At 43.8% G+C, this 71804-nt stretch overlaps 3 protein-coding genes across 4 annotated transcripts; all 3 read left to right on the top strand.

The window, feature by feature from the left end:
* Nucleotides 1–10819: 10819 nt before the first annotated feature.
* Nucleotides 10820–15470, top strand: LOC127339712 (uncharacterized). Its single transcript, XM_071827414.1, has 5 exons — nucleotides 10820–11200; nucleotides 11638–11835; nucleotides 11940–12014; nucleotides 12133–13612; nucleotides 14713–15470. The coding sequence occupies exons 1-5, from the start codon at nucleotides 10820–10822 to the stop codon at nucleotides 15468–15470; spliced, it is 2892 nt and encodes a 963-aa protein (XP_071683515.1).
* A 2817-nt stretch (nucleotides 15471–18287) lies between these two features.
* Nucleotides 18288–22112, top strand: LOC127342830 (uncharacterized). Its single transcript, XM_051368843.2, has 6 exons — nucleotides 18288–18373; nucleotides 18540–18636; nucleotides 19119–19318; nucleotides 19428–19583; nucleotides 21551–21703; nucleotides 21827–22112. Exons 3-6 carry the CDS (start codon nucleotides 19178–19180, stop codon nucleotides 21992–21994), a joined length of 618 nt encoding a protein of 205 aa, XP_051224803.2. The 5' UTR covers nucleotides 18288–18373; nucleotides 18540–18636; nucleotides 19119–19177; the 3' UTR covers nucleotides 21995–22112.
* A 5155-nt stretch (nucleotides 22113–27267) lies between these two features.
* LOC127342831 (serine/threonine protein phosphatase 2A 55 kDa regulatory subunit B beta isoform) lies at nucleotides 27268–33804 on the top strand. Of its 2 annotated transcripts, none has more exons than XM_051368844.2 (14): nucleotides 27268–27578; nucleotides 29129–29232; nucleotides 29339–29434; nucleotides 29519–29638; nucleotides 29984–30127; nucleotides 30324–30415; nucleotides 31082–31200; nucleotides 31606–31729; nucleotides 31892–32015; nucleotides 32484–32552; nucleotides 32666–32757; nucleotides 32840–32917; nucleotides 33088–33146; nucleotides 33231–33804. In XM_051368844.2, the coding sequence occupies exons 1-14, from the start codon at nucleotides 27458–27460 to the stop codon at nucleotides 33359–33361; spliced, it is 1473 nt and encodes a 490-aa protein (XP_051224804.1). In that variant the 5' UTR covers nucleotides 27268–27457; the 3' UTR covers nucleotides 33362–33804. The 2 variants fall into 2 exon arrangements, with proteins under 2 accessions (XP_051224804.1, XP_051224805.1); XM_051368845.2 differs by having other exon boundaries at nucleotides 29984–30124.
* The last annotated feature ends 38000 nt before the right edge of the window (nucleotides 33805–71804 follow it).

The raw sequence follows: 71804 nt of genomic DNA on the forward strand, positions 1-71804 counted from the left end.
TTATTCATTGATATATTTCATATTTGGAGATGATACTTATGTTATTTCATCTATTTTGCATGATTCATGATTATTGGAGGATCGCGCACCGGAGTCAGGATTCTGCTGGAAAAAGCGCCGTCAGAATGCAATATTTCGGAAGATCAACAGTTGACGGAAATTATATGAAAAATCCTATTTTTCCAGAAGACGAAGGGGGCCAGAAGGGGGAGCCGAGTGGACCCGAGGTGGGCCCACCTCATAGGCCGGCGCAGCCCAAGGCCTGGCCGCGCCGCCCTGTGAGGAGGGGGCCCACAGCCCCCTCTCGCCTCCTTTTCTTCGCGAACGTCTTCGTCCCGAAAACCTAAGCTCCAGGGGATAGGTCGCGAAGAGTCACAGCCGCCTCTGCGAGGCGGAGAACACCAGAGAGAAAAGAGCTCTCCGGCAGGCTGAGATCCGCCGGGGAAATTCCCTCCCGGAGGGGGAAATCGACGCCATCGTCACCGCCATCGAGTTGGACATCATCTCCATCACCATCATCACCGTCTCCATCATCATCACCGTCGTATCCACCGCTGCACATCGCCACCGCTGTAACAATTTGTGTTTGATCTTGATTGTTTGATAGGGGAAACTCTCCCGGTGTTGATTTCTACTTGTTATTGATGCTATTGAGTGAAACCGTTGAACCAAGGTTTATGTTCAGATTATTATTCATCATCATATCACCTCTGATCATGTTCCATATGATGTCTCGTGAGTAGTTCGTTTAGTTCTTGAGGACATGGGTGAAGTCTAAATGTTAGTAGTGAAGTATGGTTGAGTAATATTCAATGTTATGATATTTAAGTTGTGGTGTTATTCTTCTAGTGGTGTCGTGTGAACGTCGACTACACGACACTTCACCTTTATGGGCCTAGGGGAATGCATCTTGTACTCGATTGCCAATTGCGGGGTTGCCGGAGTGACAGAAACCTGAGCCCCCATTGGTATATCGATGCAGGAGGGATAGAAGGATCTCAGAGTTTAAGGCTGTGGTTAGATTTATCTTAATTACTTTCTTGTAGTTGCGGATGCTTGCAAGGGGTATAATCACAAGTATGTATTAGTCCTAGGAAGGGCGGTACATTACCACAGGTTCACCCACACAACACTTATCAAAACAATGAAGATTAATTAGCCGTATGTAGCGAAAGCACTAGACTAAAATCCCGTGTGTCCTCAGGAACGTTTGGTCATTATAAGTAAACAAACCGGCTTGTCCTTTGTGCTAAAAAGGATTGGGCCACTCGCTGCAATTATTACTCTCGCACTTTACTTACTCGTACTTTATTCATCTGCTACATCAAAACCCCCTGAATACTTGTCTGTGAGCATTTACAGTGAATCCTACATCGAAACTGCTTGTCAACACCTTCTGCTCCTCGTTGGGATCGACATTCTTACTTATCGAAGATACTACGATACACCCCCTATACTTGTGGGTCATCAAGACTATTTTCTGGCGCCGTTGCCGGGGAGTGAAGCGCTATTGGTAAGTGGAATTGGTAAGGGAAATTTCTACTGTTTGTGCTGATTTTATTTCTGCCTACTGCCATAATTCATTATGGAGAGATCTTCTCTTGAGTTTTTATTTGGAAAATCTACTACTACTGCAAAGGTAGTGGATGAGGCGCCAGGTGAGGAAGAAATACCATACAAAATACCTATGAAAATTATTGAACGTGTAGTGGATAACCGTTATACAGGGGATGGAACTGTCCACCCTGGAGATCATTTACTGTTCTTACATGAATTATGCGGTTTATTTAAGTGTGCAGGTATTGCTATGGATGAAGTGAGGAAGAAACTATTCTCTATATCGCTGTCTGGTAAAGCGGCGCATTGGTATAAATTACTGGATAATGGGGATTCTCTTGAATGGAATGATATTGTGCCCCGGTTTTATTCTAAGTTCTATCCTCCAAGTGAAATTCACAAAGATCGGAACCGCATATATAATTTTTGGCCTCATGATGGAGAGAGTATTGCCCAAGCGTGGGGGAGATTGAAGTCTTTAATGCTCAAATGCCCCATTCATGAGCTTCCTGGTAATGTTATTATTGATAATTTCTATGCAAGACTTTCTTTTGAAGACAAGACCTTGCTGGATACTTCTTGTTCTAGATCATTTACACGCAACAAAGAAGAGTTTAAAAGGGACCTTCTTAATCGGATCCAGGAAAATACTGAAGGATGGGAGAACAACAAAGATAGAGAATCAGGTATAAATTATGATTATAAATGCATTGAAGCTTTTATGGATACTGATAAATTTCGTAATATGAGTGCTACTTATGGTCTTGATTCTCAAGTTGCTGCAAATCTTTATAAAGCTTTTGCTTCTCATTATGAATTGCCTAAGAAGAACTTTGATAAGTATCATGAACCGTATAAAGATAAAATTGATTCATCTATAAATAAATGTGTTGTAGTTGAAACTGTTGATCATGTTATTCCTGAAGCTTATATTGAAAAAACTCCTTTCCCTGCTAAAATGAAGGAGTACTCTGTTATAAATAGTGCGGTTCATAAAAGTGAAAAGAAACCTATAGAACCTGAAGAACAAATAAAAGTTGAACCTGCTGTTGCAATTGTTAAAGATCTTGTGACTGAAAATGTGGAGGATGGTCATATTATTTTCTGTGAAGATGCTTCTAATATTGTTTCACATCCTAATAAGTCTAAGAAAGCTAGTGTTCCTATGTTATCTGTTAGAATTGGAGATCATTGTTATTATGGTTTATGTGATATTGGTGCAAGTATTAGTGCTATTCCTTATGAGCTTTACACGAAGATTATGCACGAAATTGGATCTTGTGAACTTGAAGATATTGATGTGGTTATTCGGTTGGCTAATAGAGAAACTATCTCTCCAATTGGTATTGTTCGAGATGTGGAAGTTCTATGCGGTAAGATTAAATATCCTGCTGACTTTTTGGTACTTGGTTCTGCTGCTAGTAAATATTGTCCTATCATTTTTGGTAGAACTTTTCTAAATACTTGTGGAGCTATTATAGATTGCAAGAAAGAGAAAATTTTGACTAAATTTGCTGGTGAATCTTATGAGTTTAACTTCTCTAAATTTGCCAAAACTCCTTATAAAATTGATTCGCCTAATAATGATTTTAAAGTTGAACAGTGTGCATCTATTGCTCTTGCTCCTAATAATCCTTTGCAGCAACATTTGGAGAATAGTGAGAGTGAAGTTTTTAGGGAAGAAAGAGATGAGCTTGATGAAATTTTCCTTCGTCAACCTATTCTTAAGCATGATTTACCGGTAGAAGATCTGGGTACAACACCACCACCAAAGGAAGATCCTGTCTTTGATTTAAAACCATTGCCTGATAATCTTAAATATGCTCATATTGATGATAAGAAAATATATCCTGTTATTATTAGTTCTAAGCTTTCAGAGTTTGAAGAAGAAAGGTTATTGGAAATATTGAAGAAACACCGAGGTGCTATTGGCTACACTCTTGATGACTTGAAGGGGATTTCTCCCTCTATTTGCCAACATGGCATTAATATGGAAGATGATGCGAAGCCTGTTGTTGAACCTCAGCGTCGTCTAATTCCTAAGATGAAGGATGTGGTAAGAAATGAGGTATTAAGACTTCTTGAAGCTGGTATTATATATCCTATTGCTGATAGTAGATGGGTTAGTCCTGTGCATTGTGTTCCTAAGAAAGGAGGAATGACTGTTGTGCCTAATGATAATGATGAGCTCATACCCCAAAGAGTAGTTGTAGGGTATAGAATGTGCATTGATTATCGAAAAGTTAATAAAGTTACTAAGAAAGATCATTACCCTTTACCTTTTATTGATCAAATTTTAGAAAGGTTGTCTAAGAATACTCACTTTTGTTTTCTTGATGGTTATTCTGGGTTTTCACAAATTGCTGTTAAAACTAAGGATCAAGAGAAAACCACTTTCACTTGTCCCTATGGAACTTATGCTTATAGACGTATGCCTTTTGGTTTATGTAATTCCCCTGCTACTTTTCAAAGATGCATGTCTGCTATTTTCATGGCTTTTGCGAGAGTATTGTAGAGGTATTCATGGATGATTTTTCTGTCTATGGGAATTCTTTTGATAATTGCTTGCGGAACCTTGATAAAGTTTTGCAGAGATGTGAAGAAACTAACCTTGTTCTTAATTGAGAGAAATGCCACTTTATGGTTAATGAAGGAATTGTATTGGGACATAAAATTTCCGAGAGAGGTATTGAAGTTGATAGAGCTAAAGTTGAAGCAATTGAGAAGATGCCCTACCCTAGGGATGTTAAAGGTATTCGTAGTGTTCTTGGTCATGCTGGGTTTTATAGGAGGTTTATTAAAGACTTCTCCAAGATTTCAAAGCCTCTTACTAATCTTCTTCAAAAAGATGTACCTTTTGTTTTTGATGATGATTGTAAGGAAGCTTTTGAAACTCTAAAGAAAGCCTTAACAACTGCTCCTATAGTTGAACCTCCTGATTGGAACTTACCATTTGAATTATGTGTGATGCTAGTGATTTTGCTGTAGGCGCTGTTCTTGGACAGCGAGTAAATAAAAAATTGAATGTTATTCATTATTTGATGCTGCTCAAAGAAATTATGCTACAACTGAAAAGGAATTGTTAGCTGTAGTCTTTGCTTGTGATAAGTTTAGATCTTATATTGTTGATTCAAAAGTTACAATTCATACTGATCATGCTGCAATCAGATACCTTATGCAAAAGCAAGATGCTAAGCCAAGGCTTATTAGATGGGTGCTTCTGTTGCAAGAATTTGATTTGCATATTGTAGATAGGAAAGGTGCTGATAATCCTGTTGCTGATAATTTGTCTAGATTGGAAAATATTGCTTATGATCCTGTTCCTGTTAATGATAGTTTTCCAAATGAACAATTGGCTGTAATAAAGGTGAGATCGCGAGATAGCCCTTGGTATGTTGATTATGCTAACTTTATTGTTTCCAAGTACTTGCCTCCAACCTTTTCAGCCCAGCAAAGGAGGAAATTCTTTTATGACTTGAGGCATTATTTTTGGGATGACTCACACTTATATAAAGAAGGAGTGGATGGTATTCTGCGAAGATGTGTTCCCGAATATGAACAACAAGAGATATTGAGTAAATGTCATGGTAGTGCTTATGGAGGACATCACGCCGGAGATAGAACCGCGCAAAAGGTTCTACAGTCAGGTTTTTATTGGCCAACTCTCTTCAAAGATGCAAGGAAGTTTATCTTATCTCGTGATGAATGTCAAAGGGTTGGTAATATCTCTAGACGCAATGAAATGCCTATGAATTATACTCTTGTTATTGAACCGTTCGATTGTTGGGGATTTGACTTCATGGGACCTTTTCCCTCTTCAGAAGGTAACACTCATATACTTGTTGCTGTTGATTATGTTACTAAATGGGTGGAAGCCATACCTACAAAAAGTGCTGATGGTGAGACCTCTTTAAAGATGCTTTTAGATATTATTTTTCCTAGATTTGGAGTTCCTAGATATATTATGACTGATGGAGGTTCTCATTTTATTCATGGTGGTTTTAGAAAAACTCTTGCTAAATATGGCATTAATCATAGAATTGCTTCCGCTTATCATCCCCAAACTAGTGGGCAAGTAGAACTATCAAATAGAGAAATTAAATTTATCTTGCAAAAGACTGTTAATAAAACTAGAAAGAATTGGGCTAGTAAATTGAAGGAAGCACTATGGGCTTATAGAACTGCTTATAAAAATCCCATGGGAATGTCACCTTATAAAATGGTTTATGGAAAAGCTTGTCATTTACCTTTAGAACTAGAGCACAAAGCTTATTGGACTGTTAGAGAATTAAATAAAGATCCTAAACTAGCTGGTAATAAGAGGTTGCTGCAATTGAGTTCTCTAGATGAATGGAGAAGTGAAGCTTATGAAAATGCTAAACTCTTTAAAGAGAAAGTTAAAAAATGGCATGATAGAAGGATTATCAAAAGAGAATTTAATATTGGGGATAAAGTCCTATTGTATCGGTCTTGTCTCAGATTCTTTGCAGGGAAATTACTCTCGAAATGGGAAGGACCATATGTTGTTGAGGAGGTGTATCGTTCAGGAGCAATTAAAATTAGCTCTCTCCAAGGCAATGCTACACAAGTGGTGAATGGACAAAGACTCAAGCATTATATCTCAGGTGATTCTTATAATGTAGATGTTGATGTTATTCGAGTGGAAACACCGGAGGCTTTCATCAAAGGTCAAATTGACAGTCCGCCAGAACTCGACTTTGAATAGGTAACAGTACTGGTAATAAAAAGTTCGCAATTTACTTTCCGAACAATGTTTTCGGTATTTTTGGAAAATATGAAAAATTACGAGATCGAAACGGAGTGGAGGAGACGCACGAGGGCATGCCCCCATAGGCCGGCGCGGGCCCCAGCCAGGCCGCGCCGCCCTATGAGCTGGCCGCCTCGTCGCCTCTTTCCGACTCTGGTTCGACCTGGTACTTTCCTTATGACATACAAATTCCTGCTATATAATCCCCCGGACCCCTGGAGGTCCGTATATCATTTTCTCGACGTGTTTTGTTTCGAGCTGTTTCTGCCGGGATCTGTTTTCAGTCTAGAAGCACCATGGTCTCCAAGAACAAGGGCAAGGAGCTTTCGGGTGAAGATATTCAAGGTCCCGAGTGGAAAGAGGTGGACAAGAGCGTCAAGGAAGAGGATGAAGAAGAAGTGGAGGAAGACTCGCGCGCATACCCGCGTGCTACCATCGCAAGCATCGAGGTGGTGGATAACCCTTTTAGTGCAAACAAGAGCGCAAGAATTCGCACCGGAGGAAGGGTTCCACGTCATTACCTAGCTCCAAAGACATCTTCTTCAGGCACTCACCATCCCTTCCGCAATCTAATTTACAATAGTCAAATTGAAAAGACTCCCAAGGCAACATTGCCTAGCAATTGGGATATAGATCGTTCTAACACTGCAGGAAGGATGAAGCCTGAAGCTGAAGGGTGGGGAAATAACTCCAAGAATTGGGATTCGCCGTCGGACATACTTCTTAACCGCGTCGAGCACAATTCGGAGATGATCTGCAACCTCATGTACAAGATTGATGAGCTTCAGGAGCTTGTTGAGAAGCTTGTCAAGAATTCATCACCACCATCGCCGAAGGAGTAATTCATCATCGGTATTGGCATCCCCTTGGTTTGTTCCAAGCTTGGGGGAGTGCCGCGGTATCACATCATCACTACCTTTTACTTTTTACTATCAAGTAGTGTCATATCATGAGTAGGGAAGTTATCATATAAGATGGGTTGCAGTGTGGAAGTATCTCTCCTTTAGTTGGTTGTCTATGTATCCCTTGGTGTGAGTTATCGTTATGGAATATTAATGAGAAGTCTTATCATTTACATATTACGCATCTTATTTTAGTTTGCAATCTCTATTATATGATTGATCTTGTTATTAGTATTGGTATCACTTTGGGAGCACTGAATGAATCTATTTGGTTTTGGCAAACTTAGCATTGGTCAATAGCAACAACACTTTGAGGTTTAAGTAGAAAAGAGAAGTACATGTAGTTGTTTCATTGTCTTATTTTCTTGTTAGCTCATAGCTTATTATTCCGAAGTTAAACTTGTTTGTGCTTACAAGAAAGATGCATGATTGTTTCTATCACATGTATATTTGTTTGTTTCCCTCGACTCTTATGCTTGCTAATTAACCTTGCTAGCCAAAAACCCGCACTGAGAGGGAATGCTTCTCGTGCATCCAAACCTTAACCCAAACATATGCCATTTGTGTCCACCATAACTACCTACTACATGGTATTTCCTGCCATTCCAAGTAAATACTTCGTGTGCTACCTTTAAATAATTCAAAAATTTACTATCTCTTATTTGTGTCAATGTTTTATAGCTCATGAGGAAGTATGTGGTGTTTTATCTTTCAATCTTGTTGGGCAACTTTCATCAATGGACTAGTGGTTTCATCCGCTTATCCAATAATTTTGCAAAAAGAGCTGGCAATGGGATTCCCAGTCCCAAATTAATTAACCTAAATAGACACTCCTCCATGGTATGTGATTGATGGACGGCACCCGAAGGATTCGGTTAGCCATGGCTTGTGTAAGCAAAGGTTGGGAGGAGTGTCATCATAATAAAAATAAAATAAAAAGGCACTCCTTCATGGTATGAGATTGTTGGCAGGCACCCGAGGATTCGGTTAGCCATGGTTTGTGAAAGAAAGGTTGGAAGGAGTGCCACACAAAAATAAAAATAAAATGGGAGCCGCTCTTTGAAGGTTTGTCTGGCAAGGGGGTTAGAGAACCGCTACCAGTCGTTGACAACAACAAACACCTCTCAAAATGTTACTTTTACTCTCCTTATATGATTTCAAAACTGAAAAAGCTCTAGCACATGATTTAATCCCTGCTTCCCTCTGCGAAGGGCCTGTCTTTTACTTGATGTTGAGTCAGTAAACCTATTTCCCTCCATCTTAAGCAAGCATTTGAGTTGTTGTGATCAAACTACTATATTGTGATTTACCTCATCATGTCTTTTACTCTTCCTTGTTTAGTACAAGTTTTATCTGAATGAATATAGCTTTGAAAGTTATCAATGATCGTGAGGAGATTATTATGATTGAGCAAGTTGTGCCATACAAACTTTAACATAAGAGCGCTGCTCAATAGATAAGTATAACCTGTTAACTGTTCTTTGACCAAGAACGAAGTTTGCCATCACCAACTATGATTTCTTATGCACCTTTATTTGTGATTACCTTATACTTGTCTCAAGTTGAATTATATGAGGAAGTTGTTTACTAGAATGTCTTGTGTGAATGAATATGATGCTTCTTGTCCGTATTTTATTTATCGACTCTTCACTCCATAAACATGTGGTCCTGCTTACCGAGTTCAATTTCGCTTGGGGACAAGCGAAGCCTAAGCTTGGGGGGAGTTGATACGTCCAATTTGCATCACTATTTTATATCATAATTTGCTGTTATTCATTGATATATTTCATATTTGGAGATGATACTTATGTTATTTCATCTATTTTGCATGATTCATGATTATTGGAGGATCGCGCACCGGAGTCAGGATTCTGCTGGAAAAAGCGCCGTCAGAATGCAATATTTCGGAAGATCAACAGTTGACGGAAATTATATGAAAAATCCTATTTTTCCAGAAGACGAAGGGAGCCAGAAGGGGGAGCCGAGGGGACCCGAGGTGGGCCCACCTCATAGGCCGGCGCGGCCCAAGGCCTGGCCGCGCCGCCCTGTGAGGAGGGGGCCCACAGCCCCCTCTCGCCTCCTTTTCTTCGCGAACGTCTTCGTCCCGAAAACCTAAGCTCCAGGGGATAGGTCGCGAAGAGTCACAGCCGCCTCTGCGAGGCGGAGAACACCAGAGAGAAAAGAGCTCTCCGGCAGGCTAAGATCCGCCGGGGAAATTCCCTCCCGGAGGGGGAAATCGACGCCATCATCACCGCCATCGAGTTGGACATCATCTCCATCACCATCATCACCGTCTCCATCATCATCACCGTCGTCTCCACCGCTGCACATCGCCACCGCTGTAACAATTTGGGTTTGATCTTGATTGTTTGATAGGGGAAACTCTCCCGGTGCTGATTTCTACTTGTTATTGATGCTATTGAGTGAAACCGTTGAACCAAGGTTTATGTTCAGATTGTTATTCATCATCATATCACCTCTGATCATGTTCCATATGATGTCTCGTGAGTAGTTCGTTTAGTTCTTGAGGACATGGGTGAAGTCTAAATGTTAGTAGTGAAGTATGGTTGAGTAATATTCAATGTTATGATATTTAAGTTGTGGTGTTATTCTTCTAGTGGTGTCGTGTGAACGTCGACTACACGACACTTCACCTTTATGGGCCTAGGGGAATGCATCTTGTACTCGATTGCCAATTGCGGGGTTGCCGGAGTGACAGAAACCTGAGCCCCCATTGGTATATCGATGCAGGAGGGATAGCAGGATCTCAGAGTTTAAGGCTGTGGTTAGATTTATCTTAATTACTTTCTTGTAGTTGCGGATGCTTGCAAGGGGTATAATCACAAGTATGTATTAGTCCTAGGAAGGGCGGTACATTAGCACAGGTTCACCCACACAACACTTATCAAAACAATGAAGATTAATTAGCCGTATGTAGCGAAAGCACTAGACTAAAATCCCATGTGTCCTCAGGAACGTTTGGTCATTATAAGTAAACAAACCGGCTTGTCCTTTGTGCTAAAAAGGATTGGGCCACTCGCTGCAATTATTACTCTCGCACTTTACTTACTCGTACTTTATTCATCTGCTACATCAAAACCCCCTGAATACTTGTCTGTGAGCATTTACAGTGAATCCTACATCGAAACTGCTTGTCAACACCTTCTGCTCCTCGTTGGGATCGACATTCTTACTTATCGAAGATACTACGATACACCCCCTATACTTGTGGGTCATCAGTCTTCTCCTTCTCCGTTTCTCTTCTCACTTCCTCCCAAGGAAGGCGATCCACATCTCACGCTGCCAATCATAGGAGCCATGGGATAGAGGTGTGACAATTTGGTATCAGATTCCGGTCCGATTTCCTCGGCTGGATTCGCGGAGCGAATTCGTGATCTGCAATCCCTGAAACTGGTCTGCTCGACCCGAATCTCCCTCGACGCAGACGCAGTTCCTAATCAAGGCCATGGGGGAAGCGGCGGAGGCCACATAGGCGTCGCTCAAGGAGATCCACTCGGCGGTCGATCTGCTTCATGGTCGACTCGCCGTCATCGACACCTCCCAGCAGTCGCTGGTGGCGCAGGTCAACATCATGGCCACCGCGATCCAGGACGCGGCGAAGACGAACGCGGCCACAACCCGACAGCTCGCACGCCTGGATGAGCGCCTGGATGCGCAAGCACAAGCACTCGAGCGCTTCCACGACCGCCCGCCTTCACTAGAAGAGGACGACCCCGACCCGGACGTCACTGCCATCGCAGGGACGGGCACGCTCAAGACGGCGCGCGTCGCATGGCAAGGGGAGACGGCGGGAGCATCTGCGAGCCAAGGAGCACTAGGGCGTGGCACGACTCGAGAATCCGCTCGAGGTAGCGGCACCAACAACACTGCTACCGGAGGCGCTGGTTTTCTCGGCGGCGGTGGAATTGGTGGTGCAGGCGGCGGGGGAGTTGGTGGCGCAAGCGGCGGTGGAGTTGGTGGCGCAGGCGGCGGTGGCTATGGTGGCGCACGCGGCGGTAAAACATCTCATGGTAACGATTCTGCAAACAAACATCACCTCAAAATGTCATTCCCTAGATTTGATGGAGATCAGCCACGTATTTGGAAAGACAAATGCCTAGATTACTTCAAATTATTCAACGTGCATCCATCATTATGGTTAGTTTCCTGCACTTTCCACATGGATGGGAATGCAACATTATGGTTGAAGTCTTATCGGTTAAGGCATGAAATAAGTACCTGGCCAACACTGATGTCTGCGGTAGAAGAGAAATTTGGCGCTGATGATCATAGGCGCTTGCACTCAAACAAAAAGGTTCTATAGCAGAATATCAGATGCAATTTGAGACCCTGTCTTATCAGATTTCAATTCAAACCCCACATTATGATGAGCAGTTTTATGTCTCACAGTTTATTCGTGGACTCAAGTCTGAAATCAGGGGGCTTGTGGAATCCCAGGTACCTCAAACTGTCGAGCGAGCCATTCTTCTAGCACTGGTTCAGGAAGAGGTTTTGGCAGATGCAAAATGTTGGACAGGAAAAACTTATCAGCACAACCGACAAGAGGCTGCTCCAGCACGAACAGAGCAAGGAAAACCATCCGTGAAGGTGGGCAATGGGGAGTTCTGGCGTGATCGTCAACTCCATGAGTACAGATGTGCAAACAACCAATATTTTTCAGGTGTGGAGACCCATACTCTCCCACACACCAGTGTGCAAAAAAGGCAGAGCTGCATGCCTTAACAGTGGAAAAAGAAGCAGAGATCATTGTAGATGAAGTCCTGAACGTACTTACTGGAAATACAAGACATTGAGAACGCCAAGGAATTGAGGTTATCATTGAATGCCATTGCGGGCAAGGATGATTCTGAAACAATTCGCTTGTGAGCATTGGTGGGAAATCAGGTGATGATCATTCTAGTCGATTCTGGCAGCAGTGGGAGTTTCCTCAATACAGGATTAGCAGAAAAACTTAAGTGCCAAATTCAGAAAACTGAAGCTGTTTCCGTTAAGTTGCCCAATGAGCAATCTCTCCATTGCGACAGTCTTGTGCCAGATTTCACTTGGTGGACACAGGGGGAAACTTTCCATACACCTATGCGCATGCTGAACATAGGTGCTTATGATGCAATACTTGGGGTTGATTGGCTAAAAAGACATGGACCAATAAAAGGCGATTGGATAACCAAGAAGATAAAAATCACCAATGCTGGGAAGCGATTTTGGTTACAGGGCATTACTTTAGAAGAGCAAACAACCCTGTGTGAACTGCCAATAGAGCAATTAGCTAAATGGACAAAGGGTAATGATGTATGGGCTCTAGCAGTACTCAGACCCGAAATGGAGCACATCACAGAGCCTATTCCCAATGCAGTACAAGAGGTTTTGGATGAATTTGCCACAGTTTTTGCCGAACCGACGACTTTACCTCCAGCACGTCCATACGACCATACCATTCCACTCAAACCTGACGCCACACCATTCAATGTGTGCCCTTATAGGTATTCACCAGAGCATAAGGATGAAATTGAACGACAGATTCGAAACATGATTGCATCTGGTTTGATAGCACCCAGCATGTCTCCTTTTGCATCACCTGTGCTGCTGGTACAAAAGAAAGACGGCACTTGGCGCTTTTGCGTCGATTACAGAAGGTTAAATGAGCTCACGATAAGGAATGTTTTTCCAATGCCAGTCATAGACGAATTACTAGATGAGCTAGCTGGGGCTTATGTTTTTTCCAAGCTGGACCTGTGTGCAGGATACCATCAAATCCGGATGCATCCTGCAGACGAAGCCAAGACTGCTTTCAAAACTAATCAGGGACACTATCAATTTAAGGTCATGCCCTTCGGCCTTTGCAATGCACCAGCAACTTTTAAATGTGTAATGAATGAAGTGTTGAGTCCCTGTTTGCGTCGCTCTGTCTTGGTATTCATGGACGATATTCTGGTATATAGTCAGTCTATGGAGGAGCATGTCTTCCACTTAAAGGAAGTGCTCCAGTTACTGCAAGGTCAACAACTATTTGTGAAAAGATCTAAATGCACCTTTGCTGCTGATAAACTGGAATATCTCGGGCACATAATCTCAGCAGAAGGAGTGGCCACCGACCCTAGCAAAACTCAAGCAATGGCAGATTGGCCAATACCCCTCTCTATAACTGAAATACGTGGGTTTCTCGGCTTAACCGGATATTACAGAAAGTTTGTAAGCCATTATGGCATCATTGCTAAACCTTTGACAAACCTCCTGAAGAAGAAAAGTTTTGAATGGTCTGAACAAGCAACTGAAGCATTTCAGGCTCTCAAGGAAGCAATGTTGTCAACACCTATGCTTAGTTTACCCAACTTCCAGAAGCAGTTCGTCGTGGAGACAGACGCATGTGGGTTAGGCATGGGAGCCGTTTTGATGCAAGACCATCACCCAATCGCATTTCTGAGTAAAGCTTTTGGCAAAGCTCACCTTGGTCTTTAAATTTACGAGAAAGAGTTCTTAGCTTTGCTTATGGCGGTGGATAGGTGGCGTCCCTATCTGCAAAGGGCACCATTCATTATTCTCACAGACCATCACAGTTTGTGCAACCTGGAAGACCAAAATTTGCAATCTCCACTTCAGCGCAAAGCTATGTCTCGTCTTATGGGACTTCAATTTCGAATCCAGTATAAGAAAGGCAAAGAAAATTTGGCTGCGGATGCTCTCTCCAGGGTTGGCCATTTATTTGCTATTGATGCTTGCTCAGCAGTTCAGCCTAGGTGACTTCAAGAAGTGGTGAACTCCTATGTCACAGACCCAGAGGCACAAAAAAAGCTAACTGAACTTGCAGTAAGCAGCCTAGATGAGCATGGTTACACTCTAAACGCTGGCATCATCTGATTCCGAGGAAGAGTCTGGATAGGGCAAATTCAGCACTTCAGACCAAACTTATCCATGCCTTACATGCCAGTGCGGTAGGTGGTCATTCTGGAGTGCAGGCCACATACCATCGAATCAAACGACTCTTTGCTTGGCATGGACTGAAGGCACATGTGACAGATTATGTGAAACAATGCGACATCTATCAGCATGCTAAACACCTAAATTCTGCTCCTACTGGACTGTTAGTGCCCTTACCAATGCCAACACGGCCATGGAGAGATATTTCCATGGACTTTGTCGAAGGTTTGCCATCTTCTCAAGGGTTCAACTCCATAATGGTCATGGTGGACCGATTCACTAAATACTCGCATTTTATCCCCTTGCGACACCCTTTCACGGCCCAGGCAGTGACCAGGTGCTTTGTTGACTCAGTGGTTAAACTCCACGGCATGCCCAGAACCATTGTTTCAGATCGAGACAAGATATTCACAAGTGCCTTATGGAAACTGTTGTTCGCAAAACTGGGCACCAAACTGCATTTCACTACGGCGTATCACCCGCAGACAGACGGATAGAAGGAGCGCGTAAACCAGTGTTTAGAGATGTTCCTCCGTTGTACTGTGCAAGACAACCCCAAGAGCTGGACGAGTCACTTGCCACTAGTTGAATTTTGGTACAAATCATCGGTACACTCTTCACTGGGATGTTCGCCGTTCAAGGCTCTCTATGGGCTTGAACCAAATATGGGAGCCTTACCTGATATGTCGCAAGCAGAAGAATCTCCAGTGACAGACATTCTCACAGAGCGAGCTGCACAACTCACTGTGCTGAAGGAGAACCTGGCAAGGGCTCAAAATCATATGAAACGAAATGCAGACAAGAAGCGAGTAGAGAAAGAATTCTCGGTGGAGGACAAGGTGCTGTTGAAACTCCAACCCTATGCCCAAGCTTCTGTGGTGAACATGTCATACCCGAAGTTGGCCTACAAATTCTTCGGTCCTTTTAAGGTGCTGGAGCGAATTGGGAAAGCAGCCTACATGCTTGAACTACCAGCGAACAGCAAAGTCCATGATGTGTTCCATGTCTCCCAGCTAAAGGAGTTCCATCCATACTATACTCAAGTATTTGCTACATTACCTAAGTTACCATCCTTGGACTCCGTCGACACTGAACCAGAAGCCATCCTTGACAGAAGATTGGTCAAGAAAGGGAATGTTGCTGTTCCTCAAGTTCTTATCAAATGGCTGGGCATTCCAGCAGACTCGCCCACCTGGGAGGATTGGGAGGTGTTGAAGATGAGATTTCCAAATGTGCTTGCTTGGGGACAAGCAAGTACTTCTCCGGGAGGCATTGTCACTACGGACGGCATCGACGACGTGCCTTAGATATACGGCGGACGCCAGGCTATCATGTGGGACTAGCTGGCGTCACGTAGGTGTGCTGTGAGCGTGAGTCGCGTGTGTGTGACCTCAGGTTATAAGAGGCACCAAAACAGTTGTAACATCTATCGCTGAATTGGAAGGAAATAGTCCCGTGTCTGTCTTCTCCTTCTCTGTTTCTCTTCTCACTTCCTCCCAAGGAAGGCGATCCACATCTCACGCTGACAATCATAGCAGCCAGGGGATAGAGGTGTGACACTAAGGGACTAGAAGATTTTTAATGAGGCGGCTTGCTTGCGTATTAGATATATTATGGTTCATCTTCAAAAAAGAGACTGAAGTTAGTTCTCAGTCAACTGAAAAATAGTCACTCCCAAGATAAAAAAGATCAGAATTTTCGAGAATTGTTTTGTCTGTTTTCTCTTCTGCAAGAAAAGGACGGACCAAGTCAAAAAAAAAAAAGGACGGACCTAAAGCCCGTGCTAGACGGGCTGAAGTCCGGGTCCATGCCAGTCCGTGAGTATTTTGTCTTTTGCTAGCTGTGCTGCTCAGCAGAGCACCCCAGGCCCCCACTTAGCCCATCCCAGCTGCCCGCCCAGCAGGCCAGAAGCGAAGGAAACGTCCATGGCATGCCTCCATCAGCAGCCAGCGTCGATCGTGCCTAGCGTAGCGCTACAGACGATACCTGAAAAAAAAAGGCAAACAGAATGGCGCGATCTGATTTGCAATCGATCGTCTTCGTTTCTCCTCCAAAACCCTAGGCCCCAAAGACAGGGTGATCTCCCACTCTAGTCGCTCCCGGCCGGCACCATACCAGTCTCCAAGCCAAGCCGGTCCAGTCCCTGACGACCAAAATTCCGCTCCACCGCGTAAGCTCGTCCAATCGTGGTACCAGGCGTGTTTGCTAGGGCATCCTGATTATTTATTTCATCTTATCAACAAACTTGCTCTCATATATAGCCTTTTCATTTTTGTACAAGATCATTTCTAGGGCAGGCCCGATGATGAAATAGTGGGCTTCTACTGGAAGTACCTCGAGATTTATCACCATCGCAATACTCACGAGTCTGTTACTGAGGAGCAAAATCCCCTGCACTGTCCACTGGACAATGTGGTCGAAGCGAACAAAATATGGCAGTGACCTGGCTACTATGGTAAAATTTGTAAGTTCAGTGACATTTGCCAAATAAGATCGTCTCCACTTCATTTTGTACTACTACTTAGTACCATCTGTTTGGCAATTAACTTGCTCTTACAAAAAACAATTACAAATTGTATTTGATGGTTTCAAGTGTATCGAGATGGATGAGAAATTGATTGGCATGTGGAAGATTCTGCCGAGACATCGCAGATTAGCCAGCACTCTCCTCCTGAGTCGCATGATCCAGCAGCGTGCAAGTCAACTGATCTCCACAAATGTTGAATATTCAGATGCGGCAGTAGCTGCCTTATTGGTATGTGACTGCTCCTACAGTACCATATGCAGGCTGCTTTTTTTTAAAAAATAAACTAAATACCAAACTGCTATTTCTGTTGAATCCTACTGTACAATTGCGCTTAAAGAATCAATTTAACCTTGAAAGATTAAAACATGTCCTCTTTTAGAGCAACGACGATTAAATTCTTGGTTGTTTCACGAGATTGGATTTTTTTTTCTGTTGCACGTTCTGTTCTGTCACCCTTAGGTAATAAAGAGTCCAGTAATGTATTCTTCTTTTTGCAACTCTGAAAATGGTTTTATGAACTATTAGGTTCCATCAATTGATTAGTAATACAGAACCATGTAGGCTATGAACGCCAAAGTTCTCAAAATTCTGCGAAATCCTGGTGTACCGCATATTTATGATCCAAAGGTTATGTTTTTACCTAATTTCAGAGTCAGCATGTGCATCATATAATGTCAAGAAGAGTCTCCATCCCGTACCTATTAGTCATCACAAAGAGTAACTGCATGAGATTAAGCATGGTCATGTCGGTTTGCTGCTTATACACTGCCCCTCGTCTATGTTTTACAAGCTTCTTTTTCTTCCTGTCCGCTCGGATAGCTTTGAGTTTGGACTCAGCATCTACGGCTCAATAAAAAAACCAAAACAAAACAAAAAGCATCTACAGCTCAGTTAGTTTGGGGGCAAGTAGCATGACTCTTCCTAGTAGATATTTATTTCTTAATATGAACTCTTACGTAATTTCAAATTGATGGTACCTAGTGTATTGGCAATGAAGCTGGCTTGATGTGTGAGATGCTGAGGCTTGGTGCTGTACCTAGTGACATCGACAGGAGTGATAGAATCCGGATGTTTGCCTTACATCTTATTAACTACAGAGCATGTGAATCTGTTACTGCTACTCCTGCTGCTGCCGCCATGTTGGTACGTGGCTGTAACGATGTCTTGTCTACTATTCATATCATTTTAGATTGCTTACCAACTAGTGGTAACTAACTGCAAAATGATTTGCTTCAAGGGTATGGCGAAGGAGGCCAAGTTGATGTCTGAATGGATGAGTAAAGAGAATAAGCTTATTGTCTCCTGCGACACACTTCTACCCAGAGAGATCCTGGAGTGTCGTGTGATACGGGAGGCAACCTTTCATTCGATGGTCATTATAGTGCAACACTACGTTCCCTCTGCTCCCATTGCTGCTCCTGTCATATGGGATGCCACTGCTGTTCCTGAAGCATCAAATCCTAGTTGGTATGATCTACAAAATATATTCTTCTCCTATTGCACAAAATTTGTATATTTGTGAGAAAATCATTAGACCGCTACTGTTTTCCTTGATGAAAACAGTTTGACATATTATTTTGCTCTATTATCAGTAGGGGCAGCACTGACAAACTGCGTTGTGAAGATCACCAAGAGAATGAACAAGATGAGAAGGGGAACAGACAAAAAAGGAAAAAATCAGAGGTAAGCCTACTAGCCTCTGACATTTTTAAATTTGACCATGGCTAGACGAATAACACATGAGATTTTATTTTATTTTATTAGTTTTGTCCTAAGTAAAAACATTGTAAATTTCGACTTAGTTTGTACAAAAATATCAACATCTAGCCTTTGAAAGTTTTCGACTTAGTTTGTAGATGACGATAGGGAGTGGGTGGAATTTTGGTCCAAAGATTTCCATGATGATGACCATCGTTCACCGCCACTGCAGATCGTCAAGCACGAAGGTACTACCTCCATCGCAAAGCTTAAGGCTTATAATTTTTTTTCTCAGTTCTTCCCTCCACCCCCTTGTGTGGGCGAGGTGCATGATTTATCGAAAAATTATCATGTGAAGGTATATAATTATTATTTTTCTCAGTTCTTCCCTCCACCCCCGTGAGTGTGCGAGGTGTGCATGGTTTATCGAAATATTGACATGTATTTGATTAGATTGAAGATTTGGTTGCCGATTTGCTCCATAAACATATTCTTGCTGCCGAAGCTAAAGATGTAGAGTTGCTTGTTCGGCGATGAGCAATGAGCAGGGATGCTGTAGTTTTGTGTTTTGCACTGTAAAAAATGAAATTTGATGATTATGTTTTCCTTTTGTTGTCCTCTTTACATAAGCGTGTTTGCTAGGGCTTGTGGCTTCCTTTGTTTTGTATCCGGCCTATTTATTTTATCTGATCAACGAACAGATCCTCATCACCTTTTATTTTTCTACTAGATGTTTTGGAGAATACGTGGGGATGGAAAAGACTGCTCCCATTGCCCTCTCTTGTTGAAATGCCCTTCTATTGGGAGTACCTCGTGAAATATTACCAGCACAATGCTCCTAACCAGGATTCACTGTTGAAACCGGGAGCAGATCAAATTGCTACTAATGGAAGTGGATGTGGGAATTACTTGTCTGCTGCCACCAAGTGTGTAAGTTCCTGGCTGTTTACCAAACAGGATTGCACCTACTTGATTTGTAGTATTTATTATCATCTGTTTGGTAATTATCCACTTACTAATTGTATTTGATGGTTTCAAGTGTATCGAGAAGGAGGATCAACTTATTTCGGTGTTGAATACTCAGTCAGAACACATGGCCAGCTCGATCGTCCTGAGTCACATTATCAAAGAACGTGCACATCTCCTGATCTCCAGGAAGGATGAGCTTTCTGAGGTGTCTATGGCTGCCTTTGTGGTATGTTCCTGCCCCTTTAAAACCACTATGCATCCTACTTCTTTTAGATACAGAATTGTTCATTTCTGCTGTTAGAGTACGTCATGGGCCTGGGCCCGTTAGTCTTATGGTTTGCTTAGGGGTCAAGTAAGCCTTGCTTGGGAGTCAAGTAAACCTCTCTATATATGGAGAGGAGATGTATCAATCTAATCAAGCAAGAATTAAGAAGGAAATCCCTTCCCTCTTGCTCGGCCGTGGGCAAAAGGCCCCCGGCCGGCCTTCTCGCGCCCTCGCAGCCCTCTCTCTCCCTCCCAAACCCTAGCAGCCCCATAACATTTGGTATCAGAGCAACAGCTGCCGCCGCCAACAACGCCGCCGCTGCAGCTGCTGTCCTCACCGACGCTATCCCTGCCATTCGGTGGGCAGCTGCAACAGCAGCAGCTGCTGCCGTCGCTACCAACACGGCAACAGCGGCTGCTGCCGCCACCGACGCCGTCCCTGCCTTTCGGCGGTGTGGGAGCGACCTTGGCCCCGGGCTATACATCGACACCGCCCGGGATGCCCTTCCACCAGGTCCATTTCCCTCCGTCGCCGTCACCGCTTCCGGCTTGGATCGCTATCCGCCATGTGTCGGCGGCGGTGAGGCTGCAGGCTGCTGCGCGCGGCCTCCTAGTGCGTCGGCGTGTGCGAGAGATGCGTGATCTGCAGCTGCAGCTCCTCCAAGTTGCGCTTCGTTGCGCAACGGACCTCGATCTCGTCCGCTGCGTTGGGGATCTTGGGCGTGCGGTTTCCCCCACGGGCGGCGGACATGCTGTTTTTCCCGCGGGCAGCGACCTCAAAGTCCGCGCCATCGATAGTCATCCGGCGGGGAGAAGGCATGGTGTCACCGACAGGAGCACACCGCGTAGCACCACTGCATTCCGCCGCCGGCCGCCGCGCGGGCTCCTTTTGTCCCGCTGGTTTCCATGGGATCCAGGTGGTTGTACAGGTGCACGTCCGACGGGCGGATGGTGTCCACTTCATGTTTAGGGGTCAACAATAAAGCGTCCTAGTCTATTTCAGGTTGAGAGTAATAAAACAAGCCGAGATGTAAAAGGCTCGTATTTAGGTGTTAGGGTTGTGTTGTGTCGAGTCATTGTTTGTTTAGGTTGCAGCTCGAGGACGAGCTACATGTCCAGGTGGGGTGTAGTGTTAGAGTACGTCATGGGTCTGGGCCCGTTAGTCTTATGGTTTGCTTAGGGGTCAAGTAAGCCTTGCTTGGGAGTCAAGTAAACCTCTCTATATATGGAGAGGAGATGTATCAATCTAATCAAGCAAGAATTAAGAAGGACATCCCTTCCCTCTTGCCCGGCCGTGGGCAAAAGGCCCCCGGCCGGCCTTCTCGCGCCCTCGCAGCTCTCTCTCCCTCCCAAACCCTAGCAGCCCCATAACATCTGCTGAATCCTATTGAACAAGTACATGGTGGTTTGAAGAATCAATATAACCTTTGAAATATTGAAAAAAGTTCTCTCAATTTATATTAACAACCTGTTATTTCACCTTTAGGTCAAAAAATACAATAATAATAGCTATCAGTACTTATTCTTCTCGTTTTCTGATTAGGTTTCTTTCCTGTAATTCTGGAAACAGTTCCAGTGGACTATTTCTTGACTTTCAAAACTGATGTTATATAAAGATTAGGTTCTCAATTTTTTTGTGAATCCATTTTTATTATTCAAGTTCAAAGTCATCGTGTACCGCACATTTTATGATGTGTTTGTGAGTTTGTCGCACAATTCCAACGGTCAAGTGTTTAGCAAATTTACTAGATTTCCCATTTAGAATATCATGTAATGTCTAGAAGAGTGCAACCTTGTTGGTTTCCCACGTGGATAATTTTTATTGGCTTCAAGCTCAGCATGCACACTCTCTCATCACTTTCTTTTTGTAGTATAGTTGTTGTATTCTGAATCGGAAATCGTATGCAATTTTAAAACAATGCTTTCTAGTGTATTGGCAACGAAGCTGAGTTGATGTATCAGATGCTGGAGCTCAATGCTGGACCCGATGACATCCAGTTGAGTGATTTAATCCGGATGTGTGCCTTATGTCTTATGAACTACGGAGGTCACAGATCTATTGCAGCTGCTGGTGCCATGGTGGTATGTGTCTGCCTCTACCAAAACGTCTTATGAATTACAAAAGCGCATATCTTATGAACGTAATTTTGATATTCATTTTCGGTTGCTGACACTCTTATGGTTACTAACTATGATTGCTTCTAGGGTATTGCTAACGAGGCGAAGTTGATATGTGAGTGGTTGAGGAAAGAAAATGAGCTTATTGTCTACCACGACCCATCTTTACCCCGATATTATTTTCATGGCAAGATTATCCGGGAGAGAGCTGTGAATTTGATGTTCAATTTAGTGGAAGATTCTTCTTCCTGTTAGGGCACATTCGACTACTTGTGATGGTTGGGCTGGCAATTCTGCTCCTGAAGAGGTAAAATCTGTGTGGTATGATTTTTTTTGCTCCTATAAAGGGATACAAGGCCTGATCATTGCAATGGTATGAAATGTGTACAATTGCAATCCACAAAAGGGTTGAGATTATAAAAAAAATTAAAGAGGGAATCAATGGAGGGTGCGTAGATGATGATGGTGTTGATGGAGATCGATGTCGGTTCCTCCTTCTCCCAAGTCTCCTCTTCTTCTCCCTTGAATGGTGTGGTGGTGATGGTGGAGATCTTGTGGCGGCGGCTATGGTGGTGGTGGAGCGGAAGGGCTCTGCCGTTGCGGCACGGATGAGTGATGTCTTCTCCCTTGGCTCCCAACTCCTTTATATAGGCCTAGGAGAGTCCTCCTTAGCCCCCAATATTGCCCCAATGACCTACTCAGTGAAGAAACATGGAGGTTCGCGAGGTTTCCTTTGCTTGGAACCCATGGTATGGCTGGGACGTACGCCCGGATTCTCGCCGTACCAATGGTCGCCAAACTTTAAGTTGCTTCGGTATTTTGGCCGTCATTTCTTCATACGAACTCCGATGAGATATTCTTTGGCTCGTTGGACTCGTATGGACGAGAGCTACAATGCCATAGTGTTGGATCTTTATTTTGATATGATGGAAAAAGATTAGCCTTTTCCACTCCTCAAATGGCTAAAAAGTCTCATGCATGTAGCTCCTCCATGGTATGTCCTATTTGCTTCTATTGCCTTTATTTATTCATAATCATCCATAAAACCTACACACATATCAAAGACAACGAAGGCCTCCATGAAAGAAACATAAGAGGAGAGGTAGAAGATGGCGTTGCCGGGAAGGTGGTGAGGCTGGAGCTCGTAGAAGTCCAGGAACTCCCGGAAGAAATTCGATGCAGGGAGGCCGAAGCCGCGCTCAAAATGGGTGGCAAACACCACGACTTCGCCTGGCCTGGGCGCAGGCTCCAGCTCGTCGCCAGGGATCCGGTACATCACCTCCTCCAGAATCCTCCGGGACCGGTAGAGCCAGTCGATCTTGGCTTGATTTACATCAGAGCCCTTCCAGGCCCCGCGGGTGTATACCGGCAAGTTCGCGCCGGAAGCCTGAGCTGCTAGCTTCCTGGTCCCGCCCGGTATCTTCATCCGGGGCGCCAGATTCTTCTTCCATCCGGGCGAGCTCTTCGTCGAGCCCGTCGGATTCTTGGGCGACGGATTGTTCCTCCCCCAAGGAAATCTCGGGGGAGTTGCTAAATTGGGTCCCGCCGGAAGGCAGCCCACCGGTTTCTTCAGAAGACATTTTTCACTAAGTTTTGGAGGTGGCTAAAAACAGGTTTCCCCGAACCTACTTCTTCCCGAAGATCTACGAAAGAAAGAAAAACGAAAAGAAAGAGGGAATAAATACCATATTGCGCCAAGGATGAATAGCAAGAGGAAGGAAATGCGAGATCTGCGGCGGAAGTACTGAGGCTCGACGGGCCCAAGGTTTCGACGGAGTTCGACGAGGAGGCGGTCGATGGCGGCGAACGGCGAGGAAGAGTCAGGCACGGTGGTGCGTCCCTGGGCCGAGGAAGAGCGGCGCTGCGCAATCTCGACGATGAAGGTCGAGCAGGCTCCGCCGTGCACTCCCACGGAGTTTCGCCGGGGAAACTTGGGCGCGGCGGCGAACGGCGGCGTGGGGAGCTCGAGCGGCGGAGTGCGCAGAGAGGGGCTGGAAGACGAAGTGAGAGCGTGGGGGGCGACGAGGAACCGTCGCACCCTTAAATAGAGAAGGGGATCGTGGGCCGAGAACGGCCAGGCCCGCTGCGCTTCGCCTCGTGGGCCGCCACGTGGCACCGAAATACACGCGCCGCGGGAGGATGCCACACAGAGGACCACAGGGATCAGGTGTGGCACATTAACTACGCGTGGGAGTCGAAGGATTGGACGTCTGACACTGGCGCGCCAGTTACAGTGTGCATGTCTCTGACAGACACGGACTTCGGGATATTCTCGACTTCGTCGAGGCGAGCCTTAAAGACAAAGAAACCGGCAAAGAGAAGCCGGAGATGTTTCGATGGAGGACATTTGGCTAAGTGGATTCAGCAAGGTGCCGGATGAGTTTAAATGGAAACCGGAAGGGTTAATCCGGTACGTTTGGAGTAGGAACCTGGCATGGCCTGTTGGATAGAATCCGCCAGGCTATACCAGCTTCGGGGACTAATGTCGGGGAAATGGCCCCCGGTAGGCCAAAGCGATAATATGGTAGTGCTAAACCGGATCAAAGATCTGGATTCTAAACTTCAGTTCAACTGAGCAAAGCTGATACGAACCAGTATCCAAAGAGGGGTATACCGGAATCTAGGCAAAGAGAGGTTTGTATCGCTAAGTACCAAGGTACCGGAACCAGAGGTAAAGGTACCGGCAACCGGAACCAGGGGTCACTGTAGCCTGTCGGCACTTTGGTCAAAGATTCCATCAAGGCTAGAGGACAAGGATGAGCAAAGCACTTCAGCTTTAAGCGAAGCCCTGGCGCCAAAGCAGAAGATGACGTAAAAGATACCGGCGGAGGTCATCGCTCCCTGATTAAAGTCATAACCGGCGTCAGGTGGGCTAAAGTAGCTTTATAAAGTAGCTTAGATCATCTTAAATTCTATTAGGGTTTCTTCCTTTGTAAGCTACCCTCTCCCATATATAAGGAGAGGGGGCACACCCCTGCGCGGGACAGTTGGACCTAGAGAGAAAATTAGACTGTAGAAGGAAGCTTGTACTGTACATCTTCTATCTCTGCCCAAGGGCCAAGTTAAGGAATACATACCGGTTTCTCTCATCTCTCTCCCTTGTTTACACAAACCCTCACCCGAATCTTCTAGCGCACATTCGGCCACAACTTAAGTCATCCTCTGACATCTGCTGTTTCACCACGACGACATATGTGTACATACTTAGGAACCGTATTAAGATACTTCCTGCGATTTAAATTAGTTGGCGCAACCACATGCTATATCTAGTACATATGTGCTTTTAAGATAAATCAATTAATTTAAGCATGAGGGACTTGCTAAAGCTTGGTGAGTGACTCGAACGTCAATGTCACACCTATATGGCTATATCTAAGATGAAAAGAAATGTGATTAGAAATAAGCTGACATAAGATTCTGCGTGGCGTTTGGTAATGCGGATTGATGTCATGTCAGTCTCCCCAAAACGTTGCTATCTTAAAATTTTCGTCACAGGACGTGGTAATATCGTACTCGGATACAGCTGTAACCTACCTGCAAACCACGCTTAATTGACAGCCGGAATACTTTAACCCAAAAGACCGGGGAAACTCTTTTCTTGCTAGAAACTACAACGACGGCGACATCTTGGCTACGCTTTCCCGGCGCACAGGGTTCGATCTAGATCATCGAGGGAAAAATACAACGGCCATAGCATCAGCATCAGCATCCACTATTCCCCGCCACCCGTCCACCAACTACTCGTACATACCGCCGCCGTGCGACAATCATTCTCATGCGTATTGTCGCTTTCCACAAGCTAACACCGTGTGGGTGTAGCGTTACACTTGCACAAAATCTCCGCTCCATGTGTGTCGCTTCACGGTCCGGTAGGAATGCACCTTTTTTTCGGTTTTCACGTACCGCAGCGCTGTCCGTAGCAGTAGAAACGTGACAACGCGATTGATTAGAGCATCTCTATAGTAGCGGGCAGATTCATTTCCGATATAAAATATGTTTGGTTCCGCTGGTAGACGTGTGGCCTTATCCTGGTCCCTGACCGAGGATAAATCTCGACATACTTATTTTTAATTACATAGAGAAAACATAAAAATGACATTGAAATAAAAAACTGATAAGACCCTAGCTAAGGTTTGCGCCGACCGCGCGGCCTACTCATCGTCGTCGGTGGCGGCCATGTTGACAAACGCTAGCGGATCCCAAAGAAACGGCTAGGGCACCAATGGCGGCGAAGCTGGGGGTGTTGGCGCTGGAGGCCTTGGCGGTTGTGCAGGCATGGGCCACCCTGCCCATGGTGACGTCCGACCGGTGGAGTATGCGGTGTCGTGGCAAGTCCTCCCGCCGCAAGCGCGAACTCCTCCCAACTAAACGATCAGGCCTTGCCACTCGACCAGGGCCTCCAACGACGAGGTGATGCCCAACCTGAGGGCTTCGTCATTGTCCAGGTCTAGTGGCGTGGCGGGGAGCTCCTCCTCCTTCACGGCCACCAGGTGCTTATGCTCCCATGAGAAGAGGCCGAGGTAGTTGATGGTGTAGTCCCGCGGCTCCTCGTCCGGTATGTTGTCGCTGCTCACGAACTGCTCCTCCTCCTCCTCCTTCATGGCCGCGGCCATGCCCGCCTTGCTGTAGTCCCACTCCTCGTCGCCCAGCAAGGTGGCACGACGTCACAGGTTGTCGGGTCTCATTCCCATGGGGGAATGTGTCCCACGTCGGCAAGTTGAGGGTGTAGGTGGGGTCTTCCCGTAGATCAGATGGTTAGTGTGCCCGCCACCGCCAAATCTCACGGCGCTGCTCCGATCTTCACGTGGCACCGGCGACACCGACACCCTTCGCACGTTGAGGTGCAAGCGCGAGGGGAGGTGGACATCGAACAAACCTGCCAGCGTCCTTGTCTGCCAAAGCGACCATGTCACGTCGACGAGGACGTATTGGCGGTTGCACTGATGAAGGCCGCCGGAGCGCGAGAACCCCGCCTCGTGGTCGTGCTTGCTCTTCTCCTAGAACCGGGACATGACCATGGCTTTGATGTCGATGTGGTTAATGGTGGCATGTGGCAAAATTGGATGAAAGTGACAATGGCGAGCGCGTTGTGGGGACTAGGGCGCGACCGCTTGTCTTAAAAAGGACGGGCACACGTTCCATTGATGCCCCGCACATAACGTGAAGCGGCCGATACTGATGCCGCGCGCCAAAGGCGAAGCGGCATTGGTAGTTGCTAGGTGGACCTACGCACAAATTTGAGTATGGAATGGTAGCTCAAAATAGACACATTTTAAACCAAAATTTAAGCATAAAATTGAATAAATTCCTCCTCTCGTCGCGCGGCGGAGGGATGAACGATGAACGAAAAAGGAGGTGCCGGGCACGCGTAGTACGCGATGACGCCAAGAATGGCTGCATCATATTTCGTCGCGAGAGAAAAAGGAAAACAATTTCTTTCTTTTGGTCTCCTTTGTCTTGCTTCCCCTCTGCCTCAGGGTTGTCGTCGTATCCGGAGCGGACCCCACCACCTCCCAATCCCCCTTCCCTTTCTTATTGGGCATTTCGCCCCATTGAACCCCAAACCCTCGCCGGCCTCGCCACACCCGCCGCGCCGCGCACCACCATCGCCCTCTCCTCTCGCACTCGCCGGCCAACCCCGCCACCGATCCCGCCCCGCTTCCAGCCGCTCCCCTCCCCGCTCGCGCCCCCGACGCATCCGATCCAGAGCCGGAGGCGATGAACGGCACGGCGACGCCCGAGCCCACGGAGGCATCGGCCCCGACCCCGCAGCCGCCGCTCGACTGGAGGTTCTCCCAGGTCTTCGGCGAGCGCGGGGCAGGCGAGGACGTCCAGGACGGTACCGATCCAACCCCTCTCCTCCTCCTTGCCTTTGGTTTCGTCGTCGCTGCTGCTACCCAGCTGGATCTTACCGCTTCTCTGCTCCCGGGCTGGGTGCGAGGTTAGGACACGTCAATGGGTGCTTATGATGCCATGGCTGGGGGATTCCTGCGCGGATCGAGCATCCAATTTGCTCGATGCTTGGGTATTGGGGACCTCTTGCTTGTATCTCTGCCAGATCAGTCATGCACCCCTGCTGCTGATGCTCCGTAGCTAGTTTTCACTAGCAGATGCGTAGCGCCGTGTCATTCGGTGGAGCAGTCAAGGTCATTCCATTGGTGACACTACGGTAGAGTGTGTTCTGTACGAGTCTACCTCAACGCCCTGGTTGGGTTTTGTAGACGCGTAAGTAGCCTGGCAATTGGCGTTGGCCCGACAATGCATGTCGTGCTGCGGTAAGCGTGGAACAGTTATGATGTGTCTGTTCTTCTACTTCTGTAGGCTTCGTGCTATGAAATAAGGGAACACCACAATAGAGCTAGGCTACAGCTTTATAGTCCGTTGAACGATGCGCATCGGATGTGGGCGCTAGCTGAAAAACTATTGAGATGCAAAGCGGATGATAAAAAAAACCCGACACACAATTCATGATGCACATGCCTCGGTCGGATTCATCGATGCCTGATTCGTGTTGCTTGTCTGGCGATATTGGGTTTCCATCTCTCTGATACCTGATGCAGTTAAACGTTGATAGCATTGGAATCCATCATTTTTCGATTTAGTAGTTGTTTATCGTTCGCCCACCCTAATTTAGCTTTGCTGCAATATCACTAGGCACTAGACATTCACCTGAAAGGTCAATCTTTTGATAGAAACAGAAATATTGCCTGTGTTTCTTTGTTCGCTATCAATTTCACTCTCTATTTTTGACAATCATATTTGCTAGTCACATGGATTTTCAAATGCTTGCTCTATCAAGCTTTCATTTTCTTATTTCCATTAGGTTCATCCTTAGCACCTAGTTTAACAGTCATTTAGTAGTGGCCTAGTGGGTAATGTTGAGCCTCAGTTTTATTGTCTGATTTACTCTGCTGAATTAAAATTGTTATTAGTCAATATGCTGCTTCAGTGACAGTGCTTGAACCAAAATCTGTGAGGTTACCCTCTACATAAGTTTCCACAAATGATGGACTTTGGTGTATATATGAACACTGCAGCAATTTTTCAAAAAAACATGTGATGTCAATTGACCCCACAGCTGATGCGTAGCACTGACATTGACTGCTTTAAAGCTACTGAAGGCTTGCAAGTGTTTGATGAAAGCCACACTATTCTTGGTACCTTTTATCCCAGTTGCGTGCCAGCTTCTTAGGCTTTAAAGCTTGTTTGTATATGTGCTTGTTAGTAAAACTAATTAGTATGCATGCTTGCTTGTTGTTATACATGCTTATTCCCATTGCTTCTTGTATGATCAAACAAACTATAGAGTGGCATAATGCCATGATATGCTATGGATTCATATTAACTTAAGTACTTAACCTTAGTATTTTTTCTTATTCTTCTCTGCAGTTGACATCATCTCGGCAATAGAGTTCAATAAAACAGGACATCATCTTGCCACTGGGGACAGAGGGGGACGAGTTGTTTTGTTTGAAAGAACAGATGCCAAAGATGTATGTATATAGAATTGAGTTTTGTTTTGCGATAAAAATATATTACCTCTGGGATTTATTGGTGTGCTCTGATGACTCAACATTTTCTGTTTCTGTTTTTCTTTAGCATGTCTCCAGAAAAGAGGCTGAGAAAGCTGATTATTCTATCAGCAGGCATCCAGAATTTCGTTACAAAACTGAGTTCCAAAGCCATGAACCAGAGGTATACCTTCGTTAATTGCTAAGTGGCAGCTTTGGTTTTCTGATGTACCTGCAACTTGACCAACTCACGTTGTTATGGAAATAGTTCGATTACCTTAAAAGCTTGGAAATTGAAGAGAAGATTAACAAGATAAAGTGGTGCCAAGAAACAAATGGTGCGTCGTTTCTTCTGTCCACAAATGACAAAACAATAAAGTTTTGGAAGGTATGCCTCATTGATCGACAACAATGAACATTTCCTATTATAGTCCCACTCCTTCTAGCTTGCAATTTCTTGAAAACCCTTTGTATGTGTTAATTTAAATAAATTTTCCTCTATGGTATTTTTTTGGCTGATCTGCTCGGTGTATATATCTGCTTCACGTACATATTTTTGTGCAACTTATTGATGATTGTGATGTTCTTTATGTTCTCATTTTTGACGTTTCTCTGCATGAATACATTTTGGACTTGCTTTATTTACCTATTCATTTCAAGGTCTATTTATTTGATATCATAAGTATGGCGTATCTGACAACAAATTTGTACTTACTCGAGCTACTTTGTATAGGTCCAAGAGAAGAAGGTTAAAAAGATATGTGAGATGAATATGAACACTTCAAATGCTCATGTGAATGGTGGCCCAAGCACACATGTTCCAAATGGTGGCATTTTAAAGCCTGGTGGACTTGCTTTACTTCGTATGCCTGTGGTAGTTGTACTCAACTCAAATCTGTTTATTTTATTTTTATAAATTTGCCGGAGACATATCACTGCTCATTTCTGGAATTCTTAATGAGCTGCACACGATCTTAAAATGGTTCACACTCATATCAGACATCTGTCATTATGCTGATTTTACCTATAGATTTTTGTTTTGCTACATTTACCTAACCTTTCCTATACAACAGGTTACAAGCCAAGAAACCAGTCTCGCTGCAAATTGTCGTAGAGTCTATGCTCATGCACACGACTACCACATCAATTCCATTTCAAATAACAGGTTTCGACATTACTCATGACTTCTGTGACTTTCATCTAGACATGCAAGTGGGTCAATATTAGGGTACCCATACACTAACTTTTGCAAAATGATGATGTCATCAGAAAAATAAGTTCATTTTTTGAACTAAAGAGGGTAGAGGGTACCCTAATATTGGCCCACTTGCATGTATACTTTAATATGTAGAATTTTATGTGGTTGGGCTGTATGTAAGAAGTTGCATCATTATACTTGAGATCAGTTAATGAGTTAATTTTGTACAGGCATGGTGGGTGCATGAGTTAAGGAATAGTTACTTGCGCATGCTGAAAAGATGTAAACAAAATCATTTGTACTACATGTTAGAACATGTGACACCTGCAAAAAATCACGCAGTGATATGAATCATATGATTAAATGGGCTCTACACAAAAGTATGATCTAATTGTACAGTGCATATCTGTTCATTTTTTTGCATGGTTTTGTGCGCGTGCACATATTCTAACATGATGTACATCTTTGTTGATGCACACAATCCTCTAGTTTAATACACGATCTCCCACCTTCATTCAAGGTTGTCACTAGGGTTATATATAACTGCTATGCACCTCATATATATTTAACTGAGCTAAAACCTGTCCATTTTTATGTAGTAACATATACTGCTTCCTGTCCTTCTGTTTGCAGTGATGGTGAGACGTTCATATCAGCAGATGATTTACGGATAAATCTTTGGAATTTGGAAATCAGCAATCAAAGTTTCAATATTGTTGACGTTAAGCCAACAAACATGGAGGATCTCACTGGTATAGCTTCTAGATGTGCTTATTAGGGGCATACCTTTATAGCTTTATATGTTTGAGACAAAAACATTTACAACCTCAAGTCACTTAGTTGGAAAACGATACCCTCCTATACAGCTATGGCAATAGGCTAAGTGAAGTGATGTGACTAGTCTAGTGCTCATGAGACATTGTTTGTAGCTACATGTATTTATACATTACTGCATTATGGTAATATTATTTCCTTTTATGTAAATGATAAAATGAAAATATTGAACTAAAATTGTTCTAAGCGAGACGGATGTGCAGTTCTTACTTTAAACATGAGTTGATAGTTGGTCTTTCCTAGTTGACCTCGTACTTTAACATGTTTGAATTTTTGATGTGGTTTCATAACATGTTCCTGGTTGTCATGTTTGTGATTTGCAGAGGTTATAACATCTGCGGAGTTCCATCCTTCTCACTGTAATACGTTGGCATATAGTAGCTCAAAGGGCTCCATTCGACTTGTTGACCTGCGGCAATCAGCTCTTTGTGATACTCATTCCAAACTGTGAGCTTTCATTTGATAGTTGCTCATTTTATTATTTCTACATACAGTACTTTGTTTAGAAGAACAGATGACGGACATTGATTCGTCAGTTCTGCCTCAAATTGATCATCTTGCTTTGCACTGTTTTTAACTTTTTATAGATGTTGCTGTTTAATGTTGTAGCTTTGAGCAGCATGAGTCAGCGGGTTCAAGATCCTTTTTTACTGAGATTATAGCCTCAATTTCAGACATAAAGTTCTCCATGGATGGGAGACATATTCTTAGTCGCGACTACATGACTCTGAAGGTTTGTTCCTGAAACTTCTGGAGTGCCAGGGCCACTGCAATTTAGTTGATCAGTTTTTGTGTTGTTGACCCCACGCCGCTGTTTCCTTTTACATTGTAACCTCTGATACAACCTAACCAAATTAACATGTGAGCTATTTTTATTTTCTACGCTTGCTGATATTCCGAAGATCTATATTTGTTTTTGCTTGGGGTGACTGTTCATAAATATTTGCATTGCACCATGTACTTCTTCAGATGCAATTCGATCAATATCAATCATAGTCCTAAAATGACCAATAAATGCATCATCACTGTTGTCTATATCTTTGTTTACATTGTTTGGTGTACTTAATATTTTATTTCAGCTTGTAAACTACAGCTTTAGAGGCTTTACAGTATTCTGTTACATGTAGCTATGTAAGTGTTATATATCTGCACTTCTGCAGCTCAGTGCTTTTCATTAGATTTTTTTTACCTGCTGTTACAGCTATGGGATGTTAATATGGATTCTGGTCCAGTTGCGACGTTCCAGGTTCACGAGTATTTAAGGCCCAAGGTAATTTAATCCACTCTTAAGATAAATGATCGCTATTTCTTTGAATATAATGGACAACAAACAAATTTACTTGGAGTAACCCTAATTCAACGTGTTTCTTTCTGAAACTGCAGTTATGTGATTTATATGAAAATGATTCAATTTTTGACAAATTTGAGTGTTGTCAAAGTGGAGATGGGTTGCGAGTAGCAACTGGTTCTTACAGGTAGTTTGGTGTGCGCAGCTGAGTTGTGGTACTATTTAGTTTCCTTCAGGAACTGATGGTTTCTTGATCTGTTTTCCTTCAGCAACATTTTCCGTGTGTTCAATTGTGGTGCTGGTGACAGTGAGGTAACAACGCTTGAAGCAACTCGAAACCCTACAAGGTAAATCCTATTTACAGAGAAATGGTGGAAGCAAGCAAAGTGTACTGTAGCAAACGATGCATATTCATATAAATCAGTGTGCATTAGCTGCTACTATGTTTGCCTGTAAAATAAATTGTTGCAGTGGTTCCAACTGTTTCTTGATTTTATTATTTTTCCTACTTGTGCAGGAGGCAGGCCCAGAATCCTGCACGGCCTGTGAGATCTATGACAAGGAATGTTAGACGAGGTTAGCTTCATGTTCAAATATGCTAAGTACTTGAGCTATGGAGGTACCGCAGCTATTTATAATGTAAACCTTATTCTGGTGCAGAGAACACTGGAATAGATGCCAATGGGAATTCCTACGACTTGAGCACAAAACTGCTCCATTTGGCATGGCACCCGGCAGAAAATCTAATTGCCTGTGCTGCAGCCAACAGCTTATACATGTACTATGGGTAAACATGGGAAAGGAACAGAGGGACAGTTCTTTTTTTGGCAGCTGCTCCTGGCGAGAAGGGTAGTTTTATCCCTGGTATGGCAAATCAGGGAGTTGTTGGAGATGGTGTATTTTGAGCCAGTCACATGGTTTTCTTTTGAGTTCCATATAGAGCTGTCCAAGAGTCCAAGAGGAAGTGACTGGATCATTCCCGGGAAGCAGCTTGATTCTGATTATTTTTTTTACTGGGGGAAAGGCCTGTCTTTCCCCTATAGGTTCGGTTAGATTTAAAGATAAGATTCTAGTTGAACATTTGGGAGGAACACAAACTTTTGGTCATCTCCAGTAGATGATAAGGGGATGAATTCCCGTTGTGATGGAATCATGGAGCTTGTAATATCAATACAGGGGCATTGATTATTTCTTATAATTTCAATTTCAAAGTGACCATTCACATTTCCCCCAATTGTTAGGAAACCTGTTTCTTCACGGATTCTGTATCTTGTATGACCGCCTAATGTACTTCACCTTCCTGAATTCGGTTTTGAGAGTGTTCTTTCATTGGGTTGGTGTGTTGTGAGGATGTGAGCCTACCAACAATGACGCCGTGGCCCCTTGATAACAACAAGGCCACAGTCGTCAACAACGGCCTAGCTTTATTTTGTCCGTTTGGTTACTGGCCGAGGCCGCGTTCTTGTACGAACTGTTTCTCAAAGCATCCTCGGGCTAGGTCTTGGAGGAACATTCGGTTCGACCGTTTCTAGCGAGCTACCCCCGTTTCCGCAGAAGTGGAGAACGCGACGTCCTCGTAGAGCCACCGCGGGAGATGGCGGAAGCTCGCGCGGGAGGATGAAATCTCGGCGGGATGAATTCGGTCATCGTGCTTGAATTTTCGCCACCGTATATAGGGGCGACTCTCTCACCGGCAAATCGAAATCCCTAATTTCCCCCCATTTCGAGCTCATCCACCGTTGTCGATCTTGCGACATGGCCGACTCTACCTCACCTGCACTGTCGGCGAGGCTTGCGGTGGCGACAACGGTTGTGGTGGCGACTACTAGGCGCGGATGGTCGTCTTCTTCCTCTGCGTCCATGACTTCGTTTGTGGTAAGCTTCTGTAAACCCTAGCCTTAGATCTAGATCTTTTGGGTACACAACCGGGTCTGAACGAATCCATTGTAGGACATTCCTTCGTCGCCGGTGGAGGTTGTGGAGGTTTTCTAGGTTCCATTTGACTCTACGACGGGGATCGTTCTCGCCGTTGACTCTTCCACTAGGATGGTGGTGCTGCCTGCATCTTCGCCAGAGTCCCCTGCTTCCCTGACTTCGGTGCTGCGTGTGGCTCCTTTGACTGTAAGGCCGCTTTTACTTATCTCGTTGTACATTGATGTGGTACGGATACTTCATTGTTCTGCTAGTGCTTAAGGATGTCCATGTGGTAGTTCATTGATCTGCTAGTGCTTAAGGATGTCCATGTGGTAGTGCTAGTTTATAGATCTGCTAGTGTTTGTCATGTAGGCCATCATACCTTTGGGCTCCCCTCATCTGTCTGCGCCAACTGTGAATGCTCGGCCATGCACTACAAGAAAAGTTGCCATGGCCGACGAAGTTGAAGTCGCGCCGTGGTTGCTGGTGTACCATGGCCGACGATTTTTGGTCCCTCCGTGGTGCATGTCAAAACTTTTTTTTTCTCGTTTTGAGGCCACCTAGCCCGACGAAAGCGGCCAAAACGTCGCGTATGGTGGCCCGGGACGTGGTGCATCTCGAAATCTCGGGTTCGCCGGCCGAGTCAACGCAAATCCGCACCGCCGAGGGATGTAGGGCCCAGATGGCAGCCTCTCTGGCATTGTTTTTTTTCTCGATCGCGCCATCTCGTTCAACGTTCTCCGATCGAGCCGTTTACGATGCAGGATCATGGGTCCCGCATGTCATCCTCTATGAACCAAAATTCTTTCTATTCTTTGATTTTTTTTGACCCCCTGATTTCTGGCTACTTCCTTTTTCTTTTGATCCCTTGCCGCCTTGGAAACGTTGGGACCGCTGCTGCTAAATGGGACCCGCATGTCATCCTCTATGTGCAATCAACTTTCTTTTCTTGGAGTTTTTTTTGGCACCTCAAATTTGGTCACTTGCCTTTTTCTTTCGATCCCCTGCCGCCTCTCAAACGGTGATACCGCTGCTGCTAACTGGGACCCGCATGTCATCCTCTATGTACTATAAAACTTTCTTTTCTTGAATTATTTTTAGCACCTCATATTTGGTCACTTACCTTTTTCTTTCGATCCCCTGCCGCCTCTCAAACGGTGATACCGCTGCTGCTAACTGGGACCCGCATGTCATCCTCTATGTACTATAAAACTTTCTTTTCTTGAATTATTTTTGGCACCTCATATTTGGTCACTTACCTTTTTTTTTCGATCCCCTGCCGCCTCTCAAACGGTGATACCGCTGCTGCTAAATGGGACCCGCATGTCATCCTCTATGTACTATAAAACTTTCTTTTCTTGAATTATTTTTGGCTCCTCATATTTTTTCACTTGCCTTTTTCTTTCGATCCCCTGCCGCCTCTCAAACGGTGATACCGCTGATGCTAAATGGGACCCGCATGTCATCCTCTATGTACTATAAAACTTAATTTTCTTGATTTATTTTAGGCTCACGATATTTTTTCACTTGCCTTTTTCTTTCGATCCCCTGCCGCCTCTCAAACGGTGATACCGCTCCAGCTAATTGGGACCCGCAAGTCAACCTCTATGTACTATAAAACTGTGTTTTCTTGTATTATTTTTGGCTCTGATATTTTTTCACTTGCCTTTTTCTTTCGATCTCATGCCACGTTTGAAACGTTGAGGAACCTGCAGGCTCATGGGACCCGCATGTCATCCTCTATGTACTATAAAAGTTCATTTTCTTGGTTTTTTTTCACCCTATGATTTTTGGCAATTTCTTTTTTCTTTTGATCCACTGCCGCCTCTCAAACGGTGATACATTGCTGCTAAATGGGACCCGCATGTCATCCTCTATGTACTATAAAACTTTCTTTTCTTGGATTATTTTTGGCACCTCATATTCGTTCACTTGCCTTTTTCTTTCGATCCCCTGCCGCCTCTCAAACAGTGAGACCGCTGCAGCTAAATGGGACCCGCATGTCATCCTCTATGAGCAATCAACTTTCTTTTCTTGGAGTTTTTTTTGGCACCTCATATTTGGGCACTTGCCTTTTTCTTTCGATCTCATGCCACGTTTGAAACGTTGAGGAACCTGCAGGCTCATGGGACCCGCATGTCATCCTCTATGTACTATAAAAGTTCATTTTCTTGGTTTTTTTCACCCTCTGATTTTTGGCAATTTCTTTTTTCTTTTGAACCCCAGCCGCCTCTCAAACGGTGATACCGGTCATTCGCTAAATGGGACCCACATGTCATCCTCTATGTACAATAAAGTTTCTTTTCTTGGATTATCTTTTGCTCATGATATTTTGTCACTTGCCTTTTTCTTTCGATCGCATGCCGCCTTTGAAACGTTGAGTAAGCTGCTGGCTCATGGGTCCCGCATGTCATCCTCTACGAACAATAAAAGTTTCCTTTCTTGGAGTTATTTTTGACCCCTAATTTCTGGCTATTTGCCTTTTTCTTTTGATCTCCGCCCCTTTGAAACGATGAGGGCCAATGTTGGCGAGGTCGGTCCCACAAGTCATCCTCTATGAACAATAAAGTTTCCTTTGATGGATTTTTTGAACCCATTTTTAATTTCTGGATATTTCCTTTTTTTCTTTGATCCCCTGCCGCCTTGGAATCGTTGAGGATGCTGCTGCCTCATGGGTCCCGCATGTCATCCTCTCAGAACGGTAAATGTTTCTTTTCTTGGATATTGTTTACCAAATGATTTTTGGCTTATTTTTTCTTTCGATATCCTGCCGCCTTTAAAACGTTGAGGACGCTGCTGGCTCACGGGTCCCACATGTCAGCCTCTATGAACAATAAACGGCGAGGATGTTGCTTGCCTCATGGGTCCCACATGTCATCCTCTCGTAACGAAAATGTTTCTTTTCTTTGATTTTTTAACAACAAATTTTTGTTTTAATTTTTCTTTCCATCCCCTGACGCCTTTAAACCGAAGCGGCTGGCTCATGGGTCCCCGATGTCAGCCTCCCCGTACAAGAAACATGTGATATCTTGATTCTTTTGCGGACAATAAACGATGTATTACGCTCACGAGCTATTTCAACGGATAAATTAAATATTTATTTTTACATAAACAAATTTATATGCTGAATCTCCTTGTTTTTGTTTTTGCGAAGCATAGAACTTTCCTGTTTTTTTTAGAAAAATCCGAACTATCCTGTTTTGGAGTGGGCTGAAATTGTACGAGTCAAAAGGCCCAGCAGGATAGTTCGAATGCCCAGATGTCCACATGCGGCCCAATTGAAATCGTTCTTTTTTTGGAATTTTTTCACCCGATTTACGGCTACTTAATTTTCTTTTGGTCCTGTGCCGCCTTGGAAACGTTGAGACCGCTGCTGCAAAATGGGACCCGCATGTCATCCTCTATGTACGGTAAAATTTCTTTTCTTAGATTATTTTTGGCTCCCGATATTTGGTCACTTGCCTTTTTCTTTCGATCCCGTGCAGCCTCTCAAACGGTGATACCGCTGCTAAATGGGACCCGCATGTCATACTCTATGTACAATCAAGTTTCTTTTCTTGAATTATTTTTGCCTCATTATATATGGTCAATAGCCTTTTTCTTTCGATCTCATCCCACGATAGAAACGTTGAAAAACCTGTTGGCTCATGGGACCCGCATGTCATCCTCTATGTACAATAAAACTTTCTTTTCTTCGATTTTTTGGCACCTCATATTTGGTCACTTGCCTTTTTCTTTCGATCCCTGCCGCCTCTCAAACGGTGATACCGCATTCTTTGCTAAATGTGACCCGCATGTCACTCTATGTACAATCAAGTTTCTTTTCTTGAATTATTTTTGGATCTTGATATTTAGTCACTTGCCTTTTTCTTTCGATCTCATGCCACGTTTGAAACGTTGAAAAACCTGCTGGCTCATGGGACCCGCATGTCATCCTCTATGTACTATAAAAGTTCATTTTCTTGGTTTTTTTTTCACCCTCTGATTTTCGGCTATTTCCTTTTTCTTTTGATCCCCTGCCGTCTTTGAAACGTTGAGGACTCTGTGGCTCATCGATAAAACTTTCCTTTCTTGGAGTTTTTACCCCCTAATTTACGGCTACTTTCTTTTTCTTTTGATCTCAAGCCGCATTTGAAACGTTGAGACCGCTGCTAAATGGGACCCGCATGTCATCCTCTATGTACAATAAATTTTTATTTTTTTGTATTATCTTTGTCTCATGATATTTTGTCAATTGCCTTTTTCTTTCGATCTCATGCCGCCTTTGAAACGTTGAGTAAGCTGCTGGCTCATGGGTCCCGCATGTCATCCTCTACGAACAATAAAAGTTTCCTTTCTTGGAGTTATTTTTGAACCCTAATTTCTGGCTACTTCCTTTTTCTTTTGATCCCGTGCCGCCTTGGAAACGTTGAGACCGCTGTTGCTAAATGGGTCCCGCATGTCATCCTCTATGAACAATAAACACTTCCTTTCTTGGAGTTATTTTGTACCCCTAATTTCTGGCTATTTGCCTTTTTCTTTTGATCCCCTGCCGCCTTTGAAACGTTGAAGACTTTGCTGGCTCATGGGTCCCACATGTCAGCCTCTATGAACAATAAACACTTCCTTTCTTGGAGTTATTTTGTACCCTAATTTCTGGCTATTTGCCTTTTTCTTTCGATCCCAGTCGCCTTCTAAACGTAGAGGACGCTGGCGGCTCGTGGGTCCCAGATGTCGACCTCCATGGACAATAAACCTCTCCTTTGTTGGATTATTTTTTGACCCTGATATTTTGGCTCTTTCCTTTTTCTTTCGATCTCATGCCGCCTTTGAAACGTTGAGTAAGCTGCTGGCTCATGGGTCCCGCATGTCATCCTCTATGTACAATCAACTTGCAAGATCTTCGAGCGAAAGAGCTTGTATTAGTGGGACCCATATGTCAACCTCTATGTACAATAAAAGTTTCCTTTCTTGGATTATTTTTAGCTCCTGATATTCGGTCACTTTCCTTTTTCTTTCGATCTCAAGCCGCCTATGAAACGTTGAGTAAGCTGCTGGCTCATGGGACCCACATGTCATCCTCTAAGAACAATAAAGTTCCTTTTCTTGGATTTTTTACCCCTGATTTTTGGTCACTTGCCTTGGCTATTTCTTTGGCTCATGGGTCCCACATGTCAGCATCTATGAACAATAAACCTTTCATTTGTTGGATTTATTGTTTACCCCTAATTTTTGGCTATTTGCCTTTTTCTTTTGATCCCCACCGGCCTTTGAAAACGTTGAGGAACCTGCTGGCTCATGGGACCCGCATGTCATCCTCTATGTACTATAAAATTTCTTTTCTTGGTTTTTTTTTCACAACTGAATTTTGGCTATTTTCTTTTCTTTTGATCCCCTGCCGCCTTGGAAACGTTGAGTAAGCTGCTGACTCATGGGACCCGCATGTCATCCTCTATGTACAATCAACTTTCTTTTTTTGGAGTTTTTTTACCCCCTAATTTCTGGCTACTTTCTTTTTCTTTTGATCTCAAACCGCATTTGAAACGCTGAAACCGCTGCTGCAAAATGGGACCCGCATGTCATCCTCTATGTACAATAAGTTTCATTTCTTGGATTATTTTTAGCTCCTGATATTTGGTCACTTGCCTTTTTCTTCCGATCTCATGCCGCCTTTGAAACGTTGAGTAAGCTGCTGGCTCATGGGTCCCGCATGTCATCCTCTACGAACAATAAAAGTTTCATTTCTTGGAGTTATTTTTGACCCCTAATTTCTGGCTACTTCCTTTTTTCTTTTGATCCACTGCCGCCTTTGAAACGGTGAGGATTATGAGACTAATACAAGCTTTTTCTCTCTAAGATCTTGCAAGTTGATAGATTAAATCATGGAATTATTAGGATATGTTTTAAATTTCAAATCCACTTTATGAATTATTAAAAATACCGTTATCCATGTGGGTATGGAGCGAACAAGGATTTTCATATTGGGCATGAGCATTTTCAAAAATTGGAACCCAATAATTCAAAATAAATAAAAACAACTTTTATGTAGAATCTCCGCGTTTTTTTTCTTTCGCCATTCATAGGATCTGTGTTTCATTAGAAAAGGGCCGAAATTGCATGAGCAGAAAGGCCCATTTGTAGTTATTGGGCTTCGACAGCCGGAGCAAGTAGGCCGAGAGCAATTACCATGTAGATGGCCGTTGGCAACCCAAAGTGAAATATTGGGCCCAACAGGGGAAGGCTGAACAGTACTATTTTCTAATTGGAAGGTGGTACATGGCGTAATCCTGCCAAAAAAAAAAGATGGACACGGGTTGCTGAAATTTGCCCATCTGCGCCTAATATCGCCGCCGCGGCTCCGCTTCCGCCGCCGCCGCCATGCCTCGTCTCGCGTCGAGCTCGCGATGCTGCCGCGTCTCGGAGCACGGGGTACCGCGGCGTCGCGCGCGCCCCAAAGGTATGTATTACGCGGAGATACGTGACGGCGGCGAGCGCATCGGCCTCGTCACCTACGAGACCGCGCACGAGACGCGCGCGCGTACGACGCCGTGGCGTGGCGGCTCGGGCGCCCGCGATCGTCGATGAATTTCCATGACGTGTGGACGCGCCAGCAGGCCGAGGATCTCGCGCCACCGCCGTACATCGTTAGACAGGAGGAACAGCACCGCCGCCGCGAGACGGAGCGCCATTTGCGCATCGCCGAGCGGGACGAGCGCGCGGCGCGCGAGTGGGCGGCCCGCTTCCCCGAGGACGTTGCCGCCGAGAACGAGCACTTCCGCAGACGGAGGGCGGAGAAGGCGACGAGGCGGGCAGCGAAGAAGGAGGACCGCGCACGATGGAGGGCGGAGAAGGCGACGAAGCGGGCCTTCATCGAAGCGCAGCTCGCCGGGCCGACCACCATTGGCGAGGACGACCCCCGTTGGATTGACCTCTTCTCGTCGGATCCGGTGTCGGGCACGACACCGGACTCGTCAGATGTCGAGTTTTAGTTTAGTTTTATCGCACTACTTTGTAAAAATATGAACTACGGAGTATCTATCAAGCTAATTTTATCCTATTTTATGTCTATTTCTAGTCTTTGTTTGATCTTCTGTTTTACTGCACTCTATTTTTCATTATATTCTGTTTTTGGCGCTGCATTTATAGCGCCTCTGAAAATACGCTGTTTCAGCCCTGCATTTGGCCGCCACAGTTTGCAGCTTCCGGTGAAGCTATTGCCGGCTCCATGCGCAGCATCAGCCATTCAGCCCACAGCGCCAAAATATAGAGCCACTGCTGGAGTTGCTGTAATATGTTTGTCAGCAGGAGCTTACCTAATTAGTTAGAAAAAAGATGTTCAACGTGGGATTCGAAAAAAAGATCTTCATGTTTTTTTCCTAGCTATCCTAGTTCGGACTTTTTATTGTGTTGGCTAGTGCATGAAGCTTGACACCTGTATTATGTGATCCTGATATGAGGATAAGAACACCTTCAGCTTGCATTGCTAATGGTGTCTACTGCAAGATGGCGTACATTCAATGGAGACTGATGCAAGAGAGTTGGTACTGGTGAGCCTGCACTTGACATCATCGTGCCACCTGAAGTAGGTGGTGTATTGGGATTAGACTGATAAGCATAGCACCTTGCAAAGAACAAGATGATGCTAGTGTTGGTTAACGTGATTTTACGCCAAAAGTCATGTATGCTCAACAGGTGCCGTACCTAGTTTGGATATTGTGTTGTTACCCTTTTGTGGTTTGATGTTTGTCCAACAGAGAAAGTGTTGTCGTCAGAAACCCACCGGCGGGCAGCGACGGGCAACACCGTAGAGCCGGGAACAACCTAGAGCTGCGGCTGGCTGAGGTCCCTCCGAGCGACGGCCCGCAAAGCCTTCTGGTCACACGTCCGATGCTGATTGCAAGGGCGTGCCACCTGACCTATACACAGTCGGGAAGGTGATGGAGATGCCTCGCTTAGTTTCCTGCATGGCATACACGTAAACATTAAATACGAGCCTCGATCGGCTCTCAGGTTATCCTGTGAATCGGCTCAGGGAGCCGATCCACCCATGATTCGTACGAGGTGCACGAATATATGGTGGTCCTGCTTGATCAAGATAAAGCTAATGAGATCTACGATGATTTAGGGTTTTCACCGCATAATCGGATCATCCTACTCACGGTTGGGCCTCGCGGCCACGCACGGTGATCGTAAGCCGATCCTAAACAAGGCCTAAAAACCAACACGAGGTTGATCCCCGAAACATCCTGTTTAGGGCTAGCGAACGACACCCTACGTGCCGCTGGATCCTCCACCCCTTTGTAAGGCCTAACTATTGCAGATATTAAACTAATCCTTGTAGAACAAGGAGCAATCGTAACGGATCAGATCTACTAAATAATGATCAAGCGGGGTGCCGCCCCCACACCTAAGATAGGTGTGAGGGCGGCTAGACATGCAAGGGTTGCACTACGATAGCATGTTACGCGAAGAACTATGCTAACCCTAACACATCTATGATAACTACGTTGCTCGCCATCAACAAGGCTTCAGTACGAGCAACGCATGAACAACGTGGAGCTTGTGCTGCCTAGATCGCAAGATGCGATCTAGGCAGCATGTTGCTTACCGGTAGAAACCCTCGAGACGAAGGAGTTGGCGATGCGCCGAGATTGATTTATTGGTTGAACGTTGGTTGTTGTTTATTCCATAAACCCTAGATACATATTTATAGTCCAGGGGACTTTCTAACTTAGACGTGCACCTAACCGTGCACGGGTAAAATTCTAACTAACCGACACGTATCCTAATATGTTACAGATACAAAGGCAAACTAGCCCAAACTCAGCATAACAGGCCGATTCACGTAATTCTTCCATGTATATTCTTTAATTTCATCTTGATCGCGGCCCACCTCTGGCTCAGTCAAATTCTGGTGATAACACATGCCCCCCTGGTTTTGGAATTGGTAATTCCAAAATCACTCTGCTTTTCCTTCGTCGGGTCATGTCGTGGCAGAACCGTTGCAGTATCCGTCATCATGATGCCTTGCCTTCTCAACTTCTCCGCGTGACCTGGCAGTTTTTTTTTTCTTTTTAGGCACCACTTCCTCGGAAACTGCTGTGGCATTGAATTTCCACTATATCCCCTTTTATTTAACCGCTCCGCACAGTTTATTTCCGCATCTTCTTCGCATTAGCACTCCAAAAGCCCTCCTGTGCCACCATGTCTTCTTCCTCCTCTGCCTCATCGGATCTTTCCACCCAGTCCTCCTCCTCCCGCGAGCCGACGCCGGAACCGAATCCGGCGGAGGTCCACGCAGCCAACATCCGCCGCGCCATTGAGGCCGGGGAGGAGTCTAGCCATGACTTCTCCATCTGGTCAGAGGACGACAAGTCCCTGACCGACGGGGAGAGCGACCTCCGCTTCCTCGCCAGCGGGGAAACGGAGGAGGAGAGCGACGACGACCGCTTCTCCTGCGACTTCACCTCTCCCGAGGAGGTGGAGGAGGAAGAAGAGGAGGAGGAGGAGGACGACACCTCCTCCGACGAGCCGCCGGCCAAGCGGTTCTGCCCCTGGCCGAGGAACCTCAGCGACTTCGACAGCAACGACGACGACGCTGACGAAGAGGACGAGGACAATGAGGGCCCGGTCGGCGGCCATTGGAGCGACGACGAGCCCGCCGGGAGCAGCGGCGACGATGGCGACGACGAGGGCAGCGACGGCCCGTAGATAGGACCTCTAGTATAGGACCAGTAGTAGTAGATGGGGCAATGTATCCCCTAGTACTTCCTTTTGAGAGCAATCAGCTCTTTATGTAAGAAATCTATCAATGAAGAACTTTCCCCAATTTGATCTTGCCGATTTCCTTTGAGTTTAATTTAGCCGATTTCTTCTTATACTGATCTTGCCGATTTGTCCCCTTTGCCAATGCGTAATGAGCCGATAGCAACGCATCGGTCCTTTTAAAAATCACCCCTCCATCCTTCAACTGATGATTTTGAAATCTGGTGGATAATGTAGAATCTTCAGGGAAGCCTTTGAATTCTTCCAACCAAACCTAATGGTCTTCTTTAATACTCATCATTTGTGAAGAAGGTGGCGACGAAAGACCAGCCGATGGTACCCCAATCGGCTCTTAAACAGAGTATCCACCAGGCCTGCTGCCCCTCGAGCCTTACTCGAGGCGAGAATGTCAGAGAGGACGTACCAAAACCGATCACCTTTCCTCCTTAGAAAGCCGACAACCCCTTCTGTCAACACGGCTGAACTAGCACCAAAGACTGGAAATCCTCGACAAGAAGGTTGAGGAACCCGGATCGGCTCGAAGCAGCTGAAGAAATTTCCATTGTTTTACTCCCGCGAAAAAGCAGAAGGCACCACAGTTGGCCTGGATTTGGTGGAGATTCGGTAAACCTCGCATAATTCCACTAGAGTCGATGGCTGCGCATCGGCTGCTTCTCAATTCTAAAGTCGATGCCCTTGCATCGGCTGTTCAAAAAAAAATTTTTACTGGCCGATTTTCTCCTATCGGCCCCAATATCACTGCACACATGTCCTCCTGCACCTGTTCCCATGTTCATCGTGTTTAGGTGCCCCCCGAGCCGAATCTGTCAGGGAATGGCAGATATCGGCTCTGTAATTCGCACGTCGGCTCCTGATAGGATCAAGGACGAACACAAGCAGAACATGTGGTGAGGATAATTTTGGCCGATCACTGGAATCGGCCTCCATATCTATTGAAGTGTTGACTGAAGGTTCTGTAATGCTCCTCCATAATTTTTGGGGCCGATCACAAAGATCAGCCTCGCCCCGTTTGTTCATCGGTTTGTTCTTGCTACTCGGTCAGGCTGGTGGATAAAACCAGCCCAACCTCTGACTCGATGCGCATGCTGTCGTCCACCTTGAGTGCATCGTAGAATCGTGGAGCACTAAGCTCCGTCGGAAGGACGAGCACCATGTTTGTGCCAGCCGATGTTTCATCATCGGCTTTCCTTTGCTTGGGGCGCCACTCCATTTTCCGTGGACGACCCTCTTCGTCCAGGGTTCGCTGAACTTTCGCAGCCAGATCAGGTCGTGCCTTTCTTAACGTATGCAAGTATAACCTTTCGGCTTCCTCCAGGCCGCGCAATCGCTGAACCCTGCGCTTTTGGGAACGGCTGAGTCCATCAGGACACCACCTTGGACGGTGGTACCTGTCTTCTTCTTCTTGTCCCTCGTCTTCGGAATCCTCGAGATCTGCCCACCGAGGGGACTCAGCACGTTTGCTTTGTGGCGGGAGAGGCCCTAGGCGCTTGAACACAGACACGTTGGCTGCCTCCTTCTTCTTCTGGTTGCATTCTGGGCAATTGCCGATTGTGGGCAATCGGCTCATTCCTGAATCCCAGCAGTGTCTGAAGAAGGGGCAGTCCCGATGCTGTCGTTGTCGTCTTGCTCCCTTGATTTTTCCGTGGCACGGCGCTCGTGCTCCTCCTCATCGCGATCGTGCCGACGATGTCTTCTGGCTTCTCTAGCCAGACGATCTCTCTCATCATCATCGCTGGATCATCGGCGTTGGTCATACTGACTCACATACTTGTTGAGGAGGTGATCAGAGAGGGGTCTTTGATATCTCATGTTCTTCACTTCTCCCTCTGTGACGTAGCGCTTGCCATCATGACGGAGCCGATCGCGTGGAGCGGCCTCTTCTGTGTCCTTGCTATGAGAGCAGCTGCCCTCGTCTCCATCTTTGCCAGAGTGGTTCCCAGGTCCTACCATGTTGATGTTTGAACGAGGATCCTGGCTGGCAACCTTCGGGGTAAGTGCATTCCACCATGTTAACGGCGGGGAAGGGCTGGGTGTCGACCTTCATAGCGTCTTGGTTGAAAATTAGACGCCCTTTTTCAATCGCCGCTTGGATGTGCTTTGACGCCATACCTGCGGTCGTTGGTGGCATGGGAGAGCGAGTTGTGCCATTTGCGGTATGGCTTTCCGTTCAGCTCTTGCACCGTGGGGAATTTGAGACCTTCGAGGAATCGTCAAGCTGTTTCTCCTTGAGCGGGAGGTCGAAGATTTGCTCAGTCTTGGTCACGTCAAAATCAAACCCCCGGGGCGGGCCTGGTGGCTTTACCCATTTGCAGGACACGGGGGTTCCTCCCCGAGTCCATTCAGCCACTGCTACCTCTTGGTCTCCCGCAGGACCTTCGTCTTCCTCAGCATCGACCAGGACTACTGCACGCTTGAACTTGTCTTGGTACAGGTCCGGGTGGCGCTGTTCATATGCCGATAGTTTCTGAACCATGTGCGCCAGTGAGGGGTAGTCTGCTTGGGAGGCCATGTCCTTGAGCGGTGTTGCGAGGCCCGCTACGCCAACTCGGCTGCTTCCTTTTCAGTTATACGAACCGAATAACATCGGTTCCTAAGATTCTGAAGCGCTGGATGTATTCTGTCACGGTTTCTCCGCGCTTCGACGTAGTTGTGCTAGATCGGCAATGCCGGACTCGGAAGCCTCGAGATGGTACCGCATATGAAACTGCTCTTCCAAGCGCTTCCAAGTCCGGATGGAGTCCGGTGGCAAAGAGGTGTACCATCCGAAAGCCGATCCCGTGAGGGACTGTGAGAAGAGCCTCACGCGTAGTTGATCCGACACTGAAGCCGGTCCTAGTTGCGCCAAATATCGGCCCACGTGCTCGATGGAGCTGGAACCATCTGATCCACTTAATTTGGAGAAATCAGGGAGCCGATATTTAGGTGGTAGCGGGATCATCTCGTAGTCGTCGGGGTACGGCTTGGAATAGCCGATGGCCCTTCTTTTCGGCACCATGCCGAACTGGTCTCTCAGTATGGTACTGATCTGATCCGTGTCTTTGGCTGCAGGAGTTGAATTACGAAGATTCGCCGGGGTGGCGTACTTAGCCAGCCATGTTTGCTTTTCCAGCTCGAGCCAACCGCAGGAGCTGAGCTCTGGAGGTTCGTCGGGGTGGCGTACTTAGTTAGCCACGTACGCTTCTCAAGCTACGTCGCCGACGTCCCTCCTGTTTTCCCGAAGTCCCTTATGTTGTGGCCTGGTTTGTGAGTGCCCGGTTGCCACAATCTGGCACATACGTGCACGTGTACCCGTGAGGGATCTCCTTAGGCGCACAGGGCAAGAACCGGTAGTCACTAGGGTCACCACCGATCTTGTAGACGACGAATGCCGGTGTAGCCGGCACTCTGTGCTGCCAACGCATATGGCAGCGGTGGACGGGACTGGAGTGGCAACTCTCCTTGATGCGTCCCGAGAGCTGGTCCTGACGGCGAGTACTGGTGCATCATGATCTCCTGGATCACGCGAAGAGCGACACGCTCCAACGTGTTGACCAGGTTCTCAGAGTGGCGGTGTAGCGAGTGAGCCACCAAGTAGTTGATCTCCTGCCGCAGGGACCTGGTGCGTTCTTCCGACGGGGCAGATAGGTCTATCCCATCTAGTGCACCATTAGGCGAGAACCCCTTCCACCTAATGCCATGTGAACGGGTTCTGTGGAAAGAGCCGATGAGGTCGGCTTCGAGGATGACTTTGATCTCGTCATACTTCTTCTTGAGCTCGTCCGTCAGATCCTCGTACGTGACTGGCGTGCCGTCCGCCATCTCAGATGTAGATGGCGATGTGGTTGATGTAGAAGCTGGTCCCAGGGCGTGCCGAGAATGTGTTGTCGTCAGAAACCCACCGGCGGGCAGCGACGGGCAACACCGTAGAGCCGGGAACAACCTAGAGCTGCGGCTGGCTGAGGTCCCTCCGAGCGACGGCCCGCAAAGCCTTCTGGTCACACGTCCGATGCTGATTGCAAGGGCGTGCCACCTGACCTATACCTGGTCAGGAAGGTGATGGAGATGCCTCGCTTAGTTTCCTGCATGGCATACACGTAAACATTAAATACGAGCCTCGATCGGCTCTCAGGTTATCCTGTGAATCAGCTCAGGGAGCCGATCCACCCATGATTCGTACGAGGTGCACGAATATATGGTGGTCCTGCTTGATCAAGATAAAGCTAATGAGATCTACGATGATTTAGGGTTTTCACCGCATAATCGGATCATCCTACTCACGGTTGGGCCTCGCGGCCACGCACGGTGATCGTAAGCCGATCCTAAACAAGGCCTAAAAACCAACACGAGGTTGATCCCCGGAACATCCTGTTTAGGGCTAGCGAACGACACCCTACGTGCCGCTGGATCCTCCACCCCTTTGTAAGGCCTAACTATTGCAGATATTAAACTAATCCTTGTAGAACAAGGAGCAATCGTAACGGATCAGATCTACTAAATAATGATCAAGCGGGGTGCCGCCCCCACACCTAAGATAGGTGTGAGGGCGGCTAGACATGCAAGGGTTGCACTACGATAGCATGTTACGCGAAGAACTATGCTAACCCTAACACATCTATGATAACTACGTTGCTCGCCATCAACAAGGCTTCAGTACGAGCAACGCATGAACAACGTGGAGCTTGTGCTGCCTAGATCGCAAGATGCGATCTAGGCAGCATGTTGCTTACCGGTAGAAACCCTCGAGACGAAGGAGTTGGCGATGCGCCGAGATTGATTTGTTGGTTGAACGTTGGTTGTTGTTTATTCCATAAACCCTAGATACATATTTATAGTCCAGGGGACTTTCTAACTTAGACGTGCACCTAACCGTGCACAGGCAAACTAGCCCAAACTCAGCATAACAGGCCGATTCACGTAATTCTTCCATGTATATTCTTTAATTTCATCTTGATCGCGGCCCACCTCTGGCTCAGTCAAATTCTGGTGATAACAGAAAGCTACTCTTTTCCCGTGTAAGTGTTATTATGTGAACAAAAGTTGTGTGTACATATATATCGGTCAGAGAACCAAGATTGCATATTCTTGCCTGGTTATAACACATAAGTCATAATAACAATTAAAGAGAAAAGGAACATTTGCCTTTGCAATGTGATTGTGCCAAGTAGATTAGACAACCAACCACAAACATTACAGGTCAACAACCAAACGCATACAAAAGTCCTAAGGTAAGCTCCATAATACATGTTGAAACCAAAAGCCTAGAAACCATAAGAAAGTTAGCTCCACATCACAGTTCCACGACAGCAGCATACTGATCATAAAACATATATCAAGTCAGGACAGCTGCACCACTGGGTAAGCATCCATGGGGTCTGGCTCAAGAGTGAAGACTGTGTGAATGCTGCAAAATGTGGCTCTTGCCTCACCCCACCCATACATCTTATCATGGAACCTTACCAAATCAGCATGAATCATCTTGACATAAACATAGCTCCTCTCTCCATGCTGATGGGATTGAACAATGCGCCAGTTGCAGTGCTTCAGCTTGTCAAACGATATGCGAGGAGATGACGAAGCATCTTGGCTGGTCTTTTGTAGTGACAATGGCTTGGAGTAGCTGGTCTGTGAACCACCCAATTGGATCTTTAGAGCTTGAAGGACGATCTGTGCTATATAAGCTACCGTTGCTGACTTCAGCTCAGGTTCGGGTGAATGACAGCTGACATCTTGTCCTAGAGATGCAGATCCTTCTTGATCAGATTCAGCGGAATCATCACCACTACTTACAGGTGCGTCGGGTTCTACAGAAGGCACATCAGGTACATGCTCCAGTTCATAGGAGTCGGGTGGGACAGCACCGTTTGCTGAAATCTCTACAATACCAGCTCCAGGTAGACCACTAGTCTCTACAGAGGGTAAACCACCAATATCCACTTCAGAGGATTCTCGTGGCACGACACCTTTCGCTAGAGGCTCTACCCTACCAGCTCCAGGTCCACCACCGATCAAGATCTTGTGGGCATAGTCATGACGGGTTCTACCAATACAAAACCTCCTTCGGGTGCGGGATCATCGGTAGCAACTCCGGCATCGGCACCGATTAAATCGGTCTTGACAATAGGTAAACCGTTTTGCTCCGATTCGAGAGAATTCCCGTGGCACGACACCGTTCACTAGAGGCTCTACACTAGCAGCTCCAGTGCACCACCGATTTCTACGGCGGGGGTAAACCCAATCCACAACCTTCTTCATGTGGCACGATGATGCAGGTATAGGCTCATCGGTACCAGGTCCACCGCATCAGTCTCCATAGACAAGTAAACAAGGTGGCGTCGGAGGTTTAAAAGGCGGCATGCCATTTCACCTTTGTCATCGAGACAATATAGAGTTTTCTTCAACTCTATGTTTACGCAATAATAAGCACATGAACAGAAATTAGACCAGAGCATCTAGCCATCTAACGGGGGCAGCGGCAAAACAAGCGTCGGTCCATATGTTTACCTTGTCATACGGGATATCGAACACACAGATTTAGAAGTCATTTCACATAGCATCCGCTTTTTCGTTCCTTCCCTACGTCCATCTGGAATAAGTAATACTATTGATCACATAAAACTAATTAATCAAATATATGCATATGTTGAGAAGTTTGCACGGCAAATTGTGGATTCTGCTTTTATCACCTACGAATCGTCGTTCTATATATTTACCTTGTTATACGGGATATCAGAAGTCACGAGAATGAGAAGTCATCTCACTAAGTATCGGTTTTTTCGCTCTTTCCCTCCATCCATCTGCAATAAGAAGTACTATTGATCACATAAAGCCAATTCATTGAATATATGCATATGTTGAGAAGTTTGCACAACAAATTGTGGATTCTACTTCCAATCACCAAGTAATCTCGTGAGAAATGTATGATCAAGATATGTTTCTCCCTCTTGATCGACATCTGCATCTCCATTAAGACTAATCATCGTGCGATGGTGCTAGCGCATACACTTCCAATCACCAGACAAGCAAAAAATTGTTGATTCTAGTAATGCTTAATCAGCGGTGGCCATGGAACGACCACGGATCGACCAAGCAAAAAATAAATCATCAGCCTACCGACCACCAGGCAAAACAAACTAGGCCCATACATGGCCTCACAAATCATCATCAAACGTCGATCAAACTAGCAAGTTTGAACATGGATTACTAATTTATTTTCTGATAAAGTGAGTATATTAATATCGAAAGATATTGATTACACCGAGCCTCTGCAACAACGCAATACCTTACTGGTAGTACGGATGCACATGGATTCCTAATACTCCCTCTGTTCGGTTTTAATTAGTCGACGCGAGGGAGAGAAGAAAATGAACTGTCGATGCTTTCAACTAGAGTCAATTAAATACGAACGGAAGAAGTACGTAGTAGTATTGACAAATATCCGGATCTAGTCTAAAAACAAATTGGCATGTAAATCCTAGTAGTCTACTAAACTAGGATCAATACCCTAGATTAGGGTTGCAAGCGGCGTCCGCGAATCGTCCCAAAGCAGAAAATTAGAGCAAATAGTGGTTGAGATTAGAGCAGATTTAAAGCACTCGCACTGAAACTAGCTAGCCCGCTACCCACCCCGCTTGACACCCTGCCCTAGATGTGAATCTACACCAAATATTCAAACAAGGATGAGCAACCGCCAATAAAATTTTGTCCGCACATCATCATCTCTACCATACACAAGGGTATGGTGATTTCACATACATCCATTGTTGCCGCGGGACGAGGATGAGTGATGCGCCGCGGAGAAGGTGCCTCACACCTCTGTCGCCGCCGCCGTCGAAGAGGAAGTCGAAGCCGCGCGATTGTGGTCCGTCGCCGATATGGAGGTGGAGCTACTAGGGAAGAGATGGAGGTGGAGGTGGAGAGGGAGTGATGGTTTGTACTAGTGGCGGCCGGTGAGGTAGTTATAAATACATCCTCTCTCTCTTTTTTGGCAAGGAATGCAGCTTCTCTTGGAAGGCAACGAGGCAACGCACTCCAGATTTCGTATATTACTATAATAATATGGGCGGAGAAATTTGGACGCATCTGTGTTGTCTTGTCAAATGAATCACCAGGATTTGCTTTTAGTACTCCAGATTTGGGCGACCCAAGGAAGTAGAGATAGTAATGTACGCCATCTAGCTGCACGCTATCAAATCAAATAAATGGTCATGCCATTTACTTTTAAGATGGTGCAGCGATTATTCCGACCAAAGAAACATGCACGTCTCGCTGATTATTTACGATGGGTATACATTTACCGTCCGCTAGCAAAGATTGTTTGGCACATTGTTCTTATGGCTTTCAACATCACACCCCTTAATAATATTATTAATCAATGTTTGGGCAATCAATTGAGTGTGTTAATAAAAAATTAAAACCCACAAATCCAAGCGTACTATTTTTAGGGCCATATGAAGGACAAGGAATGATTTTAAATGCCATATGGAGTACCTCCAACCATGTGAAATATGGTTACATCATGCGAGTGATACCCATGGCTTCGCATTGGATCTGTATATTGTCCTACATACGATCAACTATGAAGTACCACGATTTGGTTTTTGGGTGCAACCGGCTAGAGAATGATGCACGGGTTTGTACAGCCGGTACAATTCACATTAAGATTTTACGATAGGATGTTGATGTGTATATGTAAGAATCATACACTAGAATGTCTTCTATGTTTAGATGGTTGATCTACGTTTATACTTTACGTGAACCATGAGGTTAAGACCTTTGTCTTGTAATAAAGATTGCTAAATAACAGTATATATGTATGCCTCTAGGGACACTGAAACAGCCAAACAACCATGCATGTGCATAGACCGTATTTGATCAAATTAAAAGAAGCACCTCGGTTCATGCAAATAGCATCAGTTAATCACCTAAGTCCATTAGCTATAAATAGTTAAATAGGAGTCAAGACCAACTGAGCTAGCTAGTAGTATGATCCTACTATTACATAAATATCCCTAACTACGATTGTCTTTGTTCCAGTCCAACGCGTTGGTGTAGCTTGGGATGAACCAAAACCACGTATGACAGTTGGCCACTGGACCGCTGCTTGAGAAAGAGATGCTTTGGTGGTCTTCGCCATTTAGATCGAAGCGGAAAATTTCTTGATGTGATGTGTCAAACCGAGAGCCAATGGTCTGAGGCGTGGTGTAGATGCAGTTTCTTCTTGTCAAATATCCTGGGTGAAATGTTGCACCACCCACTGGCATGAAAATCGGATAGTTCAACCCAAGGAACATAGAATAGTCTCCAAGATTAGTAACCCTTTCCCACGGGTTGGCTGGAAGTAATCGACTAGTGTCATTCGAGAATACAATGCAGGTATACCCCGAATAGCTGTGAACAGTGCGACCGCAATGGACAGAAGGGGTACTATCATAATAATACATTGGAGCACCGTCAGCGTCAAAATCCATTACGCCACGTGCATAGACCAGGAGAAGTCTAGAACGATCTTGAGATCTTGCCAGCCACCACGTACGACTATTAGAGTCAAAATCATCATAGCCATCAAATCCAGCCGTCCGCGGAATGAATGGAGCAGGGAGCACTATAGGACCTTGAAAAAGGAAAGAGCACGTCACATGAAAATATATTTCATGATTTATCTACTAGTGATATTGATTTGATATTGGGATGCCAATACTAGTACTTTAAAAAATAATGGTCGAACATAAGATGGTTTGAAATATATTTCGAACATCTTGGTAAAACTTCATATGGATTAAAAACATGTTCCCCAAAATATTGGTCCAAATTTTAGATGGTTTGAATATAGTACTCCTTATTCTCTAGAACCGGGGGAATATAAACAAATGAAAGTCTTTATCAATATTGCATGGCAGCTTTATTGATTCTATTTCTACTCTACCTTAAATTTTCTAGGGAGTAATAATAAAGAAACTTAATTACTAGGGGGCCTTTTTCCTAAGGAACAACATGCACATTAGACCATACTAAAATTCCTATAGATGTTAAATTCTAAATATGTCCATACCACAAGAGGGTTATGGTGTGCGCCTATGGAATTCCTTTCAGCCAAAAGATGCCAAGACAGTTCAACAAATAAGAGGTGATATAAGTTACGTATATAAAAAAGATAGGGAGGAAATGTTACCAAATTGATTAGGATCCCATGCATAAACATTTCCAAGCTCAGTAACGGCGAACACAAGTCCGTTATGTATAATTGCATCGCAGTATATGGCGCCGCATCGAAACTGGTTTTCAAGAAATATCCATGTACGAGGATATTCGCCATGGAGGTAGGCAATTGCAAAGTCGAAGATTGCGACAAGGGAGAAATCTTTATACCCCCTAGCATTTGTAGGAACTTGGCAAATAGCTATCTTCTGCAGCTTGAATAGCGAACGCTGATACTCGAATATAAGTGGATTGCGTGTGGTTTCCAACTTCTTCCTCAAAGATGGAAGCTTAATCTTGCGATGAGTGTAGACATTGAGGAGGTTCCACTTGCCTTCGGGGCCAACCATGGCGATCCAATCTCCATTGGCGCCTGCCCGCTCCTCATCCTTACCGTGTGGCATTAGGCCATCATAGGAGAACCTATCCAGCGGCAGTAGTTTGCACTTGCTGTGCACCGGCAAATCCTCCTTGAACACCCATGGTTTATCCGCCGGGTCACAACAGAGAACACACGGAAGGCCAAACGGCTGAGAAGCAGGCAGAGTGGCACTGTATTTGGCTGTTGAAGAATACTTTTGGAGGAACCGACTAGGGACGCGGCGGTGATGGCGTCGCACTAGGCGATGAGCACTTCAAGGGGGCCTTCCGTAAACACCTTGTGAAACAGCCCAGATCCACGAGACCCTGCTCGATTTCGCCATCGCAATGAGGCAGGTGGTACAATGGGGTTGGTATTTTCTTGGGAGATCTATTGATTCGAACTTTGGGAGAGAGATGGCGATCAATGGCGGCAGGTGGGGGTTTGAGTTGGAGAACAGAGGCTCTCAAACTGGGCACTGCTGGATAGGATGCGAAAGCGCCATGGCGGAGACGCAGGCACGTGCTATGGAAGCTGGGCGGAGTGGGGATAGACGACGGAGGTGAACCGAGACGCTACTCCTGCCTACTGCAGTTTCGAGGAGAGTGTGAATGTGTTCAAAAAAAGAGGAGAGTGTGACTGTGACCCGACACCCGAGTAGGAGCAGACGGACTATAGGAGTAGCCCCATCATTACAGAACATTAATCGTGCTTCCTACAATAAATAAGTGAAACATCCCAGGCTTGTGTTGTCTAATCAAATCGATGGCCATGTCAGTATTATGGTGAACAAATAAAACAAATACACACCAACCTTGTTCTTTTTGCAACGTACACCAACCTAGCAAGGCATCAACCTTCTCGCCATCAACTACGACTCCGTGGCTACTCCATGCTAGTATCGGCCACTAATTCAAATTTCAACTGAAGGCGTGCTATTTTATGGTCCTGGAAATTGCCAAAAAAAATACAACCCAAAAATGCAACAGATCCATGTTAAGGGGGTACACCCTACGCAATATACATTAAGAAACTTCGAAACTTCAGCGACCTTGTAAGAATGCCCATGACAGTGCAGTTTTGCCAAATTAGGAAGAGACGAAATATGAATTCAACCAAAGAAATCTAAAAGAATCCTTAGACAATAGCATAGTTAACACGTTCAGAAAAAAATGATGACTCCAAAAGAACAACATTAGCAAGAAATACTCCATTTTAGTTTGAATTTGCAGTCACATACATATACTAGTAGTACTGCCAAAATACTATAATACTCCGAGCTGCATTCTAGCACTCCAACTAGCTAGCTAATAGTTCTGGAGTAGTAGTACTACTATACAAGTCCAAAATACATCCGAACGAACCCTACTTCGAACTAAACTACTCCCTCCGATCTTCGAGTAACTACATTGCAGTATGACTAAACGAAGATTATTGTATAACCTTCTTGTTGATGCAAACGCAGATAGGCAACACACGCTGCCCCCCATTACGCTCGCGTAACGGGGCGGCACCGCCAGGAAAGAAGTGAGCTGCTGCAACATGATCGAGCTAGGCGTCGGGGAGCTCGTCGGCTCGATTACCGCCATCAAGGTGTCCGTCGAGAGGTCACTGGTCCCAGCCGTCGCCGGCGCCGGCGGACCAATCACCAGCAGATGCGCCTTGTACATCGGAAACAAGCACGCGGCCGACCTGATGCACACACAGGACACAATGGTGGTCGGGCCGAGCGCGCCAACGGTGATGGCGAACACGCTACCGTCTTCTTCCCCACTGCCGATGAACAGGTGTCCCCGCGGTTGTACCGGAACACGAACTATGCACCAGGCGGGTATGCCATACTGGAACGTAAACACTGGGATGGAGTGGGATGCTTGGAGGTGTACCAGGAGCTCCCGCGGCGGGCCGGTGAAGCTGCAGCCGGTATTGATGGCCTCTGTGCAGCCGCACGGACCATGCGGGCACGCGATATAGTGTTTGTAGGACTCCGTGGAGGCGACCAAGCTCTGGCAGCCGACGCACTTGACCATTGCCCCAGATCGATTCGACGGCGGCAATCTTGCCCCAGATCGATTCGACGGCGGCAACCTCGCCGGCTCCTCGCACTTCTTGCACGGGTTCGGCGCAAGCTCACCGACGCAGCGCCGATAGCCCATATGACCGCCCTTGCACTGCACGGAACAACGTACGTGGCATCAGTTGTCATTGACATTTCTCACAGGTGAACCTAAGAATGAAATCGGAAGGGAGCGACCTTGGATATGGGGGGTTTGAAGGGCAGCGGCGAGAGGGGCACAACAAGAGGGCCTCCTCCATCTTCAGAGAAGAGTGATCGGGAAAACGAGAACGGGATGTGTTCTTTTTTTTATACATGCCTTGGAGTGGAGTATGGATACTACTACTTATAGGAAGAACTTCCTTGCTAAGAAACGGCGTCGGCCGTACGCAACCATAGATGCACCAGCGGCTCTGCAGTTTGTCAAAATAAAAGGACAGAGCTGCAGTGACTTGAAGTCTCCAAATCTCATTGTGACTTGGTGCCACCATCTACCAACCATTTGAGATCCAACGTTCCAAACTATCTCTTATTTCGAACCTAAAAACAAAAATTATGAAAAAAATCTAGTAAAATGTAGATGCCTTGTTCTAAAATCTGTGAATATTTCATCCCACTCGGACGATTAGTTTGTGATTAAAGAGCTTTTTACGTATACGAGCACTAGTTTAAACTAAATACTCCCTCTGATTCATATTAATTGACTTCAATATGGATGTATCTAGAACTAAAATGTGTCTAGTACATCCTATTAGAGTCAATTAATATGAACCGGAGGGAGTATATATTTGCTCACAAACCTTTGATTCAAATCGAATGAAACTTCACCAAAATATAAATCGAAATATGCACGATTAACTGGAAGTTCTTGAAATATTTCTGAGCAATTATAATAATTATTTAGTTTAAATTCTAAGTCGATCGCATACATTGGATCTGAGATGGATGGTGGATGGTGGCACCAAGTCACTGTGAGACTTGGAAGTATCAAGTCAGTGAAGCTCTATCCCAAAATAAAAGCTTCATGAAGGGGGCAGTTTGGTTCGAAAAAGAAGACAGTGCCAAGCAGTTGTCAAACAATACCCATATAGTCAAATGTACTCCCTCTGATTCAAATGAATTGACTCAACTTTGTCTAGATATATGGATGTATCAAGTCACTGAAGCTAAAATAAAAGCTTCATGAAGGGGGAAGTTTGGTTCGAAAAAAAATACAGTGCCAAGCAGCTGTCAAATAGTACCATAACGTCAAATGTACTCCCTCCGATTCAAACGAAATGACTCAACTTTGTATTTTGCATGTTAAAGGTTTTTCGTAAAACTTGGCCAATCTTAACATAGTTTGCCTTTCTAAAAAAGATATAAGCCCTAAGGCTCCTTTGATTCATAGGATGGGAAAACCATAGAAATATGAAAAACATAGGATTGAGATTTAATGGCTAGTTGAATCATATAGGAAGATGAGTTGTGTTTGATTGTGCCAAAGGAAATTTTCCATGAGGTATGACCTAATGTTTTATTCTTATAGGATTTGCACTGCAAGATTCCTATAGGATATGTTCCTATGAATCAAACAACTAGTGTGGGGAAAATTCACATGTGATCTAAATCCTACATAATTCCTATACAAATCCTATATATGAATTTTAGTTGTTAGGTCACTTAAAATGACTTCACTTGAAGGGTTACATTTTTGTTTTTTTCTGAATTAGTAGTGATGCCTAACCATATATATACCTAAACCAAGAGAATCAGCATAAACTTATGTATATTAATAGTAAGCGCATATATGAATGTTTTTTATCTACAAACCCAGGGTCATATATATGTACATAGAAACATGCATATATGCTAGTTTTTGTACCTTGGTGTGTTCCTCTTTTGGGCTATCTCTTTTTTGTTCACCGGTTCACAACCAACGCCCTAGATTAATTTGGCACTTAGAAAATAACATTTTGTTTTTGGCGCACTAACACAAATAGTAGTAGCACGGTCAACACTGTAGAGAAGTACAAAATAAATGTGTGTGGGTAATAATAAAATCCTTAATATGCCTTGAAAACCCACACGTACGCTCTTTCTAGGACAGAGGCAGTATGAGGTAATGCACCCACGCGCTGTCATCTGCCCGTTCGTGCTATGTCTCCCAAATCTTGAAATATCGTCAGTTATCCATTTCACGTCCACACTTCTCCCTCTCTCCACGGACTAGGAAAAAACCCTCTCTTCACTTCCCCTTCCCATTCCACCGATGGAGAGCCCAACCGACGCCGTCAACGCAGCGAAAGCGAAAGCCGCGCGGCTGGCCTTAGCCGCAGAGGAGGCGTCCAGAGCCGCGACCGCAGCACGCATGGCCGCAACGGCGGCGATCATCGCCGCAGCGGATGCCAAAGACGAAGCGGAGGCCATTGCCGAAGGTCGGGCCATCGGTCGCTCATCGGCATCTGATGCTGTTGGTAGATGGGTCCACTCTCTTGGGAAGCATCCCCTAGATGACGAGGACGAGGTTGAACTCATCTTTGAACCGCCGCCGCCGACCTTCGACGAGAATATCGTCGACGAGGGGGAGGAAGTATGTTCCGATTCACCTCTCTCCCTTATTCAACATAGCCCTGTATCGATTTGCGCTATGGTCTCTCCCTCTTTTTTTTGCGCTATAGCGTTTTGAATTAGCATCAGAATCTTTTTAGATTCATATTCAGTATTAGTTGCAACTGCTACATATTTGCTTCACATCCGATTCACCTCTCTCCCTTATTCAACATAGCCCTGTATCGATTTGCTCTATGGTATCTCCCTCTTTTTTTTTGCGCTAGAGGGTTTTGAATTAGCGTCAGAATCTTTTTAGATTCATATTCATTATTAGTTGCAACTGCTACATATTTGCTTCACCTGTTTATTTGGCATGTATCAGGTTGCTACTGATGAGGTTGACAGCGATGTCGAGTCGCGTCATAGGAAGGCCAGGGCCACTCTCAACAAGCTTAAGGCGGGGAAGTTCGACAAGTATTGGAGTGAACCCTGGGCCGGTGCCAGGAACAGCTGCCCCTTACGCACAAAGAGCATAAAGGTTGACTTTCGAAGCGTCTGCAGCATGCCGAAGCCGGTGGGTCCGGCTGTCTCAAAGTTGGGGAAGCGTTAACCGATCCGGCTTCATAGCCAACCACATGGCCTATGGCCAATTACTAAGGTAGAAAATGAACCAAGCCATCGAGACCGGTCGTGTGCCGCCTCCCCACCCCCACCCACCAAACATTAAAGGTATGGGCAGCAAGAAGCGAGAAGAAGCGGGACCGGGAGGAGGCGACAGAAGAAGATGGTAAATATACTCCGTAAGCTGTTGTGCATGTTTGTCTCTCCCTCTGCTTCAAAAGTAGCATCTTTTGTTGAACTCTGTTTATGTTTGCTGCTCGGCGGCGTTTGTGGTGAACCTATTAGCTTAATTAGGGGTTGTTGAACTATGTACTGTGTTGAACCTTGCTTAATTAGGTTGTGTTGAACTCTGTTTGTGTTGGCGTGGGAAGGGGGCATGATGCTACCCTGAATTTGCGGGACCCCAAAAAACTTACAAATACGAGTGATGCATCCAAAAGGAACAAACTTTTACATGGTAGACCCCAGTCTGAAAGCAAGAAATGCGATCGGGTCCTTAACAGCCACCGCCCGGATTGATCGGGTATTTTGCCTGCCTACCGCATATGACTTGTGCTCACTGAAGTTTGGGACCTCACGCATGGGCACCACACGTAAGTGACAGACCTGTTGGTGTAAAAACTCGGGTGATTATTATACTGCATTAGTACAAAGTTTCCTATGGATTCAAGGGTTGGAAAGCCAAGTTAACTCATTTTCATGACTAAGAAGGAGCCAGGCTTACTTTTTCATTTTCATGTTTTAACTTGTTTAAATCTTGGTCAAACAAAGGATTTGACCAGGATTCAAATGGGCATAAAAATTCAAAAAAGAAATAAAAAAAACCAAAGCACATAAGCTTCTTATGTCATATAGTAAGCATTACAGTTGATCAACGAGTCTAGACATATTCAAACCAGAAAAATCATGTATATACCCCCTAACCCTAAACTCTGTCTTATGAAGTCAAGCATGAAGAAAAGTGGTATTGGGTTTCAAACATTGGAAATTGAAAAAACTCCCAAAAGCTTCATTTTGGAGTGACTAAGAAGAATCCAGGATTACATTTTCATTTTCATGTTTTAAACTGGTTTAAATCTTGGTCAAACCTAGGATTTGACCAAGATTCAAATGGACATAACAACTTCAAAAAAATCAAAACCAAACACATAGTCTTTTGATGTCATATAGTAAGCATTCAAGTTGATAAACAAAGTCTAGACATATTTAAACAAGAAAAATCATGTATATACTTGGCCCCTAACCCTAAACTCTGTCTTATGAAGTCAAGCATTAAGAGAAGTGGTTTTGGGTTTCAAACATGGAAATTTAAAAAACCTCCCAAAAGCTTCATTTTGGAGTGACTAAGAAGAATCCAGGCTTACTTTTCATTTTCATGTTTTAAACTGGTTTAAATCTTGGTCAAACCTAGGATTTGACCAAGATTCAAATGGGCATAACAAATTCAAAAAAAAACCAAACACATAGTCTTTTGATGTCACATAATAAGCATTCAAGTTGATAAACAAGGTCTAGACATATTCAAACCAGAAAAATCATGTATCTACCCCCTACCCCTAAACTTTGTCTTATGAAGTAAAGCACGGAGAGATATCATTTTGGGTTTCGAACATGGAAAATAAAAAAAAACCTCCCAAAAACTTCATTTTGGAGTGAATAATAAGAAGGATCCAAACTTACTTTTCATTTTCATGTTTTAAACTTGTTTAAATATTGGTCAAACCTGCTAGGGTTTGACCAAGATTCAAATGGGCATAACAATTCAAAAAAAAAATTAAACCGAAAACCACTTCTCTTCGTGCTTGACTTCATTAGACAGAGTTTAGGGTTTGGGGTATATACATGATTTTTAATGTTTAAATATGTCTAGACTCCGTTGATCAACATGAATGCTTACTATAACTTAAGAAGCTTATGTGCTTTGGTTTTTCATTTTTTGAATTCTTTATTGAATTTTTATGCCCATTTGAATCTTGGTCAAATCCTAGGTTTGACCAAGAATTAAACAAGTCAGTAACATGAAAATGAAAAAGTAAGCATGGATCCTTCTTATTCACTCAAAAAATGAAGCTTTTGGGAGGGTTTTTGAATTTTCCATGTTTGAAACCCAAAACCATTCCTCTTGTATGCTTGACTTCATATATATGACAGAGTTTAGCCTTAGGGGGTATATACATGATTTTTCTAGTTTGAATATGTCTATACCTTGTTTATCAACTTGAATGCTTACTATAAACCAAAAATTCATGTATCTACCCCTAACCCTAAACTATGCATGAAGAGAAGTGGTTTTGGGTTTCAAACCTGGATATTTCAAAAAACCTCCCAAAAGCTTCATTTTGGAGTGAATAAGAAGGATCAAGGCTTAATTTTTCATTTTCATGTTTTAATCTTGTTTAAATCTTGGTCAAACCTAGGATTTGACCAAGATTCAAATGGGCATAATTTAAAAAAATGAAAAATCTAGGCACATAGTCTTCTTATGTCATATAGTAAGCATTCAATTAAGTTGATAAACAAGCTCTAGACATATTCAAACCAGAAAAATCATGATGTATCTACCCCCTATATATCCCTAAACCCTGACTTATGAAGTCAAGCATGAAGAGAAGTGGTTTTTGGTTTCAATCATGGAAATTTCAAAAACCCTCCCAAGAGCTTCATTTTGGAGTGACTAATTAAGAAGCATACATGATTACCTTTTCATATTCATGTTTTAAACTTGTTCAAATCTAGGTCAACAAACCTAGGATTTGACGAAGAATCAAATGGGTATAAAAAAACTAAAAACAAGCTCTAGACAAGCTCAAGTTGGAAAACAAGTTCTAGACATATTCAAACCAGAAAAATCATGTATCTACCCCCTATATATCCCTAAACCCTGACTTATGAAGTCAAGCATGAAGAGAAGTGGTTTTTGGTTTCAATCATGGAAATTTCAAAAACCCTCCCAAGAGCTTCATTTTGGAGTGGCTAAGAAGGATAGATGCTTAAATTTTCATATTTATATTTTAAACTAGTTTAAATCATGGTCAAACCTAGGATTTGACCAAGATTCAAATGGACATAAAAATTCAAAATAAATGAAAATAAATGAAAAACCAAGGCACGTAGTCTTCTTATGTCATATAGTAAGCATTCAATTAAGTTGATAAACAAGGTCTAGACATATTCAAACCAGAAACATCATGTATCTAGCTACCCCTAGCCCTAAACTCTGTCTTATGAAGTCAAGCATGCATGAAGAGAAGTCATGGTTTTTGGTTTCAAACATGGAAATTTCAAAAACCCTACCAAGATCTACATTTTGGAGTGACTAAGAAGGATATATGCTTAATTTTTCATATTCATGTTTTATTAAACTTGTTTAAATCATGGTCAAACCTAGGATTTGACCAAGATTCAAATGGGCATAAAAATTCAGAAAAAACAAAAAATGGAAAATCAAGGCACATAGTCTTCTTATGTCACATAGTAAGCATTCAATTAAGTTGATAAACAAGGTCTAGAGATATATTCAAACCAGAGAAATCATGTATCTACCCCTAACCCTAAACTCTATCTCATGAAGTCAAGCATGAAGATATGTGGTTTTTGGTTTCAAACATGGAAATTTCAAAAACCCTCCCAAGAGCTTCATTTTGGAGTGACTAAGAAGGATATATGCTTAATTTTTATATTCATGTTTTCAACTTGTTTAAATCATGGTCAAACCTAGGATTTGGCCAAGATTCAAATGGGCATAATTTAAAAAAATGGAAAATCAAGGCACATAGTCTTCTTATGTCACATAGTAAGCATTCAATTAAGTTGATAAACAAGGTCTAGACATATTCAAACCAGAGAAATCATGTATCTACCCCCTAACCCTAAACTCTGTCTCATGAAGTCAAGCATGAAGATATGTGGTTTTTGGTTTCAAACATGGAAATTTCAAAAACCCTCCCAAGAGCTTCATTTTGGAGTGACTAAGAAGGACATATGCTTAATTTTTCATATTCATGTTTTCAACTTGTTTAAATCATGGTCAAACTTAGGATTTGACCAAGATTCAAATGGGCATAAATTAAAAAAAACAATAAAATGAAAAACCAATGCACATAGTCGATCTTCTTATGTCATATATATAGTAAGCATTCAATTAAGTTGATAACAAGGTCTAGACATATTCAAACCAGAAAAATCATGTATCTACCCCCTAACCCTAAACTTTGTCTTATGAAGTCAAGCATGAAGAGAAGTGGTTTTTGGTTTCAAGCATGGAAATTTCAAAAACCTCCCCAAACTTCATTTTAGAGTGACTAAGAAGGATACAAGCTTCCCTTTTCATTTTCATGTTTTAAACTTGTTTAAATTATCTTGGTCCGCCCATGCTATAGTCTGGATCCGCCCATGCTATAGTTTGAGGCCATTTGGATGACGTCGAAAAAATTCTTTGATTAGAAATGGGGTTGTTCGAACCCCGTAGTTGGATTTTCTTGAACCTTGATCTGTAGCACTGGGCAAAACCCTAGTTTAACCTATTTAATTATAGATTCGTAGGTCGATTTTTCTACGTACCTTTTTATTATTACTCTACTATGCAGCACATATGTGTTTGCCCGTCGAGTGAAACTCGGAGGAAGAGGGATCACTCGGAAGGAGAGAAGAAGGAGGGAGAGCATTATGGTGTCTCCCCTTTTTCGGGTGATGATGTTGGCTTGTTGTGCTGGGTTTGTCTGTGAGCAGGAGGTGCGAGCGAGCGCGCGAGCGAGCGAGTCGAGCGAGGCCGAGAATGAGAGAGATTTGTTTTTTTTTGTGAGAGGGACAACCGAAGGATCCTGAAGGACCCAGAGACTTTCAATACGCATCCTGATGCGTCTTCTCTTGACAAAGAAAATGGCTGGGAGTTTGCGTACCTATTGCATGTGACTTGTGCTCACTGAAGTGTGGGACCTCACGCATGGGCACCACACGTAAGTGACAGACCTGTTGGTGTAAAAACTCGGTTGATTATTATAGTGCATTAGAACAAAGTTTCCTATGGATTCAAGGGTAGGAAATCCAAGTTAACTCATTTACATGACATTATTTTTTCCATGAAGCAAAGTTAACACATCTATCAATTGGTACATTTTGGAGTGACTAAGAAGGATCCATGCTTACCTTTTCGTTTTCACGTGTTAAACTTGTTTAAATCTTGGTCAAACCTAGGATTTGACAGAGATTCAAATGGGCGGAAAATTCAACAAAAAACAGAAAAATGAAAAACCAAAGCACATACGTAGTTTTCTTATGTCATATAGTAAGCATTCAAGTTGATAAACAAGGTCTAGACATATTCAAAACATATAAATCATGTATGTACCCCTAACACTAAACTATGTCTTATGAAGTCAAGCATGAAGAGAAGTGGTTTTGGGTTTCAAACATGGAAATTTCAAAAACCTCCCAAAAACTTCATTTAGAGTGACTAAGAAGGATAAATGCTTCCCTTTTCATTTTCATGTTTTAAACTTGTTTAAATCTTGGTAAAACCTAGGATCTGACCAAGATTCAAATGGGCATCAAAAATAAAAAAATCAGAAAAATGAAAAACCAAAGCACATAGTCTTCTTATGTCATATAGTAAGCATTAAAGTTGATAAACAAGGTCTAGACGTATTCAAACCAGACAAATCATGTATCTACCCCTAACCCTAAACTCTGTCTTATGAAGTCAAGCATGAAGAGAAGTTGTTTTGGGTTTCAAACATGGAAATTTCAAAAACCCTCTCAAAGAGCTTCATTTTGGAGTGACTAAGAAGGATCCATAGGAAACTATGTACTAATACAGTATAATGATCACCCGAGTTATTAGAGCAACAAGTCTGTCACTTACGTGTGGTTCCCATGTGTGAGGTCCCACACTTCAGTGAGCACAAGTCACGTAGTCTTCTTATGTCATATAGTAAGCATTCAATTAAGTTGATAAACAAGGTCTAGACATATCAAACCAGAAAAATCATGTATCTACCCCCTATATATCCCTAAACCACGACTTATGAAGTCAAGCATGAAGAGAAGAAGTGGTTTTTGGTTTCAAACATGGAAATTTCAAAAACCCTCCCAAGAGCTTCATTTTGGAGTGACTAGTTAAGACGCATACATGCTTACTTTTTCATATTCATGTTTTAAACTTGTTCAAATCTTGGTCAACAAACCTAGCTACGATTTGACGAAGATTCAAATGGGTATAAAAAATTAAAACCAAGGTCTGCTCATGTCATATAGTAAGCATTCAATTAAATTGATAAACAAGGTCTGGACATATTCAAACTAGTAGGAAAATCATGTATCTACCCCCTAACCCTAAACTATGTCTTATGAAGTCAAGCATGCATGAAGAAAAGTGGTTTTTGGTTTTCAAGCATGGAAATTTCAAAAACCCTCCCAAGAGCTACATATTGGAGTGACTAAGAAGGATAGATGCTTAATTTTTCATATTCATGTTTTAAACTTGATTAAATCATGGTCAAACCTAGAATTTGACCAAGATTCAAATGGGCATAAAAATTCAAAAAAAAATGAAAAACCAATGCACATAGTCATCTTATGTCATCTAGTAAGCATTCAATTAAGTTGATAAACAATGTCTAGACATATTCAAACCAGAAAATTCATGTATCAAGCTACCCCTAACCCCAAACTCTGTCTTATGAAGTCAAGCATGAAGAGAAGTACGTGGTTTTTTGGTTTCAAACATGGAAATTTCAAAAACCCTCTCAAGAGCTTCATTTTGGAGTGACTACGAATGATACATGCTTAATTTTTCATATTCATGTTTTAAACTTGTTTAAATCATGGTCAAACCTAGGATTTGGCCAAGATTCAAATGGGAAAAATTAAAAAAAAAATCAAGGCACATAGTCTTCTCATGTCATATAGTAAGCATCATTCAATTAAGTTGATAAACAAGGTCTAGACATATTCAAACGAGAGAAATCATGTATCTACCCCCTAACACTAAACTCTGTCTCATGATGTCAAGCGCATGCATGAAGATATGTGGTTTTTGGTTTCAAACATGGAAATTTCAAAAACCCTCCCAAGAGCTTCATTTCAAAGTGATTAATTAAGAAGCATACATGCATGCTTACTTTTTCATATTCATGTTTTAAACTTATATTCAAATCTTGGTGAAACCTAGGATTTGACCAAGATTCAAATGGGTATAAAAATTAAAAAAAACAAAAAAGGTCTTCTTATGTTATATAGTAGGCATTCAATTAAGTTGATAAACAAGGTCTAGACATATTCAAACAAGAAAAATCAAGCATGTATCTACCCCTAACCCTAAACTCTGTTTCATGAAGTCAAGCATGAAGATATGTGGTTTTTGGTTTCGAACATGGAAATTCAAAAACCCTCCCAAGAGCTTCATTTTGAAGTGACTAAGAAGCATACATGCTTACTTTTTCATATTCATGTTTTTAACTTATTCAAATCTTGGTGGAACCAAGGATTTGACCAAGATTCAAATGGGTATAAAAGTTCAAAAAAAAACAAGGTCTTCTTATATGTTATATAGTAAGCATTCAATTAATTTGATAAACAAGGTCTACACATATTCAAACCAGGAAAATCATGTATCTACCCCCTAACCCTAAACTCTGTCTTATGAAGAAGTCAAGCATGCATGAAGAGAAGTGGTTTTTGGTTTCAAGCATGGAAATTTCAAAAACCCTCCCAAGAGCTACATATTGGAGTGACTAAGAAGGATAGATGCTTAATTTTTCATATTCATGTTTTAAACTTGTTTAAATCATGGTCAAACCTAGGATTTAACCAAGATTCAAATGGGCAAAATTTTAAAAATGAAAAATCAAGGCACATAGTCTTCTTATTTTTGGTTTCAAACATGGAAATTTCAAAAACCCTCCCAAAGAGCTTCATTTTGGAGTGACTAAGAAGGATCCATAGGAAACTATGTACTAATACAGTATAATGATCACCCGAGTTATTAGAGCAACAAGTCTGTCACTTACATGTGGTTCCCATGCGTGAGGTCCCACACTTCAGTGAGCACAAGTCACGTACGCTAGGTAGGCAAACTCCCGGCCATCTTCTTTGTCAAGAGAGAGGCATCAACACTCTCTCTCTCTCTCTCTCTCTCCAATTATCCACCTCCGTTGGCTGCCGGTTTTGGCAGGTTGTTTCTAGCTCAGCTCGTAGGCCATGGTGTGCAGGCTCTGTAGCCATGGCGATTTGGTCGCGCCAAGTGGTTCGTCCCCGGCTCCGACGAGGATCAATCCGGACGGTGCCTATTAAGGACCCGATCGCATTTCTTGCTTTCAGCATGGGGTCTACCATGTAAATCTTAGGGATTTAGACGTAATTTCCTGTTTATTTTGTGTCCTGCTGTAAACTCCGCTCTGATGCGTATTGGAAATCTGGGTCCTTCAGGATCGTTCGGTTGTCCCTCTAAAAAAACATCTCTCTCATTCTCGGCCTTTCTCGCTCGCTCGCACCCCCCTGCGCACTGACAACCCTGCACAACAGTCAACATCACCAGAAAAGGATAGACACCATAAATAAGTGGGGCCCCGTGACTGCTCTCCCTTCGTCTCCTCCCGTGTGATCCCTCTTCCTCCGACTCCCGACCTTGCGGAAAAGAAAAATGAAATGAAAGAGTTTCACTGGACGGGCAAACACATGTGCTGCCTAGTAATAATAATAATAACGTAAAAAAATCGACCTATGAATCTATTATTAAATAAGCTAAACTAGGGTTTTGCCCAGTACTACGGATCAATTTCTGAAAATCCAACTACGGGGTTCGATTTTTGCCTGCTAATATAAAATTATATAATCCAAACTAGTATTCCTCTAAAAAATCATTTTGGTATGCATCGTTTGGTACTTTTCATAGCTAGAGTGCTTACTCCCTCCGTTAGCAAATAGTCTTCGTATGTCATATAGTAAGCATTCAAGTTGAAAAACAAGCTCTAGACATATTCAAACCAGAAAAATCATGTATCTACCCCCTATATATCCCTAAACCCTGACTTATGAATTCAAGCATGAAGAGAAGTGGTTTTTGGTTTCAATCATGGAAATTTCAAAAACCCTCCCAAGAGCTTCATTTTGGAGTGACTAATTAAGAAGCATACATGCTTACCTTTTCATATTAATGTTTTAAACTTGTTCAAATCTTGGTCAACAAACCTAGGATTTGACGAAGAATCAAATGTGTATAAAAAAATTAAAACCAAGGTCTGCTCATGTCATATAGTGAGCATTCAATTAAATTGATAAACAAGGTCTAGACATATTCAAACTAGCAGGAAAATCATGTATCTACCCCCTAACCCAAACTCTATCTTATGAAGTCAAGCATGCATGAAGCGAAGTGGTTTTTGGTTTTCAAGCATGGAAATTTCAAAAACTCTTATGTCATCTAGTAAGCATTCATCAATTAAGTTGATAAATAATGTCTAGACATATTCAAACCAGAAAGTTTATGTATCAAGCTACCCCTGACCCCAAACTTTGTCTTATGAAGTCTAGCATGAAGAGAAGTACGTGGTTTTTTGGTTTCAAACATGGAAATTTCAAAAACCCTCTCAAGATCGAGCTTCATTTTGGAGTGACTACGAAGGATACATGCTTAATTTTTCATATTCATGTTTTAAACTTGTTTAAATCATGGTCAAACCTAGGATTTGACCAAGATTCAAATGGGCATAAAAATTCAAAAAAAAACAATAAAATGAAAAACCAATGCACATAGTCATCTTATGTCATCTAGTAAGCATTCAATTAAGTTGATAAACAAGGTCTAGACATATTCAAACCAGAAAATTCATGTATCTACCCCCTAACCCTAAACTCTGTCTCATGAAGTCAAGCATGAAGATATGTGGTTTTTGGTTTCAAACATGGAAATTTCAAAAACCCTCCCAAGAGCTTCATTTTGGAGTGACTAAGAAGGACATATGCTTAATTTTTCATATTCATGTTTTCAACTTGTTTAAATCATGGTCAAACTTAGGATTTGACCAAGATTCAAATGGGCATAAATTAAAAAAAAACAATAAAATGAAAAACCAATGCACATAGTCGATCTTCTTATGTCATATATATAGTAAGCATTCAATTAAGTTGATAATAAGGTCTAGACATATTCAAACCAGAAAAATCATGTATCTACCCCCTAACCCTAAACTTTGTCTTATGAAGTCAAGCATGAAGAGAAGTGGTTTTTGGTTTCAAGCATGGAAATTTCAAAAACCTCCCCAAACTTCATTTTAGAGTGACTAAGAAGGATACAAGCTTCCCTTTTCATTTTCATGTTTTAAACTTGTTTAAATTATCTTGGTCCGCCCATGCTATAGTTTGAGGCCATTTGGATGACGTCGAAAAAATTCTTTGATTAGAAATGGGGTTGTTCGAACCCCGTAGTTGGATTTTTTTGAACCTTGATCTGTAGTACTGGGCAAAACCCTAGTTTAACCTATTTAATTATAGATTCGTAGGTCGATTTTTCTACGTACCTTTTTATTATTACTCTACTATGCAGCACATATGTGTTTGCCCGTCGAGTGAAACTCGGAGGAAGAGGGATCACTCGGAAGGAGAGAAGAAGGAGGGAGAGCATTATGGTGTCTCCCCTTTTTTGGGTGATGATGTTGACTGTTGTGCAGGGTTTGTCAGTGAGCAGGAGGTGCGAGCGAGCGAGCGAGCGAGTCGAGCGAGGGCGAGAATGAGAGAGATTTTTTTTTTTGTGAGAGGGACAACCGAAGGATCCTGAAGGACCCAGAGACTTCCAATACGCATCCTGATGCGTCTTCTCTTGACAAAGAAAATGGCTGGGAGTTTGCGTACCTATTGCACGTGACTTGTGCTCACTGAAGTGTGGGACCTCACGCATGGGCACCACACGTAAGTGACAGACCTGTTGGTGTAAAAACTCGGTTGATTATTATAGTGCATTAGAACAAAGTTTCCTATGGATTCAAGGGTAGGAAATCCAAGTTAACTCATTTACATGACATTATTTTTTCCATGAAGCAAAGTTAACACATCTATCAATTGGTACATTTTGGAGTGACTAAGAAGGATCCATGCTTACCTTTTCGTTTTCACGTGTTAAACTTGTTTAAATCTTGGTCAAACCTAGGATTTGACAGAGATTCAAATGGGCGGAAAATTCAAAAAAAACAGAAAAATGAAAAACCAAAGCACATACGTAGTTTTCTTATGTCATATAGTAAGCATTCAAGTTGATAAACAAGGTCTAGACATATTCAAAACATACAAATCATGTATGTACCCCTAACCCTAAACTATGTCTTATGAAGTCAAGCATGAAGAGAAGTGGTTTTGGGTTTCAAACATGGAAATTTCAAAAACCTCCCAAAAACTTCATTTAGAGTGACTAAGAAGGATAAATGCTTCCCTTTTCATTTTCATGTTTTAAACTTGTTTAAATCTTGGTAAAACCTAGGATCTGACCAAGATTCAAATGGGCATCAAAAATAAAAAAAATCAGAAAAATGAAAAACCAAAGCACATAGTCTTCTTATGTCATATAGTAAGCATTAAAGTTGATAAACAAGGTCTAGACGTATTCAAACCAGACAAATCATGTATCTACCCCTAACCCTAAACTCTGTCTTATGAAGTCAAGCATGAAGAGAAGTTGTTTTGGGTTTCAAACATGGAAATTTCAAAAACCCTCTCAAAGAGCTTCATTTTGGAGTGACTAAGAAGGATCCATAGGAAACTATGTACTAATACAGTATAATGATCACCCGAGTTATTAGAGCAACAAGTCTGTCACTTACGTGTG

The sequence above is a fragment of the Lolium perenne genome, chromosome 3, assembly GCF_019359855.2.
Source record: "Lolium perenne isolate Kyuss_39 chromosome 3, Kyuss_2.0, whole genome shotgun sequence".
NCBI lineage: Eukaryota > Viridiplantae > Streptophyta > Magnoliopsida > Poales > Poaceae > Lolium > Lolium perenne.

Bases quoted from the DNA above. Each gene is read 5' to 3' on its own strand.
- LOC127339712 (XM_071827414.1), top strand. From the start codon at position 10,820: ATGGCCACCGCGATCCAGGACGCGGCGAAGACGAACGCGGCCACAACC. The intron at 11,201-11,637 runs GTTGGTGGCGCA...TATGTCTCACAG, and splicing joins GTGGCGCAAGCGGCGGTGGA to TTTATTCGTGGACTCAAGTC. The intron at 12,015-12,132 runs GTACTTACTGGA...GTGGGAAATCAG, and splicing joins TTGTAGATGAAGTCCTGAAC to GTGATGATCATTCTAGTCGA.
- LOC127342830 (XM_051368843.2), top strand. From the start codon at position 19,178: ATGCCCTTCTATTGGGAGTACCTCGTGAAATATTACCAGCACAATGCT. The intron at 19,584-21,550 runs GTATGTTCCTGC...AATGCTTTCTAG, and splicing joins TGTCTATGGCTGCCTTTGTG to TGTATTGGCAACGAAGCTGA. The intron at 21,704-21,826 runs GTATGTGTCTGC...GATTGCTTCTAG, and splicing joins CAGCTGCTGGTGCCATGGTG to GGTATTGCTAACGAGGCGAA.
- LOC127342831 (XM_051368844.2), top strand. From the start codon at position 27,458: ATGAACGGCACGGCGACGCCCGAGCCCACGGAGGCATCGGCCCCGACC. The intron at 31,201-31,605 runs GTATAGCTTCTA...TGTGATTTGCAG, and splicing joins AAACATGGAGGATCTCACTG to AGGTTATAACATCTGCGGAG. The intron at 32,918-33,087 runs GTAAATCCTATT...CTACTTGTGCAG, and splicing joins GCAACTCGAAACCCTACAAG to GAGGCAGGCCCAGAATCCTG.